This window comes from Dysidea avara, chromosome 11 (genome assembly GCF_963678975.1).
Source record: "Dysidea avara chromosome 11, odDysAvar1.4, whole genome shotgun sequence".
Taxonomy (NCBI): domain Eukaryota; kingdom Metazoa; phylum Porifera; class Demospongiae; order Dictyoceratida; family Dysideidae; genus Dysidea; species Dysidea avara.
This window is the reverse complement of record NC_089282.1, coordinates 4,612,402-4,684,490: the sequence shown is the minus strand read 5'-3', so window position 1 is coordinate 4,684,490 and position 72,089 is coordinate 4,612,402. Positions and strand designations below refer to the sequence as shown.

Below are 72,089 nucleotides of genomic sequence, written 5' to 3'. Positions count from 1 at the left end.
GCCAAGCCAATGAAAGCTCCCATGGCAACAGCAAGTTTATGTAAATAGGGGTTCAGATCACTTGAGGCTCCATCATTGCTGATTTCCTTGATTATTTTGTACGTGTAGTAGAGGTAAGTAATAAGCCGCACCAGCTGAACAATCTTATGAATACCATTGACAAGGAATGTTATTTGGAGAGTGCTGTAGGCACCTACTTCAAATGTCACACATTGACCATTTGGTAGGACGGCATCTTTGTAATTGCCTGTTGCCACATCAAAACAAATTGTAAGGAACACATCAAGCAGTGTTATACCGACAGTGTAAATCACATAAAAGTTGAAGTGACGTTGTGAGGTATCCTTCGGCATCTGTGATCGCCGTTTATAACTATGGCGCATGGTGGTGGCAATGTGGCTGAGAATACATGTAGCAAGCGCTTCAATGCTGACTGATGAAACGATTAACCCGATTGTGGAGATATAACAGAATGCCAGTGAGTCAAGCAGTGGTTGAAGTGGCGTAAGGAGTATACCAAAATAACTGATGCACATACCGAGCACAGCAACGTTATATAGTATTAATAGCTTTCCAAGCAAATTCCGGAGCTCTTTGAACATTGCATGCACAGCAATTATGTACCCACTTACTACAAATGTTAGGGAGAACTCCACTATTTCCACTATATGTCGTAGTTGGTAATCAAATGTGAGATCTGGATTACTGCAAGGTAGCTCGTTTTCTTGTTTAGCGATCACCTCAGAAGTGTGGCCATCTGTTGGGGTAGTAACAATAAGACCATCGGTAGTGTAGGCAACATCCAGATTCTCTCCAGTATCAAACCTCTTGATAGTGCAGTCATCAACCAGGCAATATTGTACGGTAGTGACTACTTGGAAGTCATCATCACCACTAGCTGGTAGTTGTTGATTGGAACACCGAAATGAAGTTACCTTACTGGCAGTAAGGATAACAACAAAGAGCACAGTAAGACAAGCCATCAACTTTTCTTGTTCTCTAACCAAAAGTGACACTACAAATAACAGTCATTGAGAAGTATGCTGTATATATCTACAACCCTAGAAAACACACTGACACACAGTGACCTTTCATACAATGCTTTTGTAGTGTTTTAAGTATCACAGTGTGCTAAACAACAACTTGCAATATAATGTTTTCCTGTTTATCTGGTAAACATGTCTGTGCTGTAGACACTTGCAAAGAAATAGTGAGATACCTCCCTTCCGGCACTTCAAAATCTATTAACAGAGGTGTCAATAGGATGCCGAGCATTCCTTGCTCTTTAGAATTCCCCATGTAGTGGGGCAGGTGCTTGCATAAGATCTGCTATCACAGGTGCTTCTGTGGAGGTCAATACTCACTCAACATGCATATATATTTAAGCCATTCATGACCATTTCCATATTGTATTGCCACTTTCAGTGTAACACTTAATTCTTCCTTCATAATAATATGTAGTAGTGCATTTAAACTACATAATATTAAACCTCGAACTAAATGATACTCAAACTAACTCTTGTGCACTCTATACTTACAGTATATATAGTTGTATCCTGCCTATGTATTAGCTATCATTAACTGCAAGCTAGCTAGATGAAATTTTATTGCAAGTATATACAAAAGAATCATTATAAAGTGTTAGTGTTTTTAAAAAACATATACACTGAAACCTCTCTAATCCAACACCTTTGTAATCCAGAATACCTCTATAATCTGACATTGATTTGCATATACCAAAAAGACTTTTTCTATGTAATACTACCTCAATAATCCAACATCCTTGCTAATCTGACACAATTTGCTTATACCAATGAGTGTTGGATTATAGAGGTTACACTGTAAAGGTACACAATGAGAGCATGGTATGAAAAGTTACACAGAAGACTGATAACTATATGGCATGAAAAGAAACTCATGTCTATACCCTTTATGACTTTGTTGCCATAGTTAGCTACACTTTGACAAAAGTTAAGTCATGAAACTTTATACTAAGTGTTTGGTAGGTATCATCCAAAATGTGTAATATGTCTTGCATGCATAGGGTATGTTGATATATAGTGATATTAAACAAATTGCTATTACAAAAACATTAAAAGTGCGTACATTTGTGTGGCATATACATTATAGGTGTCTTTGCTTTACTATATTCAGTTCTGCCATTTAATTTAATGCATACTTGCATCATTTCAGCATATATAATTATGCTAGTACAGTGGCATGAGATTCATGTACTTTAATCACCATGAATACACTTACTGACATATGTGACACTGATATTAGATATAAAGACAACTATAAGGAAAAATTAGTCCAAGTATGGATCACAGAAAAAGTATGAGAGAAGATAACTCATAACAGAAAAAAGTGTGTATCAAAGAGGTTCTGCTTCGTAATGGTGATATCTTGTACGGGTGGTGGTTTGAATCCTGGTCGTGTAGGTTTAAATTTTTTTTGTTTAGCCATGCACCTTTTTTTCTGTTGCATATAACAATATACATGCAGTCTGCTAAAGGAATGGGTAAGCTGGATGGCACAGCTAGGTGTTTACGTGTATTCATGCGTGTGATTTATAAAAGAATTTCACCAAGTTTTGGCTTGACACACTCCCGTCTTCATGGCACTGTAGAGAATGAACGAACGCATGTAGTGATTTGTAACAACAAACTTGGAGTTGCTAGATGATGTCCACTTAATTTCATGGAAATGTCATGTTGACGCATGCTTCAGCTGCTGAGTTAGTAGCATCACAAGGAAAGAATGCAAACAGACAGGTAGATAGATTTCATAGATCTCGATCACGCAGATGATATTGAGTGAGCCTCTGGTAGAGGTATCTTATAATTATGTCAGTCAGTTATCCAGTCACAAAGTTCACTCAAGATAAAGTGATTAGCTACAAACTACTAAGCACTGAAGGGTATAACCATGGAATTAGGATTGGTAATGGCTTGAGTTATTGTTTATCATAATGGATTGCTCCTAGTCTCCCAGCTTCTTCATAAGATTGATTTAACAGACTGTGTCAGTGTAATTTAACTAAATCATGTTAAATAATTTGCCGCTTTGTTGGGTGGAAGGAAGAAAATCATTTACACAAAATAAAAATTTCAACTTTTGTTTCCAGAATTACAGTATTAGAATTAGTGCATAATGAATGCTACAATTGAAAATTCAAATGTGTAAATGAAAAAAGTGAATAATTCAAACATTCTAATAATTAAAAACAATAATTCAAGTTTTAACTTTTTATTGTTATTATTATTAGCACTTTACAGTGTTAATATATAATAGGAATAAAGAACTATTGTAAGAATTCTATGCACTTACTTGTTGTGGTACTCCTTTGTTACAAACGATAAAATGAGTGTAAACAATAGCAAAGTATACAAGCTTCATCCCTGTAAACAACTTGACACATGGCATGTGTTGCATATCGTGTCCTTCCAAGAGCACTTCCAGTTGCACATGACCTAATTATAGACTTTGGGCACCCACCAACAGGAAATGAGAGTTTTGATTTTACATTCGAATGCTCCCAATCGAACAAACCTTCAAATTTCAGTTCACTCAGTTATGCACTAAAGCATCGAATTTAGCATTGTATTGGGACCTGTGACATTCGTTTTGCTTTATAGCTATTACCACTGGTATTAGCAGGATTCAAACTGGTAACCTCATGATTGCATTGTGTGTCCTGTGATTTCAGAGTGGCTTAAAAAGCCATTTAGAAAAGACATAGTTGAATGGAATAGGTGCTTGCTTGGAGTTTACATGTGGTTAACAGAAATAATTCCATTCAGTAAATTTTGCTCTTTACCCTTGCATCCAACACACTGTAAACAATGAATTACGGCAGTTTTTAAAGCCTCATCTTCAAGCTACTTTACTCTAAGATGATGTGTGCTTTGTTTGGTGCAAAAATTGCTTCGGGCTTTCCATATAAGCTTTGTATATGCGTTTGCATAATGTTTAGTGAAACATAATGCAACAGGAACTTTTACTTGTCTGCTCCAGTGCATTTGTATGTCTGTATTATGTATTTAAACATGCATTGCAGCGTACATGTATAAAGATGGTACGGTGATACAATCAAAACACTAGTAGCAGAAATGGGTTTTATTATGTGTATCTATATTTGCACGGGATCTTTTCCCACAAGAAGACAAGCATTACTTGCAGTAAGCACCACCTACTGTTAAGCACCAGTTGATTCCTGTATTGGATACACTTACCCCAATGCAAAAACACGGCATCTGGCTTTCCCAAGGTAACCACATCTGACAGCTGCAGCGCAGTAGCAATGGGTTGCAAGCATCTGAACAGACATGGTAAGAAATAGTTATGCGGTTCAAACTGTTTTATAATGTTAAATGCTTGGTAGTCAGCTGAATTGTGTAGACAAATACACAAGTATACAATAAAAATCTGTGCACTCTGGCTATAGTTCATACATACAGCCACCGGAACTGTAACACCAGAAGACTGGATATGCACTTCTTGTTATAATCGCACTGTGCCATCATCAAGTCTATAAAATGTGGGTCAGATGAAATACTAGCAAAATCTGTTGAGAAATGGGAAGCTATTAAGATAGCTCCCAACATGATAGACTTACAAGTGCCATACTATCATCAGTGTTATTTGTTGCCGAGCACTTACAGTATTACCACACAAGGCTGTTTTGCTTCCATGGGTATGTAATGTTTTTCTTCAAGCCTATGACACTCCTCACAGTGGAGATATCAAATCAGTACAAGTTGCACTAGAGGTGGGAAACGGTAGTGTTAATTTTTCATCATGTTGGCTGTTGCACCAACTTATCATTTACCTAGATGTTTACATGATGCATAAGGAAATTTGGTACCATTTTGTATCGTAAAGGTGCAGGTACATTAGCTACCTTGTCTTGGACACTTAGCACTTCACAGCTAGCAAATGTATGTACTGTTTGAACTTGAAATCCAACAGCAACACCGTAATGCAAATAGAACACTTAAAGCGGCAGGCAGGTAAAAGGATGTCTCAAACACAAAAATCTTTGCATTTTTACTTCACTAAACATCAATGAGCAGTTAGACAACATTAATCTGCTCCTGCTTGAGTTTCTAACTACCATAACTAACTCTGCCAGAGAAAGAGATATCACCAATTCATTTGCTTTATCTTGAGCCAGCTAATGTTCACAAATCCAATGAAGCCAACACTATTCCATGATCTTATTGCTGACACAATAGAAGTCTGTGGAGGGTCATGCCAGCTAGTAAGATACTTAATAGGTTGTGTTGTGCAAGCTCTCCTGCCACACATAATAGATTTGTTACATGCAAGCATGCCATGGCTTGACATCAAGCTAAAGTCTGGGATGAAATGCGCAGCAATGTTTTTACAATTGCCTCTGTCAATATGTTATGTATATAGAGTTATTCAGGAGTTTATTGCGGTGGTCAGCATCAAAGCTATCATGGTACTACTCTGCAGTTGGTACAGCCTCATCCCAGCAATGTAGTACCTTGTCCCAGCTCTTCTAACTCAACACCACATGTGAACACCATCACAGAACCTTTACAATCACAGCTACCTGAGTTTCTGGCCACTGTCCATTAACCACCAGCCATCACCATCCATCAATCACGAGCCAGTGTCCATCAATCATTGTCTGCCATCTATAAACCACCAGCATCATCCCTTTATTTCATCAACAACAGGTCATTTGTCATTCAGTTGGCATTATCAATGCAATGTTTATGATAAACACCAAACTGCTATCTTAATACAGAATATGCTCAATTTCTATTAATCAGCTTGTTTTGAAGCACTTTAAGGCAGGAATTCTAGAGGTAAACCTATCAACCTGCCAGACAACTCTTTAATCCAGAACATTTGAAACATTGCTCTGGAAACAATAGTGACCATCAACAGTGCCCAATAAGTCCACATGCTAATACACCTAGAGAACCTCCAGTGTCAACATTGCAAAAGATCTATTGTTGAAGCTATTGGGCTCAGCAAACTACAGAAAGTACGTGCTTCCTTTTAATAAGCCAACAAAAGCTGGATTTAGCTGGGTGTTTTTCAGGTTCCAGTGAGAATATTTCCTAGCTGTTGCAACTGGTGAAGTATCTGGAGAAGCTGACAAAGGACTTTGGAGACATGCAACACAGTGTCAGGCTGACAACATTCTTATCTATTCACCAGATGCTGATGTGTACAACATCAATCAACAGACCACCACTTCATATACAGTACAACTTAACACACCATCTTCAGGTGAAGATAAATACATCAATCTCAACAACTTGAGAGCAGCACTGCTAAAAGACCCAGATCTAAGTAATCTTCCACAAAATGGGCTTTGTCAAATAATACAATCGCTATTTATATGCACTGAGTGTGATTATGTTTCTTATTTCAAATCTATTGGCAAAGCAAAAGTATTAAACAATTTCTTTCAACACACTTTATTTATAACTGCATGGATCTAATATGTTAGGGTGTCTACACTTCACAAATAAACAGATTATTGTCTTTCATCAGACTTGTTGGGACATGTTATTTCTAAAGTGTTTGACTGCTTTTGTAGCACTGAAAGGATAAAAGACCCCAATACATTTGTGTAATTCCCTAGTAATACACACAGACATTTTTGCCTTTATGAAATCAGATTTTGTGTACTCCTTGCCATTGTTTCACAGTGAGGTGAAATTTGCAGTAGCCGAATGCATATAAATTTCAGTTATCACATACTTCCAACTTACCCATCCATCAAGACAGAACTTATACAGTCATCTTCACAAACTAGCTTTCAAAAATTTTTTTTTGGCAAAAGTGCACCCGAATCATCCAGTTACTGTACAAATTTACACTTCCACATGGTACACCAATATTGCCATTTTCTGCATTATGTAATAATTGCCCTGCAACTGTAATTTTCTGCTTGCATTTCGACTGGATATACACTGTAATTGGTGCTGAGCAATATACCAGTCAGTTAAATCATGATACATGTTTTTGATACTGCCTAATTTCTTAACAACTGCAACATTGTGAAGTTTAGTACGTATAATATCAGTGAAGAAGTGTACATATGATAAGATACAGAGTGCTCTAATTGTACTGCAATATCAAGTATGTAGCAATATTGTACCATCTATGAAATATTGAACTGCACATGCTCAGCACTACAGTAAACTGTGATATATATTAATAACAGGATACATACAGTATACATAACAACACAGGTAAAGTGTCTCAAGTCTCTGATCACAATTTGACTTATTCGGATTGGTCTTTTGAAAGACACTGTCTGTGCAGACGACGTACTTTCTTTGAGCACAGAAAAATGGCCACAATTGCACTTAGCTGCATAAGGAAAATGGCTTGTGTAAATGGAATGAGATCAAATATGGCTGTGAGCGTAAACATGCAATAAGACAAGCCAATAAAAGTTCCCATGGCAATAGCAAGCTTATGCAAATTAGGGTTCACATCACTCGAGACTCCGACGCTACCAATATCCTTCCTTATTTTGTATGTGTAGTAGAGGTACATGATAAACCGCACCAGTTGGGCTATCTTATTAATGGTACTGACAATGATTGCTACCTGGATAGTGCTGTAGGTGCCTACTTCGAATGACACGCATTGACCATTTTGTTGGAGGGTATCTTTGTAATTACCTGTCGCCGTGTCAAAACAAATGGTAAGAAACAAAACAAGCAGCATTGTCCCAAGAGTGTAAATCGTATAATATCTGAAGTAACGTTGTGAGGCCTCTTTTGACATCCATGATTGCCTCTTGTAACAACAATGCATATTAACCATAGCAATGTGGCTGAGGATACATGTGGCAAGTGCTTCAATACTGACTGATGATAACATCAAACCAATTGTGCTAACATAACAGAAGGCAAGTAAGTCGAGTATCGGTTGAAGTGGTGTTAGGAGTATACCAAAATAAGCAATGCACAAACCCAGTACACCGATGCTGTGCAATATTAATAACTTTCCAAGCAAATTCCGGAGCTCTTTGAACATTACATGGACTGCAATGATGTACCCACTTACCACAAATGTAAGGAAAAACTCCACTATTTTCACCGCATCTCGTAATCCATAACCAAATGTGCCATCTGAATTACGGCAAGGTAGCTCGTTTTCTTGTTTAGTGATCACCTCAGAAGTGCGACCATCCATTGGGGTAGTAACAATTAGACTATCGGTAGTGTAGGAAATGTCTAGTGTCTCTCCGGTGTCAATCTTCATAATGGTGCAGTCATCAACCAGGCAGTATTGTAGGGTAGTGAAATGTTGGAGTTCATCATCACCACTATCTGGTAGTTGTTGATCTGAACAGTGAAGTGAAGTTACCTTACTGACAGTAAGGATAATAACAAAGAGAATAGCAAGACAAACCATCAAACTTTCTCGTTTTCAAACCAAAAGTGACATCACAAATAGCAGTGATTGAGAAGTATGCTGTATAAACAAACCTATAAAACACACTGTGACCTTTCATACAATGCTTTTGTAGAGTTTTTAAGCATCCCAGTGTGCTAACTAACAACTTGTGATAAAATGTTTTCCTGTTAATTTGGTCAAGTATAATGTCTGTACTATGGGAATGTGTTAAGAAATAATGAGATATTCTTCAAGATCTCTTAACAGATCTAGAGTTGCCAATAGAATCCTATGATCAAGATGTACATGAAATATGCGCTTTTTATATGTGACCAGATTTTGGAAAATCAGCCTTAATGTCACATTAATTTTTAACAGCTCAAATATTTATGATCAAAATGAGGCATTCCAAACTACCAATCAGCTTTACAATGATTAGAATCATTAGTCAGTACCTTGAATTACAACAAATTCTGTGAAATATTTTAACAAGTGCACAAGTGCTTTAATGGTGACACAGCAAAGTGTAGATTTCTATGTATTTCACATGTGACATTGAGATTGATTTTCCAAAATCTGTGTGTTTAACAACCAGACTAACACACTAAACAATGTAATTTATAAAAACACTGAAGCAATTGTGCTTTGTTTTAGCATGCCAAACTTATAATACACTATCCCACAATTATGTAGCACTGACATACTTCAAAGGCTTTACAATAATATGGCAACTATTGCATGTTCAAGCAATGACTGAGTTATTATCCAGGCAGTATTATTGTCCAGTAAGGTATTGAGGTGAGTTCAAAGGAAGGTGTTCTTAAAAACAAGCTAGAAGCCAATTACATTATTGAACTCTGAAACCTTGATGGGATTATATCACAGTAGTTGTAGAATACCATATAGAGGGACACTTTGGTGGGGGGTGGGAACTTTGGCAATTTGCTACAGATTTGCCATAGTTTGACCTGCCGATTACCTGAGATTAGCATCTTCATAGCTACAGATTGAGCTTGAATTTGCCAAAGTTTATTTTGTCAAATGTGATTTAGCTTGCTATTCCCCAAAGTTTATCCCTGCCAAAGTTTCCCTCTATACGGCATCTTACTTAGTGACACCTGTCCCCTTGGCTTTGCCTCAGACTTGTGTCGATAATTAAATTATTCTACTCCTAAGGTGATATGTATTAGCCATGTAGTAATTAGTGTGTATCAAGCAAATCAACACCCCATCACAAAACTGTTGCTTGAAGTTGCATTAAGATATCAGGTATCACACCATGGAAATCAAAGTACTGAAGCCATCAGATATGTTACTGCCAATCAACACCTATGTACGTGGTAGTGGAGAAAGAAATGGGGCACAAAAGAGGACAGAGGTATCTATGTAAGTCCACAATGTGTGCATTTCAGCTGCTGCGGTTGGAAAAAGGTACATCTCAGGCCAAAGTGATGTTGAAAAGAGAAGAAATCAAGCCTATAGCTTTATCCATTGCTGAGCTATGCTTGGTTGAAGACATCAGTCAGTCAGAAAAATTCAGTTAAACATAAATAAAAAGTTTAAAATTTATAGAGACTTGTTCAAAGGACTTGGGTTTGCTCTGAAGACATTTATGGGTTTGGTTATACATAACCAATACTGTCAAGCATGTATTATGAAGAAAATGTCAGGCTTATTTTTGGTGATCTGTTTGGACAAGAAAGTCCAAACCACCATGATCCCTACTATACAGTACTATTGAACTGTATGATTACCTTAACTACAAAGTTATCAAGATAATTAATATTACATATGTACTGTAGGAAAATTGCATGTAAGAGCTTTGTAAGAGGCAAAAACAGATCTTTAAATGGAGAATCTGGGTATTGATCCCCATTACCAACTTTAAAAGGTGCTGGGTGGATTCACTCAACCACCAGGGGTATAAAAACTCTTAATTCAGTCAGAAAACAACAATGCAGGTGAGGATGAGAAACTGATAATTAAATTTGAGTGGTATAATGGAGAACTTAGCATTTTACATGCAGTCAACATTTCAGTAAACACAAGAAACTGATTGAATCACAATGTTTATGTAGAGTCTCTTAATATAACATAGTTAGTGACTTCAATTTAGTGCATATAGTAGATCCTTGGTTATCCAAACCCCAATGATGGTAAAAGTGTTCAGATAAGTGAATTGTTAGGATAACTGAAGCCCATACATTTACATACAGGGCTGTGCTGAATACTCTAATAGAACATACAGATGTGCTCAAAATACTCTAATAGAACAGTCATTTCAAATTTCAGATAAACGAGGGTACAGATAAACAAGGGTCAGATAACTGAGTCTTTACTGTACAGTGGAACCACAGTTATCCAAACCCTTGGGACCAGAGGTGGTCCACAAGTCTGAAAATTCTGTATCTTTGAAACGGTGTATAAAACATTAAAATAGCATAATCAAAAACTTCAGTATTTTCAACTATACCCTGATAGAATACTCACTACTCTAATACAGCAGTCATTCCCAAAATTCGATTAACCAAGAATCTGGATAAGTGGGGCCTGGATAACTGAGGTTCCACTGTACTTTGTTTGAGTGCTTTATTAGAGTATCAATGTGTGACTGCTCTATTGGAGTGTATTAATTCTCTAGTAGCCCTCCCATGTACACCAATCATAGGAAAAAAAGAATCATCCAACTTTGTCAGCACTGATTTTCCTCATATTTAGGTGAATGACTTAGTATGGATACGGCTATTGTGTTTGTTTGAAAGTTTGTATATCCAATGGTAAAACTGATAACCATCATGTGAATTGTGGTAAGGATTGCAAAATTGTTACTACATGTAAATAACTCATAGCAGTGGCATGCATTTATTTATTCGGGGTGTGTGCTTTTTACTTTCTTGGCCGTGTGAGTCACTACTGTGAGACTTTACGAATATAGCAAGTTTCAGTTTTGTCTGACATATACACATACTGTTTCCTTTTCATTTGATACTCACTAGTGGACCTATATATACTTCTTGCAACAGAGGATGGTTTTGAGTTGAAGGTTTAGTTTAAGCTTGAAGTAAATGAAGTAGTATGCAAATCTTTATTTGTCGATTTGTGATTAATACAGTGGCTTTCAGAACAGCCTGTTGCTCTATTAGAGATTGTGCTGACTGCTCTATTACAGTACAGTATCACAATAACAGTCGCAATGCAATACTAGCAATTGGTAGGGTTCAATGAGATCAATTGTAGATATTTAATAGATAGTGCATCATTTAAGTGCTCAAGTAATGCATTTTCTTTTATAAAGCATGTAGTTTCTTAATAGTTGTGTATTTTCTAAAACAAGAAAATGATTTCATATCCTCTATGATTTGATAATTTATTTCATTGTTTCTTAAAACTGTTCCCGTGCTTAGGGATAGAAAACCACAAGAAGCTAAATAATATAAGTCATTAGTCACAGGTAAAAAGTTGTCTGGTTGGACTACTGTCACATATCTACATATTGAACATCTTATAATTTCAAATAAAGGGTACGTCTTACTCTGGGGGAACACAATGAACAAATTACCCACCTCTTCTCATCGCAGTGGCGCAGTTGAACAGCAAGATAGATCCACTAGACTCCAGTCACAGCTATATACATTACGTCAGCATTTTACTCTTGACTCATCTCACTGTGATTGAATCACAGTGTGTATGTAGAGTCTCTTAATATAACATAGCTAGTGGCTTTAATTTAGTGCATACAGTAGACCCTTGGTTATCCGAACCCCAATATTAAATGGTAAATATGTTCAGATAAGTGAATTATTCGGATAACCGAAGCCAACATATTTACACACAGGGCTGTGCTGAAATACTCTAATAGAACAATCATTTCAAATACCAGATTACCTTTAGTGCAATTGTATACAAACTCACTTTTATTGTTGTACAACCATGTACACCTGTAACATTGCACTATAAAGCTAAAAAAAAAAAAAAAAAATTTGGATAAACGAGGGTACAGATAAACAAGGGTCGAGTGTCTACTGTACTTTGTTTAGTGCTTTATTAGAGTGTCAATGTGTGACTGCTCTATTGGTAGGGACCCGCCGATTATGCTCATAATTTTACCTATTATGCTATGCTGCACTGCTCAAATATTTACCTATTATGTTTTGTTTTACAGGTGTATTTGCTTATGTCATTGTTTTTGTAATTTCTGGTGTGTATGTGCTTTTTGTGGGAAGTACGCCTACAGGCTTGTCCTTTTGTACAACCCGGTCTTTTGACAAAATTGATAATAAGGCCAATGAAACTTGATTAGCAGTTTCGCGTCATCGCCCGCATGCTTTTGATACACCCGCATGGAATTTCATTATTGGTATTTCAGATCGAAATACTCTAATAGAGCAGTCACTTTTACTATAATAGAGCAATCAGCTATACTCCAATGGAAAAATCATTTGTTATATGGATTAGTAACGTACTTTAATGCAATGTAGATCTCATTGTTTTTGGTAGAAATCTTCATGTTTGGATGTGTATTGTGCTTTTGGAAAATAATGAATAATGAATAATAATCGCCCGCCCGCATCAAATTTTCAAAAATCTGAGCGAGAAACTGGTAATCAAGTTTCATTGGCCTAACATAACATAACATATGCTTAAATTTATGCTCAATACTTACCCATTATGCTCAAATTATGCCCAATTATTTATCCCTCAGTTCTCATGCTCTGCTAATAATTTCCAGTTTATGGATAAATAATAAGTGGCTGAAGCACAAACTTACTTGTCAAAATGCACATCACAGAAAATATCGATATACTCTAATAGAACAGTCAGCTATGTGATTGTTCTATTAGAGTATATCGATCTTTCCGTGATAGCTATTTTGATAAGCAAGAATTCATACTATTATACAAATACTCTACCTATTATGCTAGCATTATGCTCAATGCTTTCAGGCACCTATTATGCTCATAATTATGCTAGCATAATCGGCGGGTCCCTATCTATTGGAGTGTATTAATTCTTTAGTGGCCCTCCCATGTACACCAATGATAGGGAAAAAAACTTCCAACTTTGCATGTCAGTACTGATTTTCCTCATATTTAGGTGAATGATTTAGTAGCTATGTATACAACTATTGTGCTTGTTTGAAAGTTTGTACATCCAATGGTAAAACTGATAAACATCATGTGAATTGTGGTAAGGATTGCAAAATTGTTGTTACATTGGAACCTCAGTTATCCGGACCCCACTTATCCGGATTCTCGGTTAACAGAATTACGAAAATGACTGTTCTATTAGAGTAGAGACTGTCAATATCGACCTCATTAATTGAAATGACTGATAAGAAATTATTTCTAGATAACATTTGTAGCTAACTAATCATTTGTAAATAGCTAATTGTACATAATTATGTTCCCCCTTGTAATCCCCCCTTCCTGTAATCCCCCCCAGGCATAATCAATAAACACTGCCTGCCCAGTAGCTAATAATAATGATAAATAAATGAGATCAATTGTAGATATTTAATAGATATATAGTCCATCATTTAAGTGCTAAAGTAATGCATTTTCTTTTGTAAAGTATGTAGTTTCCTAATAGTTGTGTATTTTCTGAAACAAGAAAATGATTTCACATCCTCTATGATTTGATAATTTATTTCATTGTTTCTTAAACTGCCCCTGTGCTTAGGACAGGTGTATGATAGAAAACCACAAGAACTAAATAATGTAAGTCATTAGTCACAGTTGTCTGGTTGGACTACTGTCACATATCTATGTATACATATTGAACCTCTTAATTTCAAATAAAGGGTATGTCTTACTTTGGGGGAACACAATGAACAAATTAGCCATCTCTTCTCATCACAGTGGTGCAGTTGAACAGCAAGATAAATCCACTAGACTCTAGTCAAAGCAGGCCCGTAGCCACGGAACTGCCCTCTTGGGAAAAAGGTCCACAATTTCTGTAAAAAGGTCCACAATTTTAGTAAAGTCCAAATTTTCAGTAGCAAAAGTCCATTAGCTCCAGTTTAATAAATACCACTTAAATTAAGTGTTCCGAGTACCTAGCTCATTCAGCGCTTGTAATGCAATGCAAGATCGAGATACTCTAATAGAGCAGTCAACCACCCTAATAGAACAATCACTCTAATAGAACAGTCAAAATTACATTTTCTTTTTAAAATCTGTACGTAACTACTTAATTTATTTACAAAACCATATTCAAAACATATGTAGCTATGGGATTTGTCAAATCAAGCATTGTCAGGTGGTCAACATTAAAAGTTTTCAAACACTGGGTTAAACCTTTAAAAATTAAGAATTATGCATTAAATAAATCTAAAATCTGTTTAATATCCTTTTTGAAACCTCAACTTGGTAAAACAGGCTGGTCATACAATCTCATCATTCCTTGTCATTTTTTGTCTAATACAAAATACATGTATTTTAGGTGGGGACTATTCTACGGAACGGAACGGAACGGAACGGAACGGAACGGAATGATGGACTAAACCACGGAACGGAACGCATTCTCAAATTGAAGCTTGCAACTTACCATTGCTGAAACTTCCCTTATAAGTTAGCAGTGGCATCTCCAGTGGGTGGTTAAACATAAGATAAAAAGAATTAACGGATCGATTGTGGGTTTTTGTTGGTTGTCATTAGTAACGAAGTATTATTGTGGGATGAGCTGTATCAGTGATATTCATCCATAAGGAAGGGAACTTTATGTGAGCTGTTTTTCTTATTTAGACTTTAGAAAACAGTCTGGGCCGGTCTTTCAAGTCATAAGTCAGTGTATAAATAAAGCAAGCAGGAAGATACTGGTAACAGGAAAGAGCCAGCTGAATTAAAACTTAAAGAATTTTGTGCAGTGTGTGAGGAGCAAATATTTTGGCAGACCGCAAGGAGGGTATATTCTGCAAACATCACTGAAGTGTATGCATGGAGTTATTTATATATTAACAGCTGGTGCAGTGGACTAATGCCGTATTCAATAGTGAGCTGATTTTATCTGTTGCACAATTCAAGGATGTGTCTGACTGCTAGCCTTGAATCAGGCTAAATGCCAAAACTCCAAGATCAGCCAAATCTCTATTATAAGCCGCATGTGAAACCATGCCCATAGCCACCAGGCAAACGTGATTTGGACCAGGATGTGTGTGTAATTTCAATGTATCTAGTCAGACCTGAAATGGAACACTCACATTAATTACATACCACCTAAGAATCCTAGGATTTCTTAAGTATAACATTTCACATGCTTCACTTCAAACAAAACAGGTTAAATTTGTTCATCTATTTTCAAGTGATTCCCAGTCCAGCTGGTCCATGAAATTACAATGGGATCACATGTATTTGTTACAGTGCGGGCTGTCCTGTGTTGGATCTACTCTAGAGTTGAGATTTCAAGGTAGACTCACTGCCAATGTACTGACACTAGTACTGTTGTAGCATGTTTAAGTGGAGGACAAATGAAATAGTAATGCTAGATTATTTATGTATACAAATTTTTCATAATGAAATTGATATCCCATTTTGATTTGTACTTCCACTTTGCAACATATTCAAGAGCAAGAAGCTACCACACTTAATCTCCAACCACTGTCATTAATTAACCAAGATCTCACTAGTCTGTAATTCACCTTACTGTAGTGATTTTATTGATTCATCTGTATGTTTTCTTCATTTTCCTTTGAAGTTGTACCAAGAGTTCATAATAAGGTGGAGAGTGTCTAACTTGAATGCATTCACCAAACACCCTGCTTAAAGTAACACCTCAGCCTTATTTCAGAACAAAGGCTTTACCTTCTTCAGCAACACTAATCAACAGTTTTCTATCCCCCAGTAAAGGTGTTGATTTGATGAAAGGTGAACTTTACGCAGGGTGTTTGTACAGGCCATACTGAGAGTTAGACACTCTCCCCCATACAAATCAGTATTACGAACTCTTGGTTGTACAGTATAGGTAAACAAAGATAAGTTTCTCTCCCATCTTATTCTAGGATTTCTATTGACAAGGAAAATTCAATTATTTGTATACAGGCTCAAAATTGAGAAAATATAAAGAAAGTGAATTAATATTATACAGTCAGTTTGCTTTTGGATATTTAATGTCTCCAACCACAACAAAATTCGATGAATCCATGCATCTCATCACTGGTCGTCTGAACATTCTGAAAGTGATACCTCGCTCAATCAACCATATATTCTGTTTATTAGACTGAATAAAGTCATGATCACCTAAACAATCACTTAATTAATGTTTTATAATTATCCTATTCCATTTTCCTGGAGGTTCCACTGATAAAATGCAATTTCAGCAATGATAGCAGCTAGCCAAGCTGCAAGTTGATTCAGAAAGCATTCCATTCTGTAAAATAGACCCCATCCAGAATTCAACTCAGTACTCAGGCTGAGATATCTGACAATAGTCCACTACTCTGTTAATGAATCATTGATGTTCACACAATATAGCCTCCTTGAGGTATCTGAATGTTTGCTCCTCACACACTGCACAAAATTCCTTTAGATCCTACTTAGACTGAGTTGATTCAGCTTGTCACCATACTTGTTTCCTTTGTAGTGTAGCTATACACATACTGATTTATGCCGATTAGAAAGGCTGGGCCTCAGACTGTACATTCTAAAGTCAAGTAAGTAAAAATAACTCACATCAGTACTAGTAAAAACAAGTCATGCATTAAGTTCCCTACTTGATATATCCGAAGATGAACACACTGAGTCAGCTATTCCCACAATTAGTACTTCGTTACTAATGACAACCAACAAGAACCCACAATCGATCCTTAAAGTCGTTTTATCTTTCTTGGGGTACGTTTGATTACCTGCTGGAAGTGCCACTGATAACTTGTACAGCAATGGTAAGCTGCAAGCTTCAATCTGAGAAAGCATTCCGTTCCGCAGTTTAGTCCATCATTCCGTTCCGTTCCGTTCCGTTCCGTTCCGTAGAATAGACCCCACCGTATTTTACACTACACGCAAAAACTCTAATTTACAACCTTTAACTCACAAAATTTCTACAGCACACCATACAATAAAAGAAAGCCCTTGAATTTCTCTATCCAATTCCGACCGTACAAATGGGAAAATGTCGCCATAGCGACAGTTATTTACTGCTGATGATGACATAATACGCGCTCCATACATTAGGCCACTCCAATTGGTATTATGTTTCTGGTCCACCGCCCGCATCCTTTTGGCAGAAAGTGAAATTTCAGAAATACATGGGGAATATGCCCGCATCAGATTTTTGAAAAGGCTGGATTTCAGAAACAAATATTGGGTTGCTACAAACATGCTAAACCTAACTGCTTACGTGTCACTATATGTCTTTTATCAGTGAAAACCTGCAAGAAATGGGAATAGTGCATGCATAGTACAGATCGATATACTCTAATAAAACAGTCAGAAAATCACAAAAATACTCTAATTGAGCAGTCACATCATTGTTGCTTTGTTGCTGAATTCCGCCCGCCCGCACCTAAAACCAAACTTCAGATGACCAGAAACATAAAAACAAATTGGAGTGGCCTTAACGTATTGGAAAATTAAATTATCTCGCCTGGAAAATCCCAATTTACAAGTTGTTATCCTCAACCAAATTCGCTAAATTTGGTATCATTCTACGCAGCGAAGGATGCTTAATAAGACTCCGACCGTACAAATTGTTAAACAGGTTAGGTTATAGAAATATGTTTAAAAACACGTGTTTTTACGGGCATTCTGAACACGTAATTTTGCGGTACAAGGCTCCTTTCTAGCTTCCCCTTCGTTACTACACAAAGAACTTACACATGAATCGAATCGCCTTTCATCAAGGAATCTGATAAACCAAACTTCGTGTCCGTCAACCAAAGTACGCGGAAGTTATGGCGCCTTGTTTAGAGGACGGTGTTATTTTATACGAAACGGGCGTAACCGGGTTTTACTCTTTTCACCACCTTTCATAACCCTTACGTAATATTAAGCTCAAAAGCATTCAGACTTCCTACTGTAGTTTTTGCTCTCTCTCTCTTCGACTTTAGGGCACGCATCTAGTAGTTGCCGTGAGTAGTCGACTTTAGGGGATGCGTCCAGTAGTTGCCGCGAGTAGTAGACTTTAGGGGAAGCGTCCAGTAGTTGCCACTAGTAGTAAACTTTAGGGGATGCGTCTAGTAGTGTTAGCGTTAGGGTTAGAGTTCAGCTTTGGTTTCTTCTTCACCTTTAGGGTTAGGTTCTTCTTACCTATATACAGCTTATTTCGTTAGTCACATTTATAAGATACAAAAGAAGAGTATCTAGGGAGCTAGCAGTGGTAGCATAATCGGTAGCACACTGGACCATCACACTGGGATCCTGGGTTCAATCCCCCTTCAAGACTGCACTTCTTTTTTTCGCCTTTTTTGTTCACGGTTTTTTTGTTTAAGTTCTGTAGGGTTATGACTGAAATAGGGTGAAAAGAGTGATACCCAGGCGTAACCCATTCGGAAATCCGGAATATCTTACACAAGTTTTGATATGTAGAGTGTTGTCTAAACTAGAACTTTCATAATATAAAATTTTTGGTGGGCAAGCCCTCCCATGCAGAGCCCATAAATAGCATCCATGCTTCAATGCATGATCCAACAGAGCGCTCAATCTTTCCCATTCTTATTCACTAACTGTGACATTCCAATTTATTATAGCTAGACACAGATGGTATAATCACAGATGGTATAATTACAGTAACAGTAGAGATATTTCTCAGATGTCATCCAAATAGCTGGTCTTGAGCTTTCCTAAAAATTGTTATTTTTATTGACTGAAATTCACTAAATTCAACCTTTTAGTGTCAAATTGCCTGGGGAGCATGCCACCAGACCCTAGTCTCGCATGGCCAGATCACTTCTTCTCGGCATGGCGCTTATCGATTGCATTATATAGGTGCTAATAATGCAATCGATAAGCGCCGTTCCGAGAAAAAGTGGTCTGGCCACGCGAGACTACCCCAGACCCCCCTAGTTTTTGCACACCATAATGTAATCCATATAAAAGGGCCTCGAAAAAGGTCCACTTTTCATCTAAAAGTAGGCATTCCAGCCCAATTTTTAATTTTGGAAAAATGGGCTTTTTATATGCTCAATAGTAGGCATTCCAGACCGATTTTTAAATTTTGAAAAAATGGGCTTTTTATATGCTCAATAGATAGAGTATTGATTGCCGATCTCAGAAATATATAGTTTGTTGGGTTGGAATTAGCTACTTTGGCATGCACAGTGCTTAAAAACTGAAAAAAGGTACATTTTTTCTCCAGGGCTCCCCATACATTTTACAGGGAAAAATGGCACAATTGAATCAGGAAGCCATCTAGCAATCTGGACTATCTTGAAACTGCAGTTGCTTCTAGCTGCAAGTTTGTACATGTAATGAGAGTAACTTCAGGTCTTCTTGGATCTCAGCAATCTTTGTATGCTTTGTGGTGAGCAAATATGTTTCACCTACTGCACACTTCTCAATACAATGGTGTATACCCATAGGCAAGTGGCTATCTCAAGTTGGTTAAAACATCAAGTTAGCAACTTATAAAGGTAAACAACTAAAGTGGAGGTGCCACAATGATGCAACAATACCTAAGGTGGAGTTGTGGTTTCAATTATGGCATTGTTATGCCAACTTTGAAGTGGTTTATACTTTTGAGCTGATGACACAGCCAACAGAAAATTGCTCTGGAGCTGAAAATCGCTAACCCCAGTGAAGTAACTACGCACTTTAAAGTAAGCACCAGTGTCTACCTTCCACCCCACAGTACGTTTTTTAAAATTTTAAAGTATTCTACATACATTACAAGGCTTGAAAAGATTACAAAACAACACAAAACTTACTTATGTGTAACGCGCACGATAAAACTAAGATTTTCATGATGATCAGCGTGTAGAGAAACCCCACAGCGATTTTCATCTTAATTGGAGCTCGGACGACGGAGCAATCTCAAGTTAAACACGAGTTGTCATTTTGTGCCAGGGTTCTATTGGGGAATATACGGAGAATTTTTTTATTAAAAAATCTCGGATACTGGAATGCCTATCAATAGATAGAGTATTGATTGCTGATCTCAGAAATATATAGATTGTTGGGTTGGAATTAGCTCCTTTGGCATGCACAGTGCTTAAAAACTGAAAAAAAAGTACATTTTTTCTCCAGGGCTCCCCATTCTATTGTATCACGTGACGAGAGTGTGGCTAGGGTCTTCCTCTTCTTCCCTTGAAGAGTTTAAGACCCGGGAACTGCGTCTTTTTGTGTTTATTTTGTGTTACTCTACCCGTCCCAGTCGAATTATCGACTGGGATAGTCGCCAGCCTCGCCAGAAGACATTTTTAGACGTAAACTTTAGGAGTGGAAACTATGGCAACCCCTCGAAAACCCAAGAGGAAGCTGGCAGGAAGCTCTCCGCCCAAAAGAAAATCTAAAAACGTCAAGAACAGTGAAGCCGACTGCATAGTCTGCGAAGAAGCGATCTTGGAGCCTGGCGAAAATTCTGATGGTGATGAAGCCGTATTCTGTGAAGGTGACTGTCAAGGCTGGATCCACAGAAAATGCGCGGGCCTGACCCGTCCAGCATTTCTCAAACTAGGTGAGTCTGACTCTCAGTACTTATGCTCTCATTGTATGCTGGTTAACCAAAACAGTGAAATAAACAAATTAATGAATACCATCAAAGACCTAAACGCCAGCATAGTTTCACTTACAGAAACAATCACCTTACTACAGTCATCTGTCAACAACACAAATCAATCAGACCAGACAGCAGGCAACACATCGACATCTCTTAACATCCCATCAGAAGCCAGTGTCAATACTTCTGCAAATATAACCAATACCAAAGCCAGAAATACTGACAGAAACCACAACATTGTCATCTATGGTATCCAGGAGTGCCCTCCAAATATGCCAAGAGTCGCCAGATCTAAACTTGACTTGGAGAAAGTTCTCCCGATCCTTAACACCATCGACACTAGTATTGGTGATACTTCAATTAATGACATTCACCGATTGGGAAAATTCTCAGCTGATAACAATCGTCCAAGACCAATACTAGTTAAATTTCTCCGTACACTTGATGCCAGCACTGTCTTATTCAACAGAAGCAAAACCAAAAAACCTATCCTGATTAAACCTGACATGACACCTGAAGAGAGAAAGATAGAATCAATCCTTCTTCATGAACGTTGGAACCTTATTCAACAAGGAATAGACCGTAAGGCTATAAAACTTCGCAACGGTCAGATTCTTATCAACAACAGACTTCATGGCATAGTTACAGACTTCAAATTTGTTAATTCCTCCAGTGGTTCATCTACTACAAGCTCTACATCTGCTAGTATTGCACCCGACTCTGTCCCTAATCAACAACCCTCTGTTCCTAATCAAAATCAATGACTACCTAATTGTTTCTACATAAACACTAGAAGTATTGTTAATAAGTTAACACAATTCCAATCCTTAGTTTACTCTCATGAATATGACTTGGTTGCTATTACAGAAACCTGGTTAACCAGCAATGTATTTAACAATGAAATTCTACCAAATCAATACATTATCTATCGCAATGATCGTAGGTCTAGAGGTGGAGGGGTCCTAATTGCCGTTCGAACTCATATCATCAGTAAACTCTTACCCTCCCCCACCAATCTTGAGATGTTGACTGTTGAACTAAAGCTACCCAAACGCCTAATCTTATGTGTGGTATATCTTCCTCCTGATCCAACATCATCTCAAATTCGATCCCTATCAGATCACATATCACAGTTCCAGCAGTCACACAGTGTTGTTCTTCTAGGTGATTTTAATCTACCACATATAAACTGGGAAACAATGTGTGGTAATTGTCGAGCCTCTGAAGACTTATGCGACATGACCTTTGAATTGAATCTTGTCCAACTTATAACCTACCCAACACACATTCATGGCAACATACTTGACCTCATTCTTACCAATGACGAAGACCTCATCACAAATGTCTCAGTTAATTCTCCAGAATGTTCTCAGATTTCATCTGACCATTTCCCAATTTCCTTCAGTATTAACCAAAACTGTCTACCACTTCACAATACTACTACATTACAAGCTTATGATTATTCAAAAGCTGACTTTACGAGTATGAATGACTTTATTTTAAATTCTAACATTGCTGACTGCTTAACCTGTGATGATGTTGAAAGCACTTGGTCTACCATCAAATCGGTCATCTCAGAAGCAATGTCCTTGTTTATACCCAAGTTTCAGTTGCGATCTAATCAGTATCCAAAGTGGTTTAGTCATGATATAAGGCATCAGTTGAAGTGCCTTCACACTCTCAGAAGAACTCATAAACGTTCACCCACTCCCCATAATACTGCTAAACTTCGTCTAGCTGATGAACATTTTCAACAAAGTGTAGCTTTGGCCAAATCTAACTATGAGTCTTCCCTCATAAACAGTTATGCCGAATCCTCTAATCCTGCTATCTATCACTATATTAGAAGTTATACTAAATCTGGCACAATACCACCTACTGTACATCTTGATGACACTACAGCTTCAAGTGATGCTTCCCGAGCTAGTCTGTTCAATCGATACTTCCACTCAGTTTTTACAGCTCCAACATCTTCTGAACAAACCATTCCATCACTCCATCCAGATCAAATAAATTCTCTAACATTCACTGAGGATGAAGTATACTATGTTCTGTGCCAACTTGACCCTAACAAAGCTACTGGTATCGACAAAATTAGTCCCAAGGTCCTCAAAAACTGTGCTTTCTCACTAACCCGTCCATTATGCCATCTTTTTAATCTCAGTCTGTCAACTGGGTCAATTCCTGAGGAGTGGAAGATTCATTTAATTGTACCTGTATACAAATCAGAAGATAGATCTTCAGTAAAGAACTATCGTCCGATCTCCCTCCTCAGCAACATGTCTAAAGTCCTTGAAACTTTAGTTTATAACAACATAATCAATCACACACTCAGCCATATCACAAATTGTCAATTTGGGTTCCTTCCTGGTAGATCAACTACCCAACAACTGTTGCTATACTTGAACAGCATTCATCAAGTCACCACTCAAGGCCATCAAATAGACTCTATTTATTTGGATTTTCGCAAGGCCTTCGACAGTGTTCCACATATGAAACTGCTAAATAAATTGAAGTCTTGTGGAATCTCCGGTAATCTCCATAAGTGGTTCAGCAGTTATCTACATAATCGTCTACAATGTGTAAGAATCTGTAATTCCATTTCCAACTTACTTCCTGTCCTGTCTGGGGTGCCTCAAGGTAGCACCCTTGGCCCACTGCTCTTCCTGCTATACATCAATGACCTACCATCTGTCATAAAATTCTCAAGTATATTCCAGTTTGCTGATGATACCAAACTATCTAAAAGTATTGCTGTTTCTTCTGACCAACTGTGCTTACAAGAAGATCTCAACCATTTATTCACCTGGAGTGTTAACAATGATTTTAGATTCAGTGTACCCAAATGCATCCACCTGAGTTTCAACAGTAAATTCACTACCACATATTCTATTGATGGCTGCCCACTCCCACAGCTTCTTTCTCATCGTGACTTAGGTTTGCAGCTTTCATCAGATATGTCCTGGTTCAAGCACTATCAAATCATAACTGCTAAAGCCTATAAATATTTAGGACTGCTGAGGCGTGTCTTCCATAGCTGCCATTCTATCAGAGCCAGAAAACTTCTTTATTTAACTCTAGTGAGATCTCAGTTAACTTATTGCTCACAATTGTGGAATCCTTATATGATCAAAGATACCACTATTCTTGAAAAAGTACAAAGACGAGCCACCAAGTTCATTCTAGCTGATTATGTCAGTGACTATAAAACACGCTTACTCCGGTTAGGTATCTTACCTCTAATGTATATGCTCGATCTCTATGATATTATGTTCCTTGTCAAAGCTTTACAACAGCCATCTTCTCAATTTAACATATACAACTACATATCATTTAGCTCTTCCAACACCAGGTCTTCGTCTACTAACAAACTAAATCATGTCCGCACTAATAGTAACTATGCCAGAAACTTTTACTTTAATAGAATTCCCAGGATATGGAACCAATTACCTTGCATTGACATCAACCAGTCCCTACCAGTCATCAAAGCTACTATTCAGAACTATTTATGGCAACACTTCACCACAAATTTCTCTCCTGACAATCCCTGCACCTATCATTACTGCTGTAGATGCAGCAAGTGCTATGATTCTGGACTGACAATTAACTTTACTACATAAGTTTAATTAACTCCCGGCTGCCAGCACAGGTTGCTGGCAGACCATCAATGCAACTTTTTCTTCATCTGTACCCACCTACACATGTACAATTGTAATTGTATGTTGCATTGTAAAGCATTAATAATAATAATAATAATACATTTTAAAGGGAAAAATGGCACAATTGAATCAGGAAGCCATCTAGCAACCTGGACTATCTTGAAACTACAATTGCTTCTAGCTGCAAGTTTGTGCATGCAATGAGAGTAACTTCAGATCATATCGGATCTCAGTGATCTTTGTATGCTTTGTGGTGAGCAAATATGTTTCACCCACTGCACACTTCTCAATACAATGGTGCATACCAATAGTATCTCAAGTAAGTAAAAACATCAAGTTAACAACTTATAAAGGTAAACAACTAAAGTGGAGGTACCACAATGATGCAACAATACTTAAGGTGGAGTTGTGGTTTCAATTATGGCATAGTTATGCTGACTTTGAAGTGGTTTATACTTTTGAGCTGATGACACAGCCATCAGAAAATTGCTCTGGAGCTGAAAATCGCTAAACCGAGTGAAGTAACTACGCAATTTAAAGTAAGCACCAGTGACTACCTTCCACCCAACAGTACGTTTTTAAAAGTTTTAAAGTATTCTACATACATTACAAGGCCGAAAAGATTACAAAAACAACACAAAACTTACTTATATGTAACGCGCACGATAAAACTAAGATTTTCATGATGATCAGCGTGTGGACAAACCCCACAGCGATTTTCATCCTGATTGGAGCTCGGACGACGGAGCAATCCCAAGTTAAACATGAGTTGTTATTTTGTGCCAGGGTTCTATTGGGGAATATACGGAGAATTTTTTTATTAAAAAATCTCGGATACTGGAATGCCTACTAAAAGAACCTACCCAGATAAAAGTCTGGCTACGGCCCTGCAGCTATTACGTCAGCATTTTACTCTTGACTCAGATTAATAACCTTGGGAGAGTAAACACCATAGCGACGATGTTGTATTCAAATATTTTCAAGCAGTAAGCTGTTGCAGAAAACCTCGCAGAAAACCAAGTGGCAGGATTACTTTGAGAAGTGACACTGCAACTATATCCGTGTGAAAGGTGAGACTCTTTCATTATTATTATTATTATTATTAATAATACTTTACAATACAGTAAACGTATTGAGGGTCAACCAACAACCCGTGTTGGCAGCCCGAAAAAGTTAAAACTTAATTTACTTAATTACAAAGCTAAAGTACCGAGAAATTGCTAGATAAACCTACGTTATAACAATTACTACATCTGCAACAAAAATGATACGTACAAGGATTGTCAGCTGAAAAATGAAGTATGAAGTGTTGATGTAGATACTTGTAGATGTTGACTTTAATGACTGATAGTGGCTGGCTTAGATAGACGTCTAGTGTCAACTGTCAAATATGACTGAACTGACTGATATGTAGTGATCCCAATGGCATAGATTATCGAGAGGGGATTGAAAACTATCACGTGATTCATTAAAATTTGTTGTAACAATCAGCCTTACGCGATTCTTTATCACTAACTAGTGGCACTAAATGGTTTATAGTACTCTCTGGTAATGCTCACTTGTGTTAGTCTCGCGTGGCCAGACCGCTTTTTCTTCGTCACAGCGATTATCGATTAGAGATTATAAGCGCCTACTCCGAAAAAGGGTCTGGTCCAGAATCAATACATAAACTCGTTTTCACACCCCAAGCTAGAGCTCGGGGTGTTTCATTAACTTTCGTCATAAAACGCACACTTCCTTTTAACTTTCAAACAATGTACACACTGGAAATGCCATGAATGATTGTCGATAGCGGTGATGAGAGACTGGGGCTGGTTTTCTAAGGCTGAAAAGCACACGGAACAATTCCTTGCTCAGTTCTCCTTTACTTTTTGCTTTCACAAGGAATCGTTCCGTGTGCTTTTCAGCCTTAGAAAACCAGCCCCAGTGTCTCTCATCACCGCTATCGGCAATCGTTCATGGCATTTCCAGTGCATACATTGTTTGAAAGTTAAAAGGAAGTGTACGTTTTATGACAAAAGTTAATGAATCACCCGAGCTCTAGCTTAGGGTGTGAAAAAGAAGGTTATGTATTGATTCTAGACCAGACCCTTTTTCGGAGTAGGCGCTTATAATCTCTAATCGATAAGCGCCGTGACGAAGAAAAAGCGGTCTGGCCACGCAAGACTACACTTGTGTATCTAGGCGTTCCATCAATTATCCACTGCCTGGTTGAGTTTTATTCCCGTGTGCACTCCTCACCTACACTAGCCCACAAGCTTGTGGTATCAGTCAACTTAATATACCTACAACACCTTACCAGCGACAGGAATGGAATCGGATAATTCTTGACAGATGTAACCCTTCACTGATGAATGTCATACACCCCAAAACATATTAAAACTTTGATGATAAAGTCCTTTGGTCGTTATGACTGAAAGCGGCAAAACGTGTTCAACTTCAAAACGATTCGTGCCCTTTGAAGTGCGAATTTGTGGCACGGCTTACTCCTCGATAACAAAGATTAGGCAGCTCTGCTTCGAGTTTCCAAGTCGCTTTGTGCTATTGTACACTCCAAAGAAACAACTTTTCTCTACAAATGTTTATATAAAAGAGTTTACAAAAGGTGTAAATGGAACTGTAGGTGAAGAGTGCGCCCGTAACAATTAGTTTTCTATCCCCTCTCCCGATAATCTATGCCAATGGTGTATGGTTAATATCTACGCATCACATGATGAGACGTGATGAAGCAGGTTACTAGTTGGCAGTTTCCATCCTGCTTGAACTCGATCCTAGATCATCCTACATGCTCTACACTGAACCTATATGTATAGTCTTTCGTAGCCACTGTTCCCACACATGCTTCATCAGTACTTCACACTTGGGTTGGCTCATACAGACACAGTAATGTTTACTGGGATCAGAAACTGTACATTAGATCTATGTTTTTGGTTACTTTTGGTACCTCTTAGTACAAACATAGATAATATAGTACAGGGATTCACAACAGTGACGTCTTTTCCGTAGGAACTAATAGTTTTATGTACGGACAATCCTTGTTACGGGTTTGATGGGTCTTGGTTACGGGCTCAGAATCAGCCTTGCTTCACAAAATATAGCCTTCATACAAATCTTCAGTCATTGGGGAGTTAGTTACTGCTTAAAAAATTCTCGTACATTGTCACAATCTTTAATAATAGTGCCACAAAAATGATTGGTGCCACTCCTGAGCAACCATAGCGAAGAAGTTCCAGCTGCAAACTGCCGTGATTTGATAACACTCACTTAATCTAATAGTGAATAGGAAACTGTCAAGGTAAATTCAAGAAGAAATAAAGTATAGTTGGTGAGATATCGCCACTCAAAGTCCCTTCCCTTAATGAGGATTTTCTGTAGTGACGTCACTATTGCAAATCCCTACTTGTACTATATTATCTATGGTACAATGCAGGGTAGATATACCTATTAATTGTGGCCACGGGTTGCCGTTTAGCATACAAATCAGTTTAAATCGAGGTTTAAATCTAAAGTAGGGGTGAATTCAGGGGGGGGGGGGGGGGGGGGATTCAAAGGGTTCCATAGAACCCCCCTTTTGAAAGAGCCCCTCTTACTTGAGATACTCTAATAGAGCAGTCAAATCGAGATACTCTAATAGAGCAGTCACAGTAGTCTTTTGAGGAGCAGTGTAGCAAGCTATATATCTAGTTATAAATAAAGAATATAGTTGGTGAGGGCATGCATCTATGGTGCATGAGGGCCAGCTATTGTCAGTAGGTGATGACCTTCTTTTTTTTTGTCTTCAACTTGCAGCTATGTTGAAGTTGCAATTCCAAAGTGGAACCCCCTTTTTAAAAGTCTGGATCCACCCCTGTAAAGGTACAAGCCAGGCCATCAAATCCAGCCCATACTTTTGGTTGACATTGTTATGAAAATTAAGTTTACAACCTGTAGAAATGTTATATTGCAGCCAAACTAACCTCGTAGCAAAGTACAAAATAAAGTATATAGTTTAGGTGAAATTTATCTCAAGTTATATGTACCAATGCAGTAAGGCAGAACACAGATATATAACATCAATGGCTTTATACATGAAATTGACAAGCAAAAAGCATTCTGACCGCCTGACAGACTCTTGTAAGCGTTCAAATGTTAATCAGATGGCTGCAGGTTCAAGGCTGCCCAAGTCCATTCATGGATTTTTTCTCCTTTCTCCACCTTTTCAAGCACACTTTCTGTAACAACTTTAAACAGGCTGTAGGACCAGGTGTCCTACAGATCTTCAGCACTTGTGCTGTAAAGCCTTAACAAATAAATTAAAAATATAGCAAAGGCTGTGATGCAACATTGGGAATTTACATAAAAATGATGATGAAGATCACTTTGTGTTGAATCGCAGCAAGTGTTATTGTTGTTGACTCCATCAGACTACACTAGTATTGGCTTAAATCAGTGTGACCAACCCAGCAGACTGTCTTTCTGTGTAACGATCAAAAGCAGGTTTTTTATTGCAAGCTTAAAATCCTTAACTTTCATGCCTTTAGGGGCCTTGATACTCGGTTTACAAATTCTTGCATTTCTATAGCCACCTGGAAACACTTTGTATGGTGGTAAGACAGCAACTCTCAATGTAAAAGGTACCTGGTTCGATTCCTACTACAGGCAATATATTTGTGTTTTTTTTTACCACTTTTAGGAACATGTTTCCTTGACTGCTCTATCAGAGTGTTCTATCATGGTTTTCAGCCCCACTCCAAGAAGGATAATTTTGGCGTGATATCATTCTAGTCCCCCCCCCCCCCACCCGTCTATGATGATGAAGCAGGTCTGTGGTTGACACCCTCCGTCCTGCTCTACAGTGAACCTTGCTTTGTGTAGCAAACCTAACTGTCTGGCATATTTGAACAGAAGACTGTATAGCTATACTGTTAATATTTAGCTGTTTTGTACTTGTTTTTCTGTCTTGCAAAGCACCTTGTAGCTACAGGCTCTGCCTTTTGGTGCCACCCTGTCTTTTGACAAATCAGTTAAATAATAATAATAATAAATTTGGCCATGATCTTATGTTTAGCCTTAGGCCACTCCAAATCAATTCTCTGTTTCCCGTTCACCACCTGCATCTGTTTACTGTCAGCTCTAAAATGTTCAATTTTCCGTATTTTGTTATTTTATGGTTGTCTTACATACTGTACAGGCTCAGTTAGAATTGTTAGGGTGTCAGCTCATATATCAATAAGTTATCAAATCAGTACAAATTCACACCTGTGTTATTCCTCCCTCTAGTCTGATTAACAGTATTGACTTGTGGTATGTGTGTATTATGCACAAGTACTAGTGTAACTTGTAGAGCCTTACAATTTGGTGTCGGTTTATGTTAACTATCGACAACAGAATAACATTAGATGGTTATTGGCTAAACCTTAAAAGTGGGAACTGGTACAACTGTATGTGTTGATTATCATCATTGTGTATTTATCACTAAATAATATAATTATACTGCTTCTATTTAAACCAGGTGTACATGTACTGGTAATGTTGTGGATGTGTGCAGTAGTCACATGAGCTGTGAAATTGTCAAGTAGTTCATCCAGTCAAGAAGAGATTACTACATATAGTGAGTGTATAAGTGAGTACTTCAAGTGTGACAGTGTCCATTACAGGAGAAGAATGGAGAATGGTGGATAATCTGCCACTGTAGCCACACTAGTACTGGTGAAAGAGAACTAGATCATTAAATGAACACAAAGGAACTCACTATAAGATTTATAATACAGTAGAAATACCATCGTGTGTTTTGATTTAAGTAAATAAATATATATCCCATAACAGTTACTCTTTACAATCACATCCATTGTAGAACATATTGTGTGGTTCAATTGGTCCCCCAATTTGTATATTTTACATTAATAATACTATAGCAACATATAACAATGTAAACAGTTTAGTTATAGTCTTACTGGATACTACACTGAGTGTCTTCTGGAGGAATAGCAGCTGCTCTTTGTGTGAGGGTAGCTCTTCCCTTCTCCACTGTAGTGACAGAGGAAGCCATGCTAGCTTCAACCCCTTTTCCACCCTTGGTCCCTCCAAGCACAAGGATGGTATCAGAGTCAATGGGAACTGCAGAAAAATTTGACCTGGGGCTGGATAGCCAAGCTATTCTTTTCCATTTATTCCTTGAATCATCCAACATGGCAACATCAGAGGTACGAACACCCTGGAGATCACAACCACCCATGATCACTGGTGGGTGAGAGTTTGGTATTGTTCTAGTATTGTAGTAAGGGGCACTGGGTAACTCCATCCATTGAACTAGCTGACCACTGGTAGCTGATGGCGTGGTGGATGATGTGATGATATCCACTGGTAGTTTATATACTGTATTGGTCTTGCCTCCTGATGTACTATACCCCACAATAACAATCATATTGTCACTGATGGTGGGGAAAATGGCCCACATTGGCTCTGGTAGGAGAATGCTAGACATCATCCACTGAAATGGTTGTGTAGTGTTCAGTATCTCAATATCATTATGGAAAGTGTTCTTGTTCTTTGCTCCACCTGCTACAATGACATACTCTGAGTGACTCACTACTCCTGGTTTACTCCTGGCTCTTAACAAGTTGGGGAAGTGGTTAGTCCAACCATTGTTAGTATAAGTAGAAATCTTATTAGTGACCTTCCTAGTGACATCATCAACTCCGCCAATTACAGTCAATTTCCCATCAATTATTTGTAGTATGCAAGCATAGTGACCAGGGGGAGGTAACTGTTCCCACTGGTCAGTGGTGATGTTGTAGCAGTAGACATGATCTAATGTATCATAACCTGGAGCATCACCAGCCATGATGTATACCTTCTTGTCATGTAAGACTGCTGATGTGTTGTACATGGGGGAGGTCAGGTCAGCACACCTCTCCCATGTGAGTTCATAACAACCAGTTTGCAGTGCTGGCAGCAGAGGAGGCCACTCCTATATGAATGCATGAATACTGGATCACATAACCATATGCCCTCAATAATAACAGTTATCTCAATAATGAGATTATTAAATTGTAACCCATAATTGACTGAGGAATGCAACAAGAAATGATTCACGTTACACCCTTGTAGTATGTAATATGCTGTATACAGGTGGTCAGGAGTATCATTAGAGTGAAATCCTTAAACTCAAATCACACCAATAGCATATTCTTTTTTAGATCACAAGTACGGTGACATGTGAATTTGGTCAATTTGTTCACATTATGACCAATAGATTGAGGGATTATACTGGAGTCCTTGTGAGGTTTGTATAGCACATATATGTACATGTGTTATGCATTGTTTGTAGTAAAACAAATGTGATGACTTTAATAGCCATTCCTGAGATGAAGGTAAGTAATGTTACATCATTATGTTGTGGTTGACTTGCTTTAAATTAAGATACCTAACTTAAGATGCAATGCATATAAAACTTGGGAAGTTACCTGCAATTACTTGGTTGTTCTATTTGATATTCATATTTTTAAAAGGTTTGCATAATTCTCCACAGATTTCTTAATATTGTACTTGTTTAACCACTGATTTGTAGTTATATAGAATTGTTGGGTATTCCTATAATCATACAGTATGGTAGCACTGTATATTAGGGATCAGCTTTTCCAGCCAAACATATCACCCTAAAACCAGCATATCACTCTAAAATCAGCCTAAATTTTGCTTCATGACAGCTTGCCAGCATTGGTTAGGCGCAGTCAAGCCCAAAAATATCTTCAGACCAGCCTCAAACCCTTCTAAAAATTTCTATGGAATTTTAAAAATTTTCTATTTAACAGAATTTTATGCTGATGGACTGACCGACTAACTAATGCCTCCAGCCAAGCATAACTCTAAGGCTACAGGTTTGATTTCTTCATTGCTAGATGCTGCTTCATCCCAATATGTGCCCGGCTTTTTGCCATGCATCCATACAATACACGCACTGTGGACTTGCCTTCATCCTCCTTTGTGTTCCAGTTTGTTTCGCTGACAATTCTTAGTGTTGATTTGTGATAGCTTGATGTGGCTTCCCTGTGGCTGTGTTGGCTATTACGCTTATCGACTGTATTTTTTGTAGTGACTGGATTGATTGCAGCATGTGCTGTTCTTTGTTTGTAATGCTGTGTAATGGGCAGAGCACAGCTGAAAACAAAGTATTATGGCCACTTCCCTTTCCATTATGTAATTGATTGTTGGGGCACACATTCTGATGCAAAATTACTTTTATGGAATTCCTGCCACCATTCCACTTTTAATATGGTATGTTCTGGTTCATTAAGTTGAAGGAAAAATTCGAAATTTTAAGTTGGATTAGGGATCAAGGAAAAAAGGTAGTGAAACAAGGGAACAGCTAAAAGGTGGTAAACAAGGAAGGTTGCCTATACCTGCAGATATACTAGTGGACATTTAATCCCTAATTCAGGCATGGTTATAGACTGAAGTTCAGGAATTTAATGTCCACTTGTATATGGACGTGGTTAATGAAGAGGCGTGATCATAAAAATGTGTTGCATGCACAAATTACCAACCATTTTTGCAGGGAAAATGAAATGCGATGTCAATTGCAACTAACCTATCAAACAACAATAAATGCGGGTAGTTTGAGGGTTAAAGCCATTAATAAACTTTGGCATGGATTAATCAATTACTTTTTAAATGCTACAAGTAAGTTTTGGGAGGTGGTTTAAAATTTGCAATGATAAACCACCAGTACAGAAGTCACCCAGTTATTCTTTTTCAGCAAAGCCCAAGTATTGATAAAGTACGACTGAGGTAACTATTTTGGGTAATGATTAATTAATGCAGTAATACAGTGAGCAGAAATACTTCAAAAAATGTTTGTCTGCACTGATTTTACCAATCTTTTTGATCTACACAAATCCGGATTGCTTTATGTTAAAATGGTGCAATTTAGTGCTACGCCTCCTCATTAAACCTGTCAATATTGCAGTTGTAGGTAACCTTCCTTCACCTTTTAGCTATTTCCTTGTTTTAGTACTTTTTTCTTTGACCCCCAATACAACTTAAAATTCCTAATTTTTCCTTCTACTTGTAATTACAGTGGAACCTCAGTATCTGGACCCCACTTATCTGGATTCTTGGTTAACTGTACTATGGAAATGACTGCTCTATTAGAGTAGTGACTGTTCTATTAGGGTAACGTTATTTATACACAGTTTCAGAGATATGAACTTTTCAAACTTATGGACCACCCCAAGGGGTTCAGATAACTGAAGTCCCACTGAATTACGTTTGCATTATTTGAATATATTGCTAGTACGTATATACTGTAGACCACTAGTTTAACAGCATATAAACCTGTATATACATGACACATGAACATGCCTACTCAAAACAATAATAGTGTTGTGTGCATGTGTTGTGGGGTGTACATGATCAATATGGCTACATGTAGATGTCTTATGTGTGTGTACATGTATAAAACAGTATGGTTTTGAACATCTACATTTGTAGGTAATATGTGTAATACATTGTGAGTAAATATTCTATCATGTGTAAGAACAGGTGTGGTAATAAGCACATTCTGTTAGTGAAAAGTGAGTACCAAGGATACTTTTGTAGTATTCCATGCAATTCCCATTATTTCGATATGCCATGAACCAGGGCTTGTATTAAGCTGTAGTCTCAGCACACGACTAGCATATCACTTGGCCCTCTTCTAGAGTATCTCATATTATGTTAATTCATTACATGCAACTGACTGTTCTACCGTACAGTGGGTTATGTGTGTGAGGTCAAAAATTTTTTTAGTTGTAAATTTAAGTTTAACTTGCAAAAAAATATTCTGCTGGCAGACTGAATTTCTTATTTTTCAAGTGAACAAAGTTTTGCATAAATCATCTGTATATTCGTAACTTTGCCATGGTATTCAATGAGATGCATAGAATTATAGAGAAAAACCATTCATGTCTCCCAGATTTCACAATCACAGAAATTTATGCTGGATGCTGTTGCAGTTTTGCAAAAATTTGGACCTCGTATAACAGCAACCTGTTGTACAGTATTAGAGCAAGTTGGAATTTTAATTTTAGCTGCCTGAAACAGTTAATGACCATACATAATTGTCTACTAAGTCCAAATGCTGTAAGTACAAGGAAAACTATTTTAAGTTGATTAGGGAGGTTGTCTACACCTAGAGTATATATTGGTGGACATTTCATATCAAAACATTTGTCAACTTTTACCGTACATTACAAAAATCTGTAACATAAAATATATGCGAAAATGACACCGTCTACTAAACACAGCGCCATAACTTCCGCATACTTTAATTTATGGAGATCTGGTATGGCTCATCAGAATCCTTGATCAATGGCGAATCGAGTGATATAGGAGTTTGTGAAGTGACCAGGAGAAAAGTAGGATAGAGCCTGGTTGTATCACCAAATTACACATTCAGATACGTAATAAAACAGTGGGGAAACCCTGTTTTTTCGTATGTTTTATAATGTAACTCAGTATAATAATTGGTTAGGCACTTACTTCGGGTGGATTCTTAATCAGCAAGTGTTGACAAGTAAAATGATACCAAGTTTAGCGAATTTGGTTGAGGGTAACAGGTTTGTTTTTGGGGGTTTTCCCACCTGAGTAATTAAATTCTCCAATATAAAATCGCATGGAGGCGCATATTATGTTGTAATCAATAGTAAATAAATGTTGCTATGGTAATGCTAGTGCATTACTTCGGGCGGAATCGTGTAGAGCAATTCAGGGGCTATAATTTTTTGTATAATGTCCTGTAGAGATTATGGGTGCTAATTAGTGTTGTAATAGTAATCTAATCAAAAACAGCCAAGCTGTAAAAAAAGGAGTGCAGCCCTTGAAAAGGCTATGGTGAAAAAAGATGTGAAATCCAAGTGGCGGCCAAGAAATGGCTGTGATGGTAGGTTAATGGTAAAAATTTTAATAACGACAATTCAGGTGAATTTGGTACCGCTTGGTCAATTGGCACAAAATTCACCTGAATTGTCGTTATTAAAATTTTTACCATCACAGCCATTTCTTGGCCACCACCTTGGATTTCACATCTTTTTTCACCATAGCCTTTTCAAGGGCCGCACTCCTTTTTTTACAGCTCGGCTGTTTTTGATTAGATTTCACTTCTTTTTGTATTTGTATACCCCAAAGCCGGCCTATGGCCAGCTTTGGGGCTTTTTAACCTATATAATTTTCTTTACCACAGGAAATAGAAAAAGATGAAGCAGATTTTATAAATACTTTAACTCATTCTGATTTTATCAGTAAATGTACAAATTATATATAATGCAAATATCAAGAGTTCATTATATTATGAACTCTTGCATATATTTATTACATGTCAATTAATCCCCACAGGATAATTTGCAGCTGATCTCTCTACTGGGTGACTTGAAATGTAGCTGAACTCTCTACAGGGTGATCTGCTTGTACGTAGATGAACTCTTTACAGGATTCTCTCTACAGGGTGACTTGACTCTAGCTGAACTCTCTGCAGGGTTATCTGTTTGTAGTTGAATTCTCTACGGGGTGATTTGTTTGCAGCTGAACTCTCTACAAGGTAACTTCTTCTAGCTGATCTGTCTACAGGGTGACTTGTTTCTAGCTGGTCTCTCTACAGGGAGATTTGTTTGTAGCTGAATTCTCTACAGGGTGATTTGTTTGCAGCTGAACTTTCTACATGGTGGTTGCTTTGTAGCTGAACTCTCTAAAAGGTGACTTCTTATAGCTGAACTCTCTACAGGATGATTTGTTTGCAGCTGAACTCTCTACATGATGATTTCTTTGTAGCTGAGCTCTCTACAGGTGATTTGTTTGTAGCTGAACTCTCTACAAGGTGATACTTCTAGGTGATCTCTCTACAGGATGACTTGTTTCTAACTAAACTCTCAACAGGGTGATCTGTTCATAGCTGAACTTTCTACTGGGTGATTTGTTTGCAGCTGAACTCTCTACATGGTGGTTTCTTTGTAGCTGAACTCTCTACAAGGTAACTTCTTCTAGCTGCATTAATCTCTCTACAGGATGACTTGTTAGTAGCTGAACTCTCTACAAGGTGATACTTCTAGGTGATCTCTCTACAGGATGACTTGTTTCTAACTAAACTCTCAACAGGATGATCTGTTCATAGCTGAACTTTCTACAGAGTGATTTGTTTGCAGCTGAACTCTCTGCATGGTAGTTTCTTTGTAGCTGAACTCTCTACAATGTGACTTCTTCTAGCTGAACTCTCTACAGGGTGACTTGTTTCTAGCTGAACTCTCTACAGGTGATTTGTTTGCAGCTGAACTCTCTGCATGGTAGTTTCTTTGTAGCTGAACTCTCTACAATGTGACTTCTTCTAGCTGAACTCTCTACAGGGTGACTTGTTTCTAGCTGAACTCTCTACAGGTGATTTGTTTGCAGCTGAACTCTCTACATGGTGGTTTCTCTGTAGCTGAACTCTCTACAAGGTAACTTCTTCTAGCTGAACTCTCTACAGAGTGACTTGTTTCTAGCTGATCTCTCTACAGGGTGATCTGTTCATAGCTGATCTTTCTACAGGGTGGTTTGTTTGTAGCTGGATTCTCTACAGGGTGATTTATTTGCAGCTGAACTCTCTACAAGGTGACTTCTTCTAGCTGAACTCTCTACAGAGTGATTGAATTTTTTTGCAGCTGAACTCTCTACATGGTGGTTGCTTTGTAGCTGAACTCTCTAAAAGGTGACTTCTTCTAGCTAAACTCTCTACAGGGTGATCTTTTCACAGCTGAATTCTCTACAGGATGATTTGTTTGCAACTGAACTCTCTACAAGGTGATACTTCTAGGTGATCTCTCTACAGGATGACTTGTTTCTAACTAAACTCTCAACAGGGTGATCTGTTCATAGCTGAACTTTCTACTGGGTGATTAGTTTGCAGCTGAACTCTCTACATGGTGGTTTCTTTGTAGCTGAACTCTCTACAAGGTAACTTCTTCTAGCTGAACTCTCTACAGGGTGACTTGTTTCTAGCTGATCTCTCTACAGGGTGATCTGTTCATAGCTGAACTTTCTACAGGGTGATTTGTTTGCAGCTGAACTCTCTGCATGGTAGTTTCTTTGTAGCTGAACTCTCTACAATGTGATTTCTTCTAGCTGAACTCTCTACAGGGTGACTTGTTTCTAGCTGAACTCTCTACAGGTGATTTGTTTGCAGCTGAACTCTCTGCATGGTAGTTTCTTTGTAGCTGAACTCTCTACAATGTGACTTCTTCTAGCTGAACTCTCTACAGGGTGACTTGTTTCCAGCTGAACTCTCTACAGGTGATTTGTTTGCAGCTGAACTCTCTACATGGTGGTTTCTTTGTAGCTGAACTCTCTACAAGGTAACTTCTTCTAGCTGAACTCTCTACAGGGTGACTTGTTTCTAGCTGATCTCTCTACAGGGTGATCTGTTCATAGCTGAACTTTCTACAGGGTGATTTGTTTGCAGCTGAACTCTCTGCATGGTAGTTTCTTTGTAGCTGAACTCGCTACAATGTGACTTCTTCTAGCTGAACTCTCTACAGGGTGACTTGTTTCTAGCTGAACTCTCTACAGGTGATCTGTTTACAGCTGAACTCTCTACATGATGGTTTCTTTGTAGCTGAACTCTCTACAAGGTAACTTCTTCTAGCTGATCTTTCTACAGGGTGGTTTGTTTGTAGCTGGATTCTCTACAGGGTGATTTATTTGCAGCTGAACTCTCTACAAGGTGACTTCTTCTAGCTGAACTCTCTACAGAGTGATTGAATTTTTTTGCAGCTGAACTCTCTACATGGTGGTTGCTTTGTAGCTGAACTCTCTAAAAGGTGACTTCTTCTAGCTAAACTCTCTACAGGGTGATCTTTTCACAGCTGAATTCTCTACAGGATGATTTGTTTGCAGCTGAACTCTCTACATGATGATTTCTTTGTAGCTGAACTCTCTACAGGGTGATTTGTTTGTAGCTGAACTCCCTACAAGGTAACTTCTTCTAGCTAATCTTTCTACAGGCGATTTGTTTGTAGCTGAGTTCTCTACAGGGTGTTTGTTTGCAGCTGAACACTCTACATGGTAGTTTCTTTGTAGCTGAACTCTCTACAATGTGACTTCTTCTAGCTGAACTCTCTACAGGGTGACTTGTTTCTAGCTGATCTCTCTACAGGGTGACTTATTTCTAGCTGAACTCTCTACAGGTGATTTGTTTGCAGCTGAACTCTCTACATGGTGGTTTCTTTGTAACTGAACTCTCTACAGGGTGGTTTGTTTGTAGCTGAACTCTACAGGGTGATCTGTTCGTAGCTGAACTCCCTACAAGGTAACTTCTTCTAGCTGATCTCTCTACAGGGCATATTTGTTTGTAGCTGAGTTCTCTACAGGGTGTTTGTTTGCAGCTGAACTCTCTACATGGTAGTTTCTTTGTAGCTGAGCTCTCTCCGATGTGACTTCTTCTAGCTGAACTCTCTACAGGGTGACTTCTTTGTAGCTGATCTCTCTACAGGGTGACTTGTTTCTAGCTGAACTCTCTACAGATGATTTGTTTGCAGCTGAACTCTCTACATGGTGGTTTCTTTGTAGCTGAACTCTCTACAGAGTGATTGATTTTTTTGCAGCTGAACTCTCTACATGGTGATTTGTTTGTAGCTGAACTCTCTACAGGGTGATTTGTTTGCAGCTGAACTCTCTACATGGTAGTTTCTTTGTAGCTGAACTCTCTACAATGTGACTTCTTCTAGCTGATCTTTCTACAGGGAATATTTGTTTGTAGCTGAGTTCTCTACAGGGTGATTTGTTTGCAGCTGAACTCTCTACATGGTAGTTTCTTTGTAGCTGAACTCTCTACAATGTGACTTCTTCTAGCTGATCTCTCTACAAGATGACTTGTTTCTAACTGAACTCTCTACAGTGTGATTTGTTTGTAGCTGAACTCTCTACAGGGTGATTTGTTTGTAGCTGAACTCTCTACAGGGTGATCTGTTCGTAGCTGAACTCCCTACAAGGTAACTTCTTCTAGCTGATCTCTCTACAAGATGACTTGTTTCTAACTGAACTCTCTACAGTGTGATCTGTACATAGCGGAACTTTCTACTGGGTGATTTGTTTGCAGCTGAACTCTTTGCATGATTGTTTCTTTGTAACTGAACTCTCTAGAAGGTAACTTCTTCTAGCTGATCTCTCTACAGGGCAATTTGTTTGAGCTGAACTCTCTACATGATGGTTTCTTTGTAGCTGAACTCTCTATTAGGTACCTTCTTCTGGCTGATCTGACTACAGGGTGACTTGTTTGTAGCTGAATTCCCTACAGAATAACTTGCAATGTAATATAATTGAGTAAATTATAAATGCTTTATTAGGGTGACTGTTCTATTAGAGTATCTCGATCTCGCATTTGTTACACGTAGTTGTCTTTCGAATCATAACTCAGTGGTTTGTAATCCGATTCTTCTGTACTACTGCAAGGACTTTCTATGATGATTATTCCAGCTACATACTGATTTTCAGCTCGTTGCTCTAAGCGGTTTGCCTGGTAGACACGAAAACTAATAGTTTTATTATTCATAAAAAATAATAATAAAAAAAATAAATAAAAAATAAATAAATAAAAAATAAAAAAAACTCGAAGGAAGGTGGTAGCTCAATTTAGGCTCTCCAACAGCTTTCTTCCCTCAGGGTTAAACCTGGTACCGTGGTGCGAATATTTGCTATTCAAAAGCGGTACCCGAGAAGGCGAGCCATTATCGTTTCTATTGAGCAGTTTTGTGTACCTTCGTTCCAGGTGACTGGAGGTCACGGACCGGAGGTCATGCCCAAGTCGCAGAAGCAAAAGGCCAAGGACAAGCCGTACACCAGAACTACTCAGGACAACAGCTCTTCTGCCAGCAACATCAACGTGGAAGAGCCTTCTGTGTGTCCCATCTGTGAGGAAATAGTCAAAGAGCCTTCTGATGATGGCAAGGATCCAGGCGATGAAGCGTTATTTTGTGAAGGTAAATGTGAAGCATGGTACCATCGGAAATGTGTGGGACTGTCAAGGTGTGCTTACAACAGTGCAAGTGAGTCTGATAACCCATTTTATTGTCTTTTTTGCCTGCAACTCTTTTATAATAATGTAATTGCGGACTTGAAAGATCAAATCAGCACACTTAATCTAAAACTTAACCAGTGCCCATCAGCAGCAGTTGACCAACCACCAGTCAACCCAACTCTCAGCAGCAATCCATCTCCTGCTGTTAAAGCTGCTACCCCAAGCTCAGATACAAATTCAGCTCCACCTTCACTTGTAGTTGCTACTAAGCACGACTCAGCTAGGAAATTCAATGTTGTTCTGTTTGGTGTCGATGAGTGTTCCAAAGGCACCAAAAAGATGGAGAGAGAAAAGTTAGATTTAAACCATGCTACTGAAGTTCTTACAGACCTTGACAACACTGTTCAGCCTCACTCAATCAGAGATACTATAAGGCTTGGAAAATACAATCCCTCCTCAGGGCGTCCTAGACCCCTACTGGTGACTCTGAACAGGTCATCTGATGTCAATTCCATCTTATCCAAGCGATCTCAGTTAAAGTCACCTTTTGTCATCAAACCTGATCTCTCACGTGATGCAAGGGTCACGGAGTCTCATTTGTTAAAAGTTCGTTGGTCATTAATACAAGACAATACCCCATAGTCTGATATAAAAATTCGAGGCAATAAAATTTATGTCAAAGGTAAATTACATGGCCAAGCAGACAGCGCAGGATTCAGACCTAATGAGCTATCAAGTACAGATAGCACCTCACCACCCCACAACAACATGGAGACTTCAACTGCTGCCTCCACCTCTTCAGCATGACTCGGCCCTACTGGGCCCAAAGTCTGCGTGCAAAATTGCAGGAGCTTGGCAAAAAACTTACCCCCTTTCCAGAGTTTTGTATATGTATCTGATTTTCAAATTATTGGCCTGTCTGAAACTTGGTTGCACGAAGCCATTGCAGATCTTGAAATCTTACCTCAGGGTTACACAATGTTTAGAAAGGACAGAGGCTCACGTGGTGGGGGCGTTATGCTGGCAATCAGCGACAATCTACCTAGTAAACAAATTCCAAGTCCCAGAAACCTTGAAGTGGTAAACGTTTCTGTCTCTTTTAATGATTCTGATGTCATTTTTTGCATGGTATATGCACCTCCAAATGCCACTGCTGACTATCACAAGGACCTATCCGACTACCTAGCCACCACTACCACCCTGTTCAACCCTGTATTTATTCTTGGCGATTTCAATCTGCCGGACATAAACTGGGCAACTCTCACTGGCAGAACACCGATCTCCAACAACTTCTGTGATAGTATATTTGAATCTAACTTCACGCAACTTGTGGAATCCCCAACCCATACATGTGGTAACATACTAGACCTTGTGTTAACAAATAGTCCTGAACACGTTTTACATTTATCTGTTCATTCTCCAGAATACCAATATATTACATCTGACCATTATTTAATCACATTTTCAATTAATTTTAAGTTCTCAACACATTCTACATCTACTAAGGAGTTCTTCAATTTTTCTAAAGGTGACTACAATGGATTAACAGAGTACCTATCGAACTGCGACCTCTCTATAATCTACAATTCTTCTGATGTTGAAGAAATTTGGTACATTTTAAGAAGTAACATACTGGCTGGCATTGAACTGTTCATCCCAAAGGTCAAACTGCACTGTAGACAATTCCCTAACTGGTTCACTCCCCAACTACGTCATTCCCACAAGTGTCTTCGTACACTTCAGCGTAAATACAACAGGAATCCTACACCAAACAATTTCCAACGACTAACCAAAGCTCAAGTCTCTTTTCAAGCTTCTAGTATTGCAGCAAAGTCTGCATTTGAGCAGACCTTAATATATAACTTCACTACAAATAAGGACACAAAAATTTTCCGATACATTAAAGAGTTCTCGAAATCTCACAACCTACCACCTGAGCTACACAATGACTCCATCACAGCGAACACAGACCTTGGTAAGGCTGAGTTATTCAACCAGTACTTCCATTCAATATTCTCTCAGAGTAACTTTAATCTACCCGACACTTCGAATCTACCAGTCCCTGGTAAATGCTTGGACTCGATCCACTTCACAGTACAAGAAGTCCTAGAGGCCTTAAATAACCTGGATCCCAATAAGGCCAGTGGTATAGACAACATTCCTCCAACTGTTTTAAAACATTGTGCCTTTGCTCTTGCCATACCTATTCACCACCTTTTCATGACTAGCATTACCAGTGGAACCATACCATCTGAATGGAAGTTGCACAAAATTACAGCTGTACCAAAGTCTGGTGACAAAACCTCAGTTAAAAACTATCGTCCCATTTCACTTCTTTGCATTACATCCAAAGTTTTAGAAAGACTAATTTACGATAAGATAATTAACTCAGTTTCTAATTGTATCACACAATATCAATTTGGGTTCCAAAAGAATTCTTCAACCTTGCACCAACTACTTATCTATTTTAACCAGCTAATAACATCAAAAGATGAAATAGATACTATATACATTGATTTTCGAAAAGCTTTCGATAGTGTGCCGCATAATGAACTCCTAGTTAAACTTTGGAACATGGGAATCACTGGCACCCTATGGAATTGGTTTAATTTCTATCTACACAACAGAACCCAGTGTGTTTCTGTGGGCAACCACCTATCCGGCACCTTACTTGTTATCTCCGGCGTGCCACAGGGGAGTATTCTGGGTCCTTTGCTCTTTTTAATATTTATCAATGACCTCCCATCAATTGTCACATCAGATCTATTTGAGTTTGCTGACGATACAAAATTATTCAGACAAATCACATCAACATTAGACATTGAGCATCTCCAAGAAGACATCAATTCATTATTCAACTGATCCATCAACAACTTTCTTTCATTTAATCTTTCAAAGTTTGTGTTTATGAGCTACCATCGCAAATTCAACTCTACATATCATGTCAACGGTCATTCAATTGATGAATCCTCCAGCTGTAAAGACCTTGGGATTATTTTTACTAATTCGCTAACATGGCAAGCACACTATGAAATGATTTCTTCTAATGCCTATAAATCTCTTGGCTTATTGCGTAGGGTCTTCAAGGACTCCAATTGTCCCCAGGCCAGAAAATCTTTGTATATCACTCTAGTTAGATCAAAACTACTGTATTGTTCCCCACTGTGGAGGCCATACCTGTTAAAAGACATTGAATCACTTGAGAAAGTCCAACGAAGAGCCACTAAATTCATATTATCAAACTATCAATCAGATTATAAAACTAGGCTAATACAAACTGGTGTGTTGCCACTAATGTACATTTACGAAATTGCCGACATATTATTCTTCATCAAATCCATCAAAAATCCATCAGACAAATTTGACATCTTGAACTATACCAACTTTACTACAGGTTCAACAAGATCTGCTGGCACAAAGTTATACCCCAAGACAGCTCATATCAACCCTATCATGAACTCATATTTTTATCGTTTACCAAGATTATGGAACTCTTTACCAATAATTGACCTATCTCAATCACTAGATGTACTCAAACCAAAGTTGAAAGCATTTTTATGGAATCATTTTTTAGCTAACTTTGATAATACCCCCTGTACTTTTCATTACCTGTGTCCTTGTACCCGCTGCTCCAAGACTCCTGCACCAACCAATTATAATTATTTGAAATTATTATATATGTATGCATGTATAGTTTTTGTAGTTAAGTAATTAGTGCTCTAGGCTACCAGTGCAGGACACTGGTAGAATTGTATGTCTCTGTAATCACTATAGCCTCTACTGTATGTAATTCCAATTCTGTACAGCAATTATTAAATTAAATATTAAATTAAAAATCGATCGCGTAATTTTGACACAGGTTGGGTTTTGTGTCATATCTCCATGGTCTTTATCCCGATTCCTTTCAAACCACAAAAAGGCACTCCTACGATGGTTGCTCCATCTACATATCAATTTTCAACTGATTCTTCAAAGGAGTTTACCCTGTAGGCGTGACAGACCTTCGACCTTATTTTACGCAAATAATCGGTCATAACTCCGTGAATGTTCATCGCATTCCTACCAAAGTTGGTACAGAGATCCGCCTTAATGAGCCCTTTAAGTGTGCCAAATTTCAGCCCGATCCGAGCACGCATTCGTGTTTTATGGCGGATTTTGCGAAGTGTGCGAAATGAAGTAGAAGAAAAAAAATGAAGAAATTAAAACGAAATTTTGTTTGCTCGTATCTTGGAAATGGCTGGAGTGATTTTCTTCAAATTTGGTGTGTAGACTCCCCTAGCTGGCCGGCACGTCTGTAGCAAATTTGGTTCCAATCGGATAAGGGATCACAGAGCTACATAGGTGTGAAAATTGCATTTTCTTTCTTCCTGTTAATATACTCACGGGTGGCACGCCGGCTTCTTGGGCAGCTGTGTCTTGATGTGTTCTAAATTTTGTTATTGTTGTTGTTATTGTAGAGCTTCACAAAATACTTTTAGTTTTAGTTATTAATTGTTAACAGTGAAGCCAGCGGGTACAATTTAGTTATTGTTAATATTTATATTTGTTATTGTTATTGTTACATTCAAAGGTAAATTACATATTCTATACGTATACATGTATTAAATGTACTGATCATTAGCCTTAATCAGGACTTCTCTCTCTAAATTAGTGTTGGTTAAACGATTGCGTCTACCAATACAGCAGTACCCTGCTATAGAAAAGGTGCGTTCTATTGGAACACTAGATGCAGGTACTACCATTAAGTCTACTGCTAAGCAAAAAAGATTTGGTAATGTAGTTTCCAACTCTAACCAAAATGTAAGAGCATCTTTTTTACTGGGCGTTGGTATGTTGAACCGCAATTCATAAAATCTCTCAATTTCATTTTCAGCAGTAGTTGCAGCTATACCTATGTCAACCTGGTGTGCTTCTCGTAATCTTTGGCTTATGATACTGGATAAGTGACGAAATTTCTTTAGAGGAGGTTGTTCATCACTATTTGCTACCACAGACACAGTTTCTGTGCTTCCTGACTCAAAGGTGGTGTCAGTAAATTCTGATATTTCAGTTTTCAATGCAACTATAAGATGTGCCTTTACCACTGTGGTCTGTTGATCATTCAAAATTAGCGTGTATTTTGAATCCAGAAATGTTGCAACTAAGTAATACACATCAAATCCAGCTGCAGAGGGATTCACATATTTATCAAAACGGCTTTTCAGCTCATTGTTCAACCTTTTTGATATGGTAGCCATTCCAGGCTTTGTAGACATCTCTTCCAAGTGATACTGTAATTCTACTACAATAGGTACAACTGATGATATAGTGATATATTCTTCCCCACTACACAGAGTTGTGTATTCTGCAAAGGGTTGCAGCAACTCTTGAATATTTTCTAGAACTCTCCATTCGCTGTTCTGCAAACCATCCCAGCTGTGCTCATCAAGAACTTGTATAACAGAAGCCTTGACTGTTAAAAATCGATTAATCAGTAGATATGTAGAGCTCCACCTAGTTGGGCAATCTCCTAGTAGTTTTAAGCCAGCATTTGCAATCAGTTTTTCAGTTGCTTTTGTTGATTTGTTAAATTTGCTTACTATATTCTTGGCTTTTTTAATGGTGTGTCTAAATACACTACACTCATCAAATTTACTAACAACCAGTTGTAATGAATGGGCAAAGCAAATAAGCCTCCTATATCCAACAAATGCTATTTCATGTTCAAATTCATTTTCATCGAACTCTCTTTCTTGTTCATACATGTCTTGTTGATGTGATTATTCGATGGTTTCTTCCTGATCAGGTAAAGAATCATCTAAGCTGCCAGTGTCCAATACATCTACGTTATCTGTATCACACAATTCAAAATCTTCCTCATCATCACCTTCATTTGGCATATTTTCTTTTTGTTGTAGCTGTAGAATTTTGAAAGCCTTCACCATGTTGCTCCCATTATCAGTTATTATGCTTCCAATCTTGTGATCAGGAATGTTCCAATCTTTGAAGATTTGCAAAACAATCTTTAATACTTCCTCTCCTGTATGAGGGCTTGGCATGCATTTCACTGCTAAAGTGACATTGTGATGCTTGTGACTGGCAAAGAAATGAGCAGTGACACCAATAAAAGAAGCAGTCATTCCCTTCTTGCTCCATATGTCAGTACAAAAATTTACTTTTCTAGCTTGCAACATGTGGGACAAAATATTGCCTTTTAAATCTATAAGCACTTCGTCTATCTTCTTTGACATCATATACCTAGATGGAATAGAGTACCTACTGTCTAATTCTGTGATTAGTGAAGAGAAAGTTGGATCCTCAACCAAGCTAATAGGGGCACTAGCTGCTGCTAAAAATATAGATAACTTTTTTGTGATAGCCTTGCATTTAGGATCTTCATTGTTATACAGCTTGGGCCTCTTAAGAAAAGTAGTGATTGTGGTTGATTACTTTCCATTGAAAAATTACAGGCAGCATTAGCTCTAGTACATGACTTGTTTTCATTTTCTTTCTCTTTGTTTTGCTTTTCCTTCTTAATTACTTCATCATAGGCTTCTCTATGTGATGACTTCAAATGCAACTTTAGGTTTGTACTAAATTTTCCTGAGAAGGTTTTCCCACACTTAGTCTTAGTTACTACATTTGTTATAACCTCACATTTGCTCTTTTTAGCACTTTCATCATAGCTGAAATAATCCCACACTGGACTTGTTTTAGGTCTTCCAGTTACTGCTAGATCACTCATTGCTATCATTCAAAGTCAACTAGTTTTAGAGCTTAATTTACAAGTGAAATAGGTGGTTGGTAGCAAGTTATTTATGCCTTGGCTGACCCATCCCATAGTACATCTGCTTGTTGTGTTGTTTACACCTTCACAGAATGCATGGTAGCTAACTCCACCTGGTTAGTTAATTGCATGCTTTTCATAGATATATCCTATAATCATAAATACTACCAGGGGAAGTGACTTTAACCAGCTAATTGTCAAAGCAAATCCTTAATGTTACAAAACCTCTGTGACCATTATTGTTATTGTTATTAATTGTTGCTGTCTATAAAAAATCTTTTAGTTATAGTTTTGTTATTGTTAACAATAAATTTTATCCCTTACAAAAACTGGTTTTTGATATTGTTATTGTTAACAATTACAACACTACTGCTAATACTTGCTTTTTTGCATTTTTTATATTTAGTACAAAATGCATGTATTTTACATAGGGCAGAAATGATGCCTGTCAACAAGGTTTTTCAACCAACTGATTTGACTAAACTAAGACTACCAAATTGATATGGAGTTGACTTTTAGCTGTTATAATACATAATTCATAAGAACTAATAGCAAAACTTGATGTTATGTAAAATTTTACTTTGACCACTTCGGTTTACAATTCCCAATAGCAAGTTTTGATATGTATTCCCTACTTCAGTCTATAGCCATGATTGAATTGAAAATCTCTATCAGCAATAGGGATTAAATCTCTGTTAGCAGGTGTAAAATCCCTGACCAAAGTTAAATTCTTTGTATTTGTTTGTTGTCTTTTTGTAACATAATTACGACTGGTGAAGTCGTGACTATCGCATCAAAAGAAAGAGTGGTGCCCAACAGAATCATGATTAGTTTTGTGTCTGAATGCACATCCCAACCATCATCTGTTTAAAATGAAGTGTGCATTACATTTTGTTTTTTCAGGTGTTTATCATCCATCTAAATACAATCCCTGAATGTGTCGTTTTGTTTACAGAGCAATCTGCCACAAGAAGTGACCTGAGTAAGGTTTTAGTGTATATTGTTAATTAACCACTAATATTGTTCACCATTGTTAACGGTACGTACAGTGAAACCTCACTTAGTGGCCACCTCTTTAATAAGACCACCTCATTATATTGGCCACCTCTAGTAGGTCCCAAATATAGCTAAGCAGTACTTTATGACCTCATTAATAAGGCCACCTAGTTATTAAGGCCAAATTTTTTGGTCCCAGAGTTGGCCCTATTAATGAGGTTTCACTGTACTTATGTGCATTTTTATTTTTCATAACTTTTCTTCAGGTTTACTGATGGGCACTATAAAGCATTGTTGACTGGTCCATGCATAATGTGGTGACTTGAAATGCTAAAATGGTACGTAGCATGTCTTGTATGCACATGTTGTAATGTGTTGTAATGTGTCCACACATCTTAGAAATAAATATAATTGTATTCTCTATAAATACTCAGTTCCATTGTGCCACTGGGTCGTAAGTGGGTTGAGTGTGGATCATCCAGGACATTTGGGTCACATTTTGTCCTGGCCAAGTGGATCTCATCCACTGACAGAATATATATACAGAATCAGAAAATTACAGTGGAACTTGTTTATTGCCACCTTCACTCAATGAGCAGGTAGCAGTGTATAAATTCTTAATTTGGAATTGGCTTTTCAAGAGAGGTTGTCTTTCTATACTGGTGGCCATTAAGACAGGTTGTACTGATGGAGTGTACATACTAGAGATGCAACAATATCCTCCATTCAGTGACGTTTGATAGTGATACAATGGAGACTAGGTATTGTATTTAAATACTATATTATTATATTGCAACTCTAGTACATATTTATAACAGGAATGTTTGTTAACTGTTTAGACATACTGGAGCCACACCCACTCATCTGGATTTTACAAATGGAGTAATACCAACTTGTTGCCATTGCACTTACTTGTTACTCCCATTGTGTTTGGATGAATATGCATGCTGTCGTGTGAGACTTGCTACCATGGCAGGCCACTGGAGAAGATTTTCATAGCAGTTATATCACAGTCATTATTGTACAATTCTTACATTATTGTTGTGAAAACTGTTTGGTATTCATGTGTCCTCTGTATGTTGTAATTACACATGTAATTTTGTGTGGGGTGCTATAAAATGCATGGTGACAATTGTAAATTATCAGGTGGTTTTGCACACTACCTTTTAGGCTAGCTACATGTGCTAATTACTCACAGCTTGTGCCAACAACTGGTAACCGCAGTTGTGCTCTGTGTCATTTTGAAGCCGCACCCTAAGAGAGCAAATTACGTGGGGGCAACTAAATTCAAATCGAATGATGGCACGCGGCACACTTCTTTATGGCTACATGCACTACATGCACGACACACAGCCCAGTTCATCAATAACCAGTTACCGCAGTTGTGCTCTGTGTCATTCTTCAAATTCTGAGTTAAATTCTTACAGAGAGCAAATTATGTGGGGGAGACTAAATTCAAATTTCAAACTAGCCATTCTCGAAAACATGTTTCAATCTCAACGAAACTTTTAGAACAGTTTAAAGACACATTGCCCTACATGCTTAAGCGAGTATTGCAGAAAACAACAATATGGGTTTTGTATTTGGCCTCTAGGTCGACTGAGGACAACTGAAACTCCGTTTGGTGCTGAAATTATGACTGTAGGGTAATGATGTATGGTGAAATCGATGATGTGAATCTTGAGGCGATTGAGAGAGTACTGAAGCGATAGCAGGGTAATCAATGTTTGGAATGCACAAAGGAATGCAAGACATACACCTGCGGTTGCGTCTAACCGCATGTGATTAAAAAATAAATTAAAAATGAAACTTCCCCTTTGATGTCAGTAATCTCCATCTCGAAACAGTCAGCATGGATTTGCTTCACTGCTTGTGTGGTAGTTACTAGTGACATGATGAGTTCAACTCTAGAGTTTCAGAGGGATAGCGTAAGTGACAGCTGAGTTACAGGCAGGACCGGCCTTAGAGATTCTGGGGCCAGATAGGCAAGGTAAGCTGGCGGGCCCCCCAGAGGAAGTGGTCTTAACCTCTTTCCTACACAAAAACATTTAACCTATAATATCCTAAGCATGGGCTGTGTTGTGATACTAGCTATAGCAGCCATCTATGTGTATGCATACTGTTGTTTCTGCAGTGTATTCTATCTCCAACTATGCTAAATGTGATTGTGTACTTATGATTATATGCTATTGCACTATTATGATCATCTTCAATCTTTGTAGAGTCTTGCTACTACTTCAAGTAGCTATCAAACCACAACCTGCACACGGAGTAGCCCATCTGGTGATGCCTGATCTCGTGATCACTCTGTCCAGCAGCCTCTACTTCACAATATAGATATTAATGGAATCCATTCAACAGATCTCCAACTTTACATTCCTGGTTCAGCACAAAGCTCAAACAAAGCAGCCAACACTATCGCCATAGACTCCACTCTAGCACAAAGTATCCATGATTATTTCAGTGCGCCACTGTGCGTCCCAGAAAATCAATGCGAGCATTCAACTCACATGTGTACAAAGCGACATCAGCAATTGAAAGCGAACAACCACACCGCCACTTGAGACCTGACTTTCATTGTGCGATTTAAATCAACACAATCATTTGATTTCTTGCATTGTTGTGGCTAATGACATTTGATGAATTCCTAATGTGTGTGGCTGCATCCTAGTGCACAGTGCAATGAATATGATGTGCAACCACCAATGCACTACTATAATATCATGAGATTCATACTTATCGGCGATGCGTACCTTCGAGCAATGAGTTGTAAAAGTAAGGGATACCTAGTGTTATATACAGAATTTGTAGTTTGAGAACTGGGGCCCCTGGTCTTAGAGCTTTGGAGGCTCCCTTAGCCCCAGGGCCTACCTTGCCTACCCTTAAAGCCGGCCCTGGTTACAGGAAGGCCGAATTTGACAACGTTCGCTCCTGTAAAATCCTCATGTGTAGTGGTCGTGTCATTTATTGTCTGTGGCATGTGTTTCTGCTTTACTGGATGCGCGACTCACTACTGTGAGCCTTGATATCACTCAGCCCTAATTCACACATCAAGAAAATAATTCACACAATGTGTTTGTGAGCACGGCATGTTAAAAGCAGATCCAACATGAGGTACTGGGCAAATCCCCTTATTGTTAAGTTATAGCAAAAGAATCAGCAAATATAATCTCTATAATTATATAGAGTGGTTAACTACTCTAATACTACAGTCGTAAAAAATACTTCTTGATTACAATTGAGTCAGTAACTGCTAACAAGATCTATATTGGCACTGATCTATACACTCCATTTAGACCACTCAGATGCAATGACAGTGAATATCTGTGTACAAAAGAATGTAATTGTTCATATTAGCACTATAGCTAGAGAACTTATACTCTGATGGCTCGGACAGACAATAGCATGGTTATGCCTATATGTGAACGTCTCAGCAAAAACCTGACTTGTTTGCACAAGCATGCGTATTGAGAAAATCGAAATTTAAAAGTAATTCGTAAATCACGCATGTTACAAAAAAACTACGAAAGTTTTTATCCGGGCCAGTACTCAAAGAAGCAAGACTCAAATCGATTACAACTATATACCATCTTATTCGCCAGTTCATGGAGAGTTCGCAAATCTTTGTTTTGTTTCTCTAGCACCAATGGTATGCATGTCACGTGCGTTTGTTTACAATGCGGTAAACATAAACAAGATTATCATTGTTTCTTCTACCAAACCGCCTTCATATCCATATGCTCAAGTATCTACAGGGCTAATACTATACCTTGGCTGATGTGCTGATCCATGGTGAACGTTTTAAGCCAAATTGCAACGTTGTAGAGTAATCTAAACGGAAGTTATGGCTACGAATGTAAGCGCCTGTAGCTTATTTTCAGTATAGTCACTGTACAAATCGATTACCTTGCTCTTCCTACTGTCTATCGCTATAATTCCAAAACTACACACCACAGAAGGCTGAAACTTTGGTGGTCCATTACTTGGTCACTGCTGATATTGCTGAGTGAATAAAAAATATTTTTTAAATATGCGAACAAGTAGGGTTTTTGCTGAGACGGTCACATATATGAGTCACATCAACTTCATGCATATCTCTGTTCATGTGACTACTTAACACAGGAGCAGATCCAGGAGCTGGCAAGGGGAGGTCACAATCAGGCTAAGTTGGTAGGTGGTTGGGGAGAGCAGATTCTCTTGCTAGTTGCTGCATTTTTGAAGCAGCAAATAATCACCTCTTAGCAGTGTCTCACTGTTGATTTTTGTCATTTTGGCCTTTGCAGATGGCTATGAAGTCTTAAAAGCTGTTTAAAAGGCTCTGAATGTCTTAAATAACAGCAACACGATAATTGTTTTAGAGGCGCTTAGTACGCACGAAGGTACTGGTTGACAATTTCACAGTTAGTTTGACTTTGGTTTGCTTTGGTTTCAGGTAGTTTGTTATAAATGCTTGTAAAATATGCATATTTTACAAGCATTTATTATGGATCCAAGATGGGGTATTTGCCCCAAATGTCCCATCTTGGATCCGCCATTGTAACATTATCCAGTGACCCAAAACACCCTAACAAGCTTGTATTCTAATCATGATAAGCCAACCACCCGACTGAGACAGTAGTCTAGTTTACCGCTACAGCTATAGTTGTATTGATTTCAAACTAATTATTAGACAGCTACCAACCAGCTACCAACCATTGCTTGTATCAATGACTGATCGTATGGAATCAACAACCTGTTTTTCTCATGAAATCAACTTCTTCAGTACCTTTAAGGCAGAGCATGTTAGCTTACATCATCTTCAACCCGAAAAACAATAAACAATTGAATAAAATAAGATGGGACTAAATTTGATCACATTTTCAGAAATTCCCACCAGGAAATAAGACCTACAGCCAAGTCTCAGTGTAATACCATAATTATAGAGGGGGTGTTTTAGTGGATTGCCATCATCCAAAATTTCAAGGGTTAAATTTCATTTCTTCGGGATTTTTTATGCATTTTTAATAATACTCAAACAATGCTTTGCAAATTTCAAGTGGAATTGTTTTGCATAGCTGCCAATCTGCAACTATAATATTATGGTATACAGCTAGCTATATATGTAGCTAGCTGTATAGCTTAACAAAGTAAAAACCAGCTTCGGAGTTGGAGCCATAGCTGATCCACCTCTTTTTTGACATGATTATATGCAAAAAAAGTGCTGTCTTATGTATTCCAGTAGCTCCATTATGATTAAAACATAAATTTGCCTCATACGTATATGGGACTCTCATACACATACAGGGCAAGCTATGTATATGGTCCATAATTGGTTACACCAATTTACTACATATGACAACTACACAAATTACACACCTTCAGTGGTTTGATCATCTCAGACAAGTGTGATATTGGGGGACGCATGGCGGGATCGTTATCCAAGCAAGCCTCAACCAGTGGTTTCAATAGTTCCACCTCTCCTACCATCATGTCAAGGTAGTCCTTACGACGTTCAACTTCGTTCAGACCCTTTGTCTGACGTGTCACTGGATCAAACTCAGCCTGAGCGTTGGGTGTGGGCCACTTTTGATTGACAGTGTGAAGCATAATCCCTCCATATGAGAAGATGTCCAAGGACAATCCATATTTGGGATTGTCTACTAATGCCTCAGGAGGCATAAAGTCGACAGTTCCTGGAACTTTAGTCAGTTGATTCCTTGTAGCCTTGCTGTCTGCTTGTACCACTTTAGCCACACCCAAATCAGCAATCTTTGCAACTGGTGGCACCTGATCCACTCCCGTGTGCTTTAGCAAAATGTTATTAGGGGACAAGTCACGATGAATCACTGGAGGGTTACGAGTGTGCAGGTAGGTCAGTCCTTCAGCTACATCGTGCAATATAGATATCTTCGTCTTCAGACTGATATTGGACTTCTCCACGTACTTGGTAAGGCTCTCATCCATCAACTCCATAACCATCACCGGCAGTGATACTCGACTGGGATAATAGACACCCACTAGGCGAACGATATTGGGGTGGGTGAGCTCACTACAGCAGATACACTCGCGCTCGAAGTTTTCGCGTAACCTGCTTGCACCTGCGTATTGAAGGAGAGTCGAATGAACCTCTTTGGCCGCCCATGTCATTCCTCGATACTTCACTTGGTACACTCTGCCATACGCTCCCCTCCCTAACTCGTGAGTCAGAGGTTTGATGCCATGAAGAGTCAACTTCTTAAACTTTTCGCTGAGATCCTCGTCTTTCGCTGGTGCTTTCGCCATTTCTTAAAACTGCAAAGGGTGTGAGTGGTTATCACTTCTAGTATAACTTAGCACACTTTCAACCAAGGGGCCACTCACGCTCAAAATCGCGTACGAAATTTGAAATTTCTCAGATTTTCGTAAAAATTTCAAGGCTTGAGCTTGAAATTTCAAAATTTGAAATTAATTTCTGAAATTTTAAACTTAATTTCTGAAATTTCGAATAAACTTAATGCTACCTTTTTGTGTTGCAATTATGTAAATCCAGGCAGTAAAAGATAACAAGTAAGTGACAAACAGCATTAGCTATATATAGTACAATACATTATTGTCTACATTGTTCACAGAACCAGTCAGCATCTTCTTTAACTTCATCATTTGGAGATATGCATTTGTCTTGGTAGAACCATTCTTGACATTGCTCACAAAACACCATTGTTCCTCCATCATCTGGTTGTAAACAGACCGGACATATAAATAACTTCACCTGTGTTCTCATATTACTCGTCAATCTTCTTTTTCTAACCACTGGAAACTCAGTCAAAATTCCATTTTCTAGGCATGATATTAAATGTGCTCTCATTTCATTCTGTCTGTATACATACAAACAAGGATCTTTTTTGCATGCCAAGGACACACAATAACTAAGGCAATAGATTCCACAGTCTGCAGCTCCTTTTTGTGGCTGCATATCCATGATCTGTGCATTCATGGACTTGCAAGGCTTCAACAAATTAACAATCGTTTGAATTGTTTGAATAGAAATATCTTTAAATAGAGAATCATAATATTTAATTGTGTTGTTATCACAGTCAACTGTAGAAATTACAGCCCAATGCTTTCTATCAGGTAAATGTATGACTTGGATTGCATTGTTGCATTGGGAGAGTGTTCTACTACTTTGTTGTAATAAGGTTGTCTACAATCCTCCAAAATCAGGAAACTGCTTCTTTAGAAGGGAACATGCTGCATCTATTATCCTGTCTGTTAACTCTCCACCACTTTCTAATAACTGTTTTTCCTTCATTGTGAGATGAAACCCATTGCATATCACCCATAACTTTTCTGTGCTCTCAGATTGTGCACTGCATAAGTCACCAGTCAAATCTATTAAATCTGTTCTTGTTTTTGTCTTCTGTGTTTTACTAGGATTTAGGTTCTGCTTCTGCTTTCTCTCAGCAATACAAATATCTATAAATTGTAATACATCATGATCAAGGCAAAACTTACTGGCCGTGTTTAGTGTTGATATAGATGGTACTTGACGAATAGAGCTAGATTGTATTTCAGCTCTTTACATCCTTCATGCATCCTAGTGAAAGTGTACATATATAAGACTGCTGCAGAGGAAGGTAATCTGGACTTTTTCTGCATAGTTCAGCCAACAATAAAAATTTGTTACCACATTGTTTAAACCATGAGCATGACACTCCTACAGGAGATTCAACTGCTGCATCAGACTTTTTGTATTGCTGATCCCTCTTTGATTTTTGCTTGTAAAATGCAGATTGTGTAATTTTTCCTGCTGCCCAGGGTACACAGTTTGCCTCTGCTGGTTTAGCAAAGTAAAATATGTATATATCTCCTAAACACACAGAATCCTTTACTATAGGTAATTTTGAATTATCACATTGTGACATAATGATTTTACCACTGCTATTAAATGGCTGGTGTGCTCGGACTCTAAACAAACGATCACTTGATATTCTTTCATTTTCCTGAAAGAGCCATACTAATGTTGTTTTTCTTATGAAGAGTTTTTCACTGTTATGAATTACTTCCACAAACTTTCTGTCTACTTTGGTACACTTTGAAGTACCACTTTCTTCATATAATGGAATGCAATGTGTGGAAGCATCCTGTGATTTGACTAGCTTTTGTTTCACACCTTGTTTGATTATTTTCTTCTCTTCAAGTATTGCAAGATTTTGCACAGTTTCAGAGAGTTCCTCTGGTGGAATTGTAGGAAAGACATCATCGCTAGGCTCTGCTGCAGTAGGTGCGGAGATAGGCTCTGGGTAGTTTCATCAATTTCTATAACTTCTTCTCCATCATTAGCTTCAATTTTACAGTTCACATCACCGACAGCTACTTTCCATTGATTACATTTGCTCAGATCATCTTTCATTCCCAGTTCTTCCATTGCCTCTTTAGCTCACACCAGACCTTTCTTGACTTGACAGCTTCCTCAATTTCAGAATTTGTGATAGAATCTACACCAAAAAGTTTGCAATTTTTATCCTCAGATTTTAACTGTCTTGGATAAATGATTTTGGTAGCATTTGATTTTGATTCCAAGTTCAGCTGAATCTGCAACCGATGAAGTCTTCTCAGCAGTCCCAACACCCCAAAATTTATCACTGTTGAAAAGACATTTGACATACTTCTGGCAGCACGAAACGTCTGCTCACAAGGTTGAGAGCTAAGAAGCCAAGGAGCATAGCATGTTGAACTGTATTCTGGTAGGTAGTCTCTTAAAATCACTAAAGCATGGGCATTAAGCTCAATGCATATATAAGAGTTGTTGCTGATAAAGTTTTTTTCAATGTTGTACTCTTTTTGGGATAGTATCCATCGTCTCCAATAGCGAAAAAAAAACAATGCCAACCATGCCTCTTCAATTCTCTGCAAAGGTGCCATGTTTTTGTCCATAAAACTTTCTATAATGGATCGTGTGGCTTTTAAATAATATTTAGTACCCTTAGCATCTGCAAATTCACTTAACAGTGCTAATACTTTTCATCAATTATTCTAACTACGGCTTCAAAATTTTGCCTATCTTCATTTCATGATTTAGATCTCTGGATTGTAAATTGTGCTGCTCTTTTTGAAAAGATGCTTGAAGAATACATAAATGTGAAGATTCAGCCGAATATGAACCTAATGTGAGGAGTTGTGAATGAGTTAAAAGCCTTGATTTCAGTTTGACACCCAAGTGTACAGTATCCTGAACAAATACCATGTCACTAAATTGCTGCAATGAAAACCATTTTCTCCAAGCTGGAGGCAAAGAGTCTAGCTTAGGTACCTGACTGACATTAAACTCGAAATCTGTTTTGACAGATTGGAGCTTGGATGATAGACACATGGCACTGAGTAGCCTACTGTCTCCATCAGCACTTACTCCAATAACATGTATGCTTCTTAAATTGCATTCTTTCAGTATGTACTTCCACCTAGCAACAACACTTTTATTAGTAAAGCAGTTGTCTGACCCTATCAAAGCTAAGCAAAACGGAGGTACACCAGGTTTAAGAGCTTGTGCCATGTACAAGTAGGCATACATTGCTTTTGACTCTGTCATAAATATTTCTTCAATTCGCTCAAATGAGGTAGCTAAAAATACATTTGGCATTGGTATGTAGTCCTTGTCAACAGGTAAAACAAATCCAACTAACCTGTCAGTGTTAGGGTCATATTCGATTCGAGATACCACTCTAGTAGCATCTTCTGACACACAAATCACCTTGGCTGCAGAGTATGCATTCAAATGGTCAAGCAATTGGTCAAACTGAAAACAGCCTTCTGCAATTACATTAAAAGATTTATGAATTTCTCGCCGAACAGTTGAAAGGGAAGGTAATGCTAAAGGCATGTTTTTATGAAAAAGATCATATACAGATGGACCAGCCATGAAGAGAAAAGATATACAAAATTTTTTGATGATTTCATTGTGCCTTCTTTGAGTTGGATTACGTTTCAGATTTTCTTCAGCATTTGCCACTAATTCTTGCAATAAAGGAGTTGAAAATTGTACCTTTTGTGGTATTTTGCTTACAAATGAATGTGAGAAATCATTCTCTTTGAATAAAGCATCAACACTTTCTTGTAAAGGAAAATACTCTGTCAATGTATTTTGATTTTGGTCAAATGTCAGATGTTTTTTTGGTTTTCGTGAATCACGTGACCAATCTTTAGAGACAGTATGACTATTTGGTGACCTCATGACTGCCCCTCTTGATTCACCTGCACAAGAGGGGCTTTCGGAAAATCCTCTTTTATCAATGATGCTTGTTGTTCTACCATTGCCTCCTGCACAAGAGGGACCTTCTGAAAATCTTCCTTTGACAATGATGCTTGTTGTTCTACTATCGCCTCCTGCACAAGAGTGGCCATCTGAAAATCTTCCTTTGACAATGATGCTTGTTGTTCTACTATCGCCTCCTGCACAAGAGGGGCCTTCGGAAATCTTCCTTTGTTAATGAGGCTTGTTGATCTACTATTGCCTCATTGCATTTTGGTTTTTTTGTAAAGAAAGTTGCTATTCCAACTTGATTTCCATGTTTCCCTTTCTTCTTCTTGAAACATATTAAAACATGGTGGGTCCAGTTTGAAAGAATATGTGTGTAATTGCCACGTTCATCGTTTTTTACTCCAAGTTGGATCATTGCATTGCAATCGCTCAATAAGCACAGCATGTCAACAGTTGGATAGCCTGATTCTTGGAAACGCACAATGATTTTATAATGTTTGTGCTCTTTTAATATGTGGAATTCTTCAGGTTTTTTTCTGATCCAGTTAATAATTCTGTCTCGCAATTGCAAGTCCTCATAGATTGCTTTCAAATCATACTGAGAAGCACTGGACCCACCAGCATCATCACTATCTGCAATTTTCATTTTCTTTGATGGAGGTTGTAGTTAGGATAAAACAACTTTTTGTTTGACATCTTGTATAAAATTGCAGATCCTGGTCCGATGACCAGGTGTAAAGACAAACGACTTAGATGGCAAAGACATGTGATAACAAGTTTCATCTAATGGGAAGTTTTGTAAAATGAATGCTTCTATTTCATCAACGGTATTAGTAGGACCTCTTTCTGTAGTCATCTGTGCAACTACCCGAGCTGTATCATATCCAGAATACAAGAAACACTGGACTACATACTTTGGCAAAGACTCCCTCATATAAGTCACAAATTCTTCATCATCCATGATCAAGAGAATGAAAGTCCTATACAATTATATTGTGTGAATATTATGTATGATATGTAACTGACTGACATACAAAATGTATTTAGAATATAATGCAACGGAAAATATTTTCCAGGCATTTATGTAGCTGGTACATAGCTAACTTAAGCATCATAGTGCATGTGTCACAAGTTCAACTGCTGTATTTCTTATAATTTCTCATTTTACAGTATAACACTATAGCATTCTGTTATTGACCACAAGTGTGTTATCTAACAAAAAACTTTTTGAATTTTGCTAGCTGAGGCCAAGTAGGCAGGTACATTGTAATATGTGTATTGTATCCTAGCAACTAATGGATACAAGTGTACACCCTAGTTCATTCCCTTGTACTTTTAGACCACCCATGCAGAGTTAGTTACTATGCAGGCCAGAGTTATTATACAAGATATGCATACACAAAGGTATCTCAGTATATATAAGCTGATCCAAACACCACAACAATATACCCTATAGCTAGTTACAGTATAGCTATAGGTACTTCAGTAGGTACATGCAGCATGCAGTATAGTACATATGTACAAAATAATATTAATGTATATTGTAGCTATTGATGAGGTTATTATAATTATTATAATAGCCACCAGTGTTGGGAGTAACGCGTTACTTATGTAACGCGTTACGTAATATTATTACTTTTGTGGTAACAAAGTAATATAACGAAATACGCTATGAAAACAGGTAATATAACGCAAGATACTTTACTTACAAACGTAACGCGTCACCTAAGTAATATAATTACTGTAACGAGTCTAATATGACGTAATATTATTACTAAAAGTAACGAAGTTACTAATCTCGTTAGTAATCCTCTGAGTAACGCCTAACCACAATGAAGTAACGAGGCCTACTGAATGAAGCTTATTCACTAGCTTCTTACTTATAACCAAGATTTGCACATTATCCAACAACGCAATCTTGTCACGTGATAAGGTGGTAGTTTCACACATGACAGCTTAAAGCTGTGACACAAAGTAATATAATATGTAATATTATTACAGTTACTTTATTTTATGGGTAATATATGTAACTGTAACTAAATAGTTCTGTTGCAAGTCATATGTAATATGTAACTAGTTACTTTTACAAAGTAACTTGCCCAACACTGATAGCCACAAAACTAAACCACTTCCCATATAATTATATTAAAGACATGTCACTCAAGGCAGCACAGAGTGGAATGCCTGTTACTACAAGTGCTGCTGGATGTAAAATAGAAGAAGTTTACATAGCTATATAGCTTCAGTTTTTTATTCTGCCATATTTGACCACAAATGTATTGTCTAACCTTTGAGTTTTGCCAGCTAAGGTTCAGCAGGCAGGCACACTGTAAGTGTGTATTGTCTCCTAGTACCTAATGGATACAAGTGTACACCCTGGTCATCCCCTTGTTCTTTTAGACCACCCAGAGTTAATTACTGCAGGACTAAAACTAATATTTATACACTACACTGTTAAAATAGAAGTGGTCATAACACACAAGCACAGGTGTGGTATTGCTGTCCAAACTGGTACATCTTTACAAGCGTAGTATGCGCACTACATCAATCACACTAATAAGGTAAGTTGCTGACTGACACATAGTGTTGTTTATTGCTTGTAGATTGCTGACATTCCAGGATTGTAACACCAATTATAAAACTGTACACTCCTGGAGATTTTGTCCATGAAAATCCAATGAAAAAAATGTTGACCCTGTGAAAAGTGAAGTTTTCACTGGGTGGTCCCAATGAAATTTTATTTTCGTAGGAAAATTTAATGAGAAACCAATGAAAAATTACCAATGAAAATTCCATGAAAAGTAGTTTCACAGAGTAATTTTTCATTGGTTTTTCATTAAATTTTCCTATGAAAATAAAATTTCATTGGGGCCACCCAATGAAAACTTCACTTTTCACAGGGTGAACATTTTTTTCATTGGATTTTCATGGACAAAATCTCCAGTAGTGTGTAGATGATGCAGCATTTCACAATAATAATGAGACTTTGATAATAGCATGTCATGACTTGCCTCCCACTCCTAAATGTATTAAGTGCTTTTTGTCAGTTGTTAACTGATCGTCACACTCTTAGCATTGTTTTCATAATGTATTTAAGACCTATATCACCAAGCATGGAGTTTGCTTGTGGGACTCAACCAAAGCTTACATGTTCTACAGTACAATATGTACTGGCCCCACTGATCATTAGTGTACAGTATTATTATTATTCCTTTACTGTTGCTTACATTCTGATGTCTGATGACATAAATGAATGTATTTTATTAAGCTATGAGCCAATGGAAATCAATTGTGTTGATACAAATACATATACCAGCTTTGTGCATTGATCTGAACTGTCTGTGTGGAATGGCTTAGCACAAAATGTCACGATTGATATGACTGTCACAAGTGCATGCTCAGTGCTGGATGTAAAATAAAAAGAATTCTACATATTGTAGCTATATAGCTTCAGGTTTTTTCTTCAATTTCACATTTACAAATAGCCAATTTAAGCTAACAGCCCATGCACTTCCCTAAGTGAAACCTACCATACACAGATACAAAATCCAGTATAGCTAATAGCTTGCATACCTCTTGAATGAATATTAGCTACTAAAGCTGTTGCTCCTTGTGAGGTCCACTGAAATCTGCTATGCCTATAAAGACTGAAATCTGAGCTGTAAATTTCACTGAAGCAGTAAAAAATGAAGACACTACAGAATTGTGGTTTCTAAGATGCCTTATATGTACCCCCCTAAATGATTTCTATTATGTAATAGCTTGCATAAACATAGACATAGGGAATACAGATGGTGTTACGATAACGGGGCGCGCGCTAATAAAAAAGTCCGTGCCGAAAATTTCTGATTTTACTCCAAATTTCAAATTTCGAAATTAATTTCTGTGTGGTTGTACGAAATTTCATAGCGTGAGTGGCCCCTTGGAGATACCTGTATTTTTATTTTTTTTGTCAAAATCCTGATTTGTTTAAACTCTGGAATTCGGCCAAGCCCAAGGCTTTTTCTTCCATTCTGCATGTAGTAAACTAGTACTACACTACAGTAAACTATATGGCAGTTACACATATGAGTACAAAAACAAAGCAATATACAAAGCACAACATAACTACACAAGCAAAACATAATTTCAATAAAGACAAGTTCATTAATTTCATACAAGTTCATAAGTTCATTTAGAAGGGAGTTCCACCAGGAAGTTGCTTTTTAGCATAAAATTTGTTTATGAAAAGATAATCTGTAGTGGAGAGTTGTGGAACATCTGGTATTAGAGGAATGTAAGGAGCCAAACTGTATAGTAGGGTCACTAATGAAGTTCCTTTAGTAATGTACTGATCTAACACAAGGATTGGTGCTGAACCAGCATTGTAGGAGAGAGTCAACCAATAGCTTGTCAAGAATCAGAGATGTGATTAGACTTTGTCAAGCCACACGTGATCTGAACTATTGTGAAGCCATGTAATTCTATGGCGAGAATCTTGATGCAATAACCGGTAGAGCATAGCTAAGCCGAGAGAAAGTAAACGACTCCACAAGCATCTTCAATATATGTGTTGTCTTTCTATGATCATAAATAATATTCATACTCTTGTAGACATTCGCCACATTGGAAGAGACATTCAAGGTAGTGTCAAATGTTAATTCTAAATACTTTAGTGAACTGAGAGGTGACAAAGGTGTTTCATTAATTGCAAGTGGGGGCACTATTATATTCCTTCCGATTCTAGTATGCTAGATTGTTTAGCATTTTACTCCATGTTGATAGTGAGTGTAGGTCAGCATTTAACAGATCCCCAAAAATGGAATGTAATTTTCCAGAGCATGTTAGGCAGGTATCATCATCAAACTGTAGCTAACAGCTATTATTAACTTGTCATTTACTTATCCTAGCAAGAGTAGCACTTCCCTGGGAAATGCCACCTAAAGCTGATCCCCATTCAGAAAACTGATCTCCACTCTTAACATGTTGCATTCTTTGACTAAGATAATCCATAAACCACTTTAATTCTATTCCCAAGTTTGACTGACGTTGCAGCAATATTTTATATGGTCTACAGGGGCGGATCCAGAGTTTCGAAAGAGGGGGGGCACCTTTCTGAAAAACAGTTGAAGACCAAAAAAAACTTGCTGAAAACCAGTTGAAGACCAAAAAAAAAAAAAAAAAAAAAAAAAAAAGGTCACAACAATAATAGCTAGTTATCCTTACCAACTATATCACGTCTGTTATGTAAAATAAAATTCTATTTGTAGCTTCATAGGTAAGCTACACTGCCTCATGAACATTATGACTGCTTTATTAGAGTAATTGACTGCTCTATTAGAGTATCTCGATCTTGTATGCAATTTCTTGAAGGGGGGGGGGGGGGGGGGGCATTTGCCCCAAATGCCCCATCCTGGATCCGCCACTGGTCTAGAGAATCAAAGGCTTTCCTGAGATTAAGGAAAGCAGCACAAACTGATTCCATTGTCAAGGGCTTGAGTGATGGTGTCAACTGTATAAATCTGTTTTGATGATCGGCTGGCAATCTCCTAATAGAACACTCACTTAAACACTGTCTTAAAAACTCCTCCAACCACAAAGGAAGCCTTAGAAGATTATTCAAAAGAAGCACTATAGGTCCACTAGTAAATATGGAGTCAAAAGGAACTGAAAAAGTATTATTTAAAAGAACTGAAATATGGCATTTTGTTCATCTTATCAGGGCTAGAGCAAAATGTGAGTACAGTAGGACCTCCATTATCCAAACACCTGTGTCAGCTAAATCACAGAAGTGTTCAGATAAGTGAATTTGTTTGGATAACTGAAGCCCATACATTTATATTTGCACTGAGCCTGACCTGATATTAATTACTGAGATTTTGTCTAAATATCACTCATATTTTATTAACAAGGCCTCTTTAATGATCCATGGTTATTCATTATATTTAAATTTTGATACTGACTCTGACATGACTTCTACACTGGGTATTCATGGAGAGGGTATTTATGTATCCAACACTTTATCAGCTAAGCCAAGTATATTTTAACAACAATAACTTTAAAGATCATGTTTGGATAAATATTAATCTGCAAGGACAATTTAAGATAAACTGTTGGTGGGATCCATTTATCGTAGCCCTTCCGAGGCTATGCAGACAAGTATATCCTTACTTTGTACTTTACTGGAAGGATTAAATGATTTTACTCATTTACTGATATGTGGGGATTTTAATATGAAAGATATTGTTTGGTTTAACATGTCAGTGAACCCAAGAAATACTTATGTTGAATCCTTCATAGACACTATTTAAGATCTTTTTTTATTCCAGCACATTCAAGAACCAACTCGTTTTAGACCAGGCACTACTCCCAGTTTGCTTGACCTGGTGTTTACAAATGAAGCTGATATGATCAATCACATTGATTATCTTCCAGGCTTGGGAAATAGTGATCATTTATGCATTCGTTTTCACCTATCTTGCTATTCTACCATCAAACCAAACCACACCCCTAGATACAATGTTAACAGAGCTGACTTTGACAGTATGCGTGCAGCATTTCATGCCATCGATGGGCCTGGCATCATGGAGCCTATGAATACTCAAGAAGCATGGGGATTTTTCAAGACAGTACTTCAAGATATTATTGATAAATTTGTACCACTAACAACAGGAGTAAGGAAGAAAAGAAATATTTACATGTCTCCTGAGGCATTCAAAATGAAGAAATTAAAGCGGAAATCGTGGAAAAATTATACCTTGTCTAAAGCTGACCATGACTACAAAGCTTTTAAGGAAGCTAGAAATAAGCTTCGGTGTCTAACAAGAAATTTAAGGATTAATCACGAACAAAATCCAGTCTCTAACATTGGAAGAAGCCCTAAAAGTTTTTGGCGTTATGTAAACTCAAATATGAAAACAAGATCTGGTATTGATAGTATCCAATGTTCTGAAGCTACTCTGATCAAGAGAAGGCTGAATTATTAAATTCATATTTTGCAAGTGTTTTCACTAATGAAAATTTAACCAGTTTTCCAGCCCTAGATCCAGAAGCTTCAGTACCAAAGTTGGAAAACATAACAATAACTGCTTCATTAGTATTTGATGAATTGAATAGGATATAAATCTCCAGGTCTAGAGGGTTGGCCTCCACATATATTCAAAGAATTTTCTGACCAACTATCAGTTCCACTGTCCATTTTATTTAATAAGTCTTTCCAGTCTGGTGTTCTACCATCGGAATGGAAAATTGCTTTTGTTACCCCTATTTATAAGAAAGGAAGTAAACATCTTGCATGTAATTATAGACCTACATCTATAGTAGTTAAGGTTATGGAATCCATTATTGAAACTAATATACTAGAACATCTAAACTCCAATAACTTGTTGACATCCCACCAGTTTGGCTTTTTAGAGAGCCATTCGTGCACTACCCAGATACTTCATGTTATGGATATTTTAACAAAATCACTTGATCGAGGAGTACCTGTTGATGTTATTTACATGGATCTGCAAAAAGCTTTTGATAGTGTGCCACATAAACGTTTATTGTATAAGATTGAACACTTTGAAATTACAGGCAACCTTCTTAGATGGATTTCTATCCAATAGGAGACAGCGGATTGTTTTAAATGCATGGGGAAAAATCATGTTGGCAAGACGTGAAGAGTGGTGTTCCACAAGGATCAATTCTAGGACCTCTTCTCTTCCTTAATCCTTATTTATGTTAATTATATGCCGAAATCCATCTCAAGTCATGTGTTTTTATTTGCAGACGATACCAAGCTTATACAAACCATTTCTACATTGGCAGACCATGTACAACTCTTAGATAATCTAGCCAAATGGTGTGATGTGTGGCAACTGAAGATCAATGTTACTAAATGTAAAGTGATTCACTTTGGTCGAGCCACATACAGCTTTGGAGGCTACTATCTTAATGGTGTCTCATTGGACTCAGTTAATTGTCCGGCATAAGGACTTGGGCATTATATTTGATGCGAATTTAAAGTTCCACCATGCAACTAGTCTCGCGGCGCCCGACCCTAAAAAGAGGTCGGGCGCCGCGAGACTACCATGCAACACGCTTCTGAAGTAGCTATGAAAGCGAACAGGGTATTGGCTTGTATGAAAAGAAGCTTTATCGATTTGAATGAATTTGTACCGTCACGATTGTACAAATCAATGGTTCGACCAATATTAGAATACGGAAATGTAATTTGGAGACCCCATTATGTATTAGGCCACACCAAGTCAAACCTTAGTTTCTGGTCACCCGCCCGCATGGTAAACCTGGAACCCTAGTTTATGAGGACTATTATTAATATTACAGGTGCTTAAGTGCATGTGACCCAGCAAGACACTTATTTTTTACTGCAAAAGATCGAGATACTCTAATAGAGCAGTCAGGGATTCCAATAGAGCAGTCACACTATTCTTAACTCTAATATTAGGTATATATGCCACACTAATAAAATGTTTCTAACTATAGCTAGTTTTGTCCTTGATTATATAGCTGTTCAGATTATAACTGTTACTAATGCTTCTGTAACCAAATAATTTCAGTAGCATTAACTACTAGTCCATGCAGATGGGCCATAGCTTTAACGTTATAATTCAAATGTAGTCCTCTAATAATTAGTCTAGTAACTTCAAATTCCTTATCACTGAACACTGCAGGGGTATGGAAAGCCGGCAACATTCGGTGAACTTAAACTTAAACTTTTCCATAACTAAAATTAGATTGGCAAGTAGAAACCCTTATAGTTTAAACATTCCCAGATGATCACTAAAAAACACTAGTCTGGAGCACTCAATGACTCAAAACTTTGACAGTTACTTTTCTCAAGGTTACTGAATAGAAGGCTGGAAACACATAGCTAGTGGGCTAAGACTTCACATTTGAATGAAGAATTTCTGATGTGAAAATAGAAGTTAAATTTCATTTTGGATCATGATCATTTGAACAACTTAGCTATAAGTCATAGTAATATTTTCCTGACATAGCTAATGAGACATTTATTTCACTTGGAAAGCATATAAGTAGCTACATGAGCAAAACATTTCCTATAGTATATTCTAAATAAATAAATAAATATACTTAAATGCTATACATCAGTGTATAGCTAGCCATGATCCATCAACAACTTTCCTAGTGCATTTTTTGCCGAAGCACAACTACTTATGTTGTTGGTTAAGTTTGACTAAAAACAAAATCAACATGAATTTGCTAAATTGAGCAAATAATAATACCATACAGTATATTGTCACAGTAGAGTCTATAGTCCTGAAGTCCTGATCATCCGCCCGCCCGCATCCATTTGTAGGCTTGGGAGTGACCAGAAACTAAGGTATGACTTGGAGTGGCCTTAGCTAGATCAACGTAAACTTGAGGGTGTGCAACGGCGTGCTACAAAACTAGTACCATCTTTAAGAGACAAGTCTTATATAGATTGACTGACATCAATGAATTTACCATCTCTTTTGTACTGGCACAGACGTGGCGACTTTTTTTTTTCAAGATGCTGAATGGTTTATACTTCAATCTGGATCACTCCAACTTTTTCACTACTGTATTCCCACAATACACAAACTAGAGGTCATGCATATAAATTACTTAAGCCCCCTGCCCATGCACCATTCATGTTGGGTCAATTATTTGGTACTAGAGTAATTAATGACTGAAACAATCTTACAAGTGATATTGTAGGAAATTCTTCATTAAATAATTTTAAATCAGCTATAGATGATTTACTTTTATTTATGTTAATGTAATACTAATTATCTAATCCAAAACAGCCAAGCTATAAAAAAAAAGTGTGCGGCCCTCAAAAAGGCTATGGTGAAAAAAGATGTGAAATCCAAGGTGGCGGCCAAGAAATGGCTGTGATGGTAGATTAATGGTAAAATTTTTAATAACGACAATTCAGGTGAATTTTTGTGCCACTTGGTCTTGGCACAAAATTCACCTGAATTGTCATCATTAAATTTTTTACCATTAACCTACCATCACAGCCATTTCTTGGCCGCCACCTTGGATTTCACATCTTTTTCACCATAGCCTCTTTGAGGGCCGCACACTTTTTTTACAGCTTGGCTGTTTTGGATTAGATTTCATTCCTTTTTGTATTTGTATACCCCAAAGCCGGCCTATGGCCAGCTTTGGGACTTTTTTAACCTATCTTTTTTTTACCACAGGAAGAAGAAAAGATGAAGTAGATGTACTTTAAATATTCAGTAAATGTACAAATTCTATATATAATACATATATTGATTACAGAAATCTCCATGGTGGTTTCTTTGTAACTGAACACTCTACAAGGTGACTTCTTCTAGATGCTCTCTCTACAGGGTGAATTATTTGTAGCTGAACAATGTACAAGGTAACTTCTTCTAGCTGATCTCTCTACAGGGTGATTTGTTTGTAGCTGAATTCTGTACAGGCGATTTGTTTGCAGCTGAGCTCTTTACAGAATGGTTTCTTTGTAGCTGAACTCTCTACAAGGTAACTTCTTCTAACTGATCTTTCTACAGGGCAATTTGTTTGTGGCAGAATTTTATACAGGGTGATTTCTTTGCAGCTGAACTCTCTACATGGTGGTTTCTTTGTAGCTGAACTCTCTACAAGGTAACTTCTTCTAGCTGATCTCTCTACAGGGTGATTTGTTTGTAGCTGAACGATCTACAAGGTAACTTCTTCTAGCTGATCTCTCTACAGGGTGGTTTGTTTGTAGCTGAATTCTGTATAGGTGATTTGTTTGCAGCTGAGCTCTTTACAGAATGGTTTCTTTGTAGCTGAACTCTCTAAAAGGTAACTTCTTCTAACTGATCTTTCTACAGGGCAATTTGTTTGTGGCTGAATTTTCTACAGGGTGATTTCTTTGCAGCTGAACTCTCCACATGGTGATTTCTTTGTAGCTGAACTATCTACAAGGTAATTTCTTCTAGCTGACCTCTCTACAGGGAGATTTGTTTGTAGCTGAATTCTGTACAGGTGATTTGTTTGCAGCCAAGCTCTTTACAGAATGGTTTCTTTGTAGCTGAACTCTCTACAAGGTAACTTTTCTAGCTGATGTCTCTACAAGGTCACTAGTTTGTAGCTGAACTCTCTACATGGTGGTTTCTTTGTAACTGAACTTTCTACAAGGTGACTTCTTCTAGCTGATTTTTCTACAGGGTGATTTGTTTGTAGCTGAACTCTCTACAAGGTAACTTCTTCTAGCTGAACTCAGTAAAAAGGGAGATTTGTTTGTAGCTGAACTCTCTACATGTGATTTGTTTGAAGCTGAACTCTCTACAAGGTAACTTTTTCTAGCTGATCTTTCTACAGGGTGATTTGTTTGTAGCTGAATTCTCTACATGGTGGTTTCTTTGTAACTGAACTCTCTACAAGGTAACTTTTTCTAGCTGATCTTTCTACAGGGTGATTTGTTTGTAGCTGAATTCTGTACAGGTGATTTGTTTGCAGCTGAGCTCTTTAAAGAATGGTTTCTTTGTAGCTGAACTCTCTACTAGGTAACTTCTTCTAGCTGATGTCTCTACAAGGTCACTAATTTGTAACTGAGCTCTCTACATGGTGGTTTCTTTGTAACTGAACTCTCTACAAGGTTACCTCTTCTAGCTGATCTTTCTACAGGGTGATTTGTTTGAAGCTGAACTCTCTACAAGGTAACTTCTTCTAGCTGATCTCTCTACAGGGAGATTTGTTTGTAGCTGAACTCTCTACATGATGGTATCTTTGTAGCTGAACTCTCTGCAAGGTAACTTCTTCTATTGATCTCTCTACAGGGCGATTTGTTCGTAGCTAAACTCTCTACATGGTGGTTTCTTTGTAGCTGAACTCTACAAGGTGATTTCTTCAAGCTGAACTATCTCTTTCCATAGTTGCATAAACTCCCTACAAGGTAACTGCTACTCAGTTTTATAAGAGATTAGCCAACCTTTTGTGTGCAAAGCACAGTCTTTCCTATGGAATAGTGATGGGATGGCTGAGATGTAAATTGAGCTTCTCTTTGTTGAGGTCTGCAATTATGTGCATTCGCGGTGCCAGGTCCAGTTTGCGCTGTCCCATTGCTGAGGCACCGATTGCTGTGCAGGTCGCTGAGGCCCATATGTAAGATAATTTGTTTTTGTTTATTATGTACTTTTTTTATCTTATGTCATTAATTTGTACTTTTAAAAAAACAAAAAACAAAAAAAAAAAAAACAAGGTAACTTCTTCTAGCTGATCTTTCTACAGGATGACTTGTGTGTAGCTGATCTCTATACAGGTTTCTTGTTTCTAGCTGATCTCTTGAATTCTCTTCATGCAGGGTGACTGCTCTATTAGGATGACTGCTCTATTAGAGTATCTCGATCTCGCACTTGCTGCACCAAGTTAGATTTCGCGTTATAACTCCGTGGCTTTAAGTCTGATTCTTCTACACCATTGATGAGCCTTTCTAAGATGATTACTCCATCTGTACAACGATTTTCAAAGCATTACCCCGAGCGGTTTATCTGGTAGGCGTGACAAGCAGTCGTTTTTTTATTAGCTAATCTCAATTGCGTAATTGTTACACACTGTTGGTTTTTTCGTTGTATCTTCCTCTTTTTTAGCTCGATTTCTTTCAAACCAAAAAAGGTTTGAGGTTCAATAGTTCACCTATTTTTTTTTTTTTTTTTTTTACCCGGGCTTGATGGACTGCCCTTGCCTACCACCCCCAGCACATAAATGGCCTGTGCTGGACAAACCGGGACTTTCTTAGTCCACGGCAAACTGAGACTCTGCCCGAATCAGCTCCACAATTGGGGGAGTCTTAACATAGTGACCAATGGATGAGCGGGCTCCGCGGATGCATTGTATGGAGGACCGCAAGAGAGAAAAAGATAGACAGCACCTTAACCACCCCATGACAACAGAGTAATCATCGTCCCACTTGTTTGAAAGTTGATGAGCCAAGCGTTGATAAAAAACAGAAGCCTCATGAGCCAGACCACCAGAGGCAGACATTACCAGGGGGGTAAAAGAGGCATGCTCCTCCTCACGAATTCTCTGAACATACGCACGTTTCTTAATGTTCTCGTGCCTCCGATAACAGGAGGCCAGTGATGAGGACGCATTAGAAGCAGCCATAGGGTTGAACACCCGCACATCCACAAAACATCTTTCACTTCTTCCACCCCAAAAACCATTCATAACGATGTCAAGACGGGCACCATCTTGGATATTGGCAGAAGCAGGGTAGTCCTGCTGTGAAACCGGCTGGAGCTCTGGTTCAACAGCTACCTGAGAGCATACTTCAGTCAACAGGGTAGCAGTTAGATCTCTGATCTTATTGTGTCGGATAGAAGGTAAGCCACCCTTGGGACAGGATAAAGCATGCTCCACTGAAAAGGAAGTCCCACATGCACAGTGAGCAGGAGTCTGCTGAGGAGACCACCCATAACGTAG

At 37.9% G+C, this 72,089-nt stretch overlaps 1 protein-coding gene and 1 long non-coding RNA gene across 2 annotated transcripts; one reads left to right on the top strand and one right to left on the bottom strand.

The window, feature by feature from the left end:
* Nucleotides 1–25,666: 25,666 nt before the first annotated feature.
* On the top strand, nucleotides 25,667–30,592 carry LOC136239367 (uncharacterized). Its single transcript, XR_010693431.1, has 3 exons — nucleotides 25,667–25,774; nucleotides 30,196–30,294; nucleotides 30,341–30,592. It is a non-coding gene; the product is annotated as an uncharacterized lncRNA (long non-coding RNA).
* Nucleotides 30,452–54,830, bottom strand: LOC136239366 (ankyrin repeat and protein kinase domain-containing protein 1-like). Its single transcript, XM_066030103.1, has 2 exons — nucleotides 53,822–54,830; nucleotides 30,452–31,653 (listed from the first exon to the last, which is right to left on the bottom strand). The coding sequence occupies exons 1-2, from the start codon at nucleotides 54,725–54,727 to the stop codon at nucleotides 30,634–30,636; spliced, it is 1,926 nt and encodes a 641-aa protein (XP_065886175.1). The 5' UTR covers nucleotides 54,728–54,830; the 3' UTR covers nucleotides 30,452–30,633.
* Between the last annotated feature and the right edge of the window lie 17,259 nt (nucleotides 54,831–72,089).

Bases quoted from the DNA above. Each gene is read 5' to 3' on its own strand.
- LOC136239366 (XM_066030103.1), bottom strand. From the start codon at position 54,727: ATGGCGAAAGCACCAGCGAAAGACGAGGATCTCAGCGAAAAGTTTAAG. The intron at 31,654-53,821 runs GTGTGTAATTTG...GCATTCATATAG, and splicing joins AGATGATCAAACCACTGAAG to GAGTGGCCTCCTCTGCTGCC.